Source organism: Rhinolophus sinicus, linkage group LG06, assembly GCF_036562045.2.
Source record: "Rhinolophus sinicus isolate RSC01 linkage group LG06, ASM3656204v1, whole genome shotgun sequence".
Classification (NCBI taxonomy): Eukaryota; Metazoa; Chordata; class Mammalia; order Chiroptera; family Rhinolophidae; genus Rhinolophus; species Rhinolophus sinicus.
In genome coordinates this window covers 25,503,372-25,560,421 of record NC_133756.1, presented here as the reverse complement: position 1 = coordinate 25,560,421, position 57,050 = coordinate 25,503,372, and the positions used below count along the sequence as shown (strand labels likewise).

The 57,050-nt window shown below is 45.0% G+C and overlaps 1 protein-coding gene across 1 annotated transcript; it reads left to right on the top strand.

Annotated features, from left to right (window-relative positions):
* The first annotated feature begins 16,497 nt into the window (after positions 1-16,497).
* Positions 16,498-53,885, top strand: C8B (complement C8 beta chain). The gene is made up of 13 exons (XM_019742533.2): positions 16,498-16,613; positions 17,847-17,988; positions 24,187-24,343; positions 27,306-27,447; positions 29,447-29,588; positions 32,123-32,255; positions 34,384-34,581; positions 37,756-37,996; positions 40,008-40,136; positions 41,722-41,885; positions 48,619-48,772; positions 51,257-51,325; positions 53,553-53,885. Exons 2-13 carry the CDS (start codon positions 17,897-17,899, stop codon positions 53,702-53,704), a joined length of 1,773 nt encoding a protein of 590 aa, XP_019598092.2. The 5' UTR covers positions 16,498-16,613; positions 17,847-17,896; the 3' UTR covers positions 53,705-53,885.
* Positions 53,886-57,050: the final 3,165 nt, after the last annotated feature.

Genomic DNA, 57,050 nt, shown 5'->3' with positions numbered 1-57,050 from the left:
CTTTCTTCTCATCACTATCACAACAGCATCAGTGCCCGCTCCCCTTTACAAACTAAGGAAGTCATGCCATGACTAAAGCCTAAAGAACTAAGTCAATCTATGAAACACATTATCATTTACAACTGATAACAACATCATTTTCTTTATTTAGCATGCACCCCTTATTTATTTTAGTAAATGTAAAATTTGAGTCAATAGAAGATATATAAATGTAAAGCTTTCATAAGTTTGCTCCTAATGCTGCTCTCTCTGCCAACCCTATTTTTCCATTAGTTTTTCTAAATGATTGAATAAATAATTTTTAATTACACAGAAATCATAAATGCATTCTTGGTAGAACAGTAATTGTAATATTATAGAGAAAACTGAGTCTGGGCCATGCTCTTCCATCCTAGTTCCTTTCCCAGAGAAAACTCATTATCCAGTCTACCCTTCTAGATTCTTCAAGGCAATTACACTCACAAAGGTACACTCAGAAATACACCATTTTATTATGCAGGTATTTGCTTGTTAATATATAAATAACATGCTATGTATACAACTTATTTTTCATCAGCGAACCATGGGTTTGGAATATCATCTTTCATGCACACGTAGATAAATCAGATGAACGTGTGTGTACGTGAAGTCCAGTGTTCCTACAGTAAAGCACACAAATCTTCACTGTACCATTCAAATCCCAGCTGCCCAGATCTGTCACTGACTAGCTCTGTGACACTGGGGAGCTTAACCTCTCTGAGCTACCATATTCTCATCTATAAAATAGAGATGAGAAGATCATTATAATGAGGAATAAATGAGCTGGCATTTGTCAAGTGTGCGGCACACATAAATTCTGCATTCGTGTCTGTTAAATCGTAATCAAGTGTCTGAGGTCCACACTGGTGAGGAGCAGAGCTAGGTTTGCTCTCACTGGCCCACATGGCTGCTAATGCACCTTGCACTCCGTTATGATCCTCTCTCAGAAGCGGGAGTGATCACCGATCCCACCCTTCATATGGGGAAGCGGGAGGCCAGCAGTGAAGTGGCTTGAAATTCAGCTGTGGAATGAACGGCTGAGACCCTCTTCCTCACTCCCTTCCAAGGCTTTGCCTGGGCCAACCCACCTGGCTGGATTCTAGCCTCGCCTTTCTTACAACCCCAAACTCTCTGGGCTTCTCTATTTCAAGGGCGAGTGGAATAGGTGAAGTCTCCCAGGCTTTCTCCAGGGTGCCCTCAGGGAGTAAGGGGATAAGTATTGCCTGACCCACCATCTACACCTCTCCCAGCTTTAACAGAAGTCTGACAGTTTCCTTATCTTCACACATGCCCATCTATCCCCTCTTCTCCATCCCATTAGCACAGCAGGACACGCCTCCCATGTGGTCACCTTGTTTTTCCTCTTAGACATTATCTGATAAGTATTCCTAAATATAACTCTGCCCATATACTCTGTTCTTCTAAGACCTTCCATGACTCCATTACCTGTAAAGTCTGCGTGAGTCTAATATTTCCACCCAGGTTTTCAAACAGACAAGGAGGAATTAAGATGACAGTGGCAAGGTTTCTGGAATTTCATTATAAAGTTATAACCTGAGAAATTGCTGACTGTCTTTCTTCGATGTCCCAGAAGCCTCGATGGGCCCTCTTCTTGTCCAGATGGGGAATTAGAGAAATTTGGGGACACTTTGTCAATTTCATTTTCCCCTGCCCCTGTATCCAGCTGCCAACATCAGCACCACCCTACTCAGCGCTAACCCAGTTCTGACCGTGGAGGTCATTCATTAGCAGGCCCGTCTGCACAAACAGACAGGGTTTGGGTCTGGCCTTGCTGTCCCTGTCAGAATAGGTTTCACGGAGTCAAAACCTCGCTTTGGGATCCTGGCCGTGAGTGCCCCGTCCCAGTAATCAGATCTCAGTTCCAGGGCTCGCTGTCTGTTCCAAAGCTGTCAAGGAGAGCTAGCAGGTCTGCCTGGAGTTCTGACACACTTTCAGGAGCCATGTCCCTCCTTCTCCCCAGGAAACTGGATTACCTCTCCGGGAGATTGGATCACCCCCTGTCTTGTCAGGCGAGAGCTACTTCATGTCGATTCTCAGTCTCTCAGAAATCCCGCTGACTCACTGCTGAGCCAGGCCAGACCCAGTTGCTTGCCCCACTTAGATGTGGTGACTTGGCATGTGACCACTGGCCCCTTCTGCCTGCTCACCCCATAGCTGGTCCGGGAGTCTGGTCCTTAGCCAGCTCATTAGTTATCTTTGCCATTCACGTTTTCTCCTTTGCACTAGGCTCCTTCTGCCCCACCTCCTCCTTACGGCCAGGTCTTCTTTATAGAGGTTGGCATTTGGGGTGACGGTTAATATATCTATATTCTTGTTTTTTTAATCTCACAGTGGTCCTATGAGATGGATATTCTCACTTGCCTTTTATAAAGGGAGAAACTGGAGTTCAGGGGCAGAAAACAGCCTCTCCAGGTAAATGTTGCAGCCAGAATTGGAACCCTGACTGACAGACTACAAATTCCTTGCATTTTCACTACACCACACTTCCTGGGGAAAGTGAGAGTGAGGTTATGGACTGTCCTCCCGCTTCCACTTGGGATCCAGTTGGCTTTCAGGAAGCTCCTAGGCCATGGCCTGTTAATGATACCTTTCCCCAGCTCTTTCCATATTCACCTAAACAGCGGATGGAAAGAGCTTAGCTAATATCCTAGGTTAATGCATGAGATTCACCACTAATAATGCCCTGTTATCTCAGTGGAAACATTTGGTTTATGGATCATGAGGAAGAGGTTTATCAAATTCCACATGAGCTTACTCAAAAGAGTAATAATCTACAAAGCCAGCCATGCTTTGTGCGGACAGCATTGTAGGTAGAACAAGGATCGTATCTTGCAAATGTGCTGTAATTTGCAAACCAAGTGCTGCCCTGGAAACCATCATCTCGAGAAAGATGTGCTTTAGCAGAATTTGTTCTCCACTAGAAGAAAACCAACATGCCAGGGGCCCAAGCAAAGTTGGCCTGTGGAAATATCTCTGACATTGTGCCAGAATTCACCTAATTTTGTTGTGAGTGCTGGGACTAGCCCACGGGATAGTGAGGAGGGTAGCAGTGTGGGGCTGGAAACTAGAGCAGAGAGTCTTTTTCAAGCAAGCAAGAGCCAGATTGAGAAGAGCCTCAAGGTCATGGAAGGGAGGCTGGGAACAAAATGCCAGGAGGGAGAGTCCAGCAAAGTGCAAAATGGGTGAGCAGGGGGCAGAATGTGGATGGAAGCTGCTGTCAAAATCAGAGGACAGAGTGAGGGGTCCAGAATTGGGCACGAGGCAGCTCAGCACAAGTGAGCACAGAGCCTCATTCCTGAAGGAGCATCAGCTGCGACCCGCGACCCACTTTCAGGAAATGGTCAGTACTTGAGTGGGTCAGTGGGGCCGACACCTTCCTGGGTGCTTCAGATGATGTGGATGAACATCTTTGCTTCCCTACTAGACTGTACACCCCTTGAGAGCTGGACCGTGTCATGCTAATTCCATTTCCGTACACATAGCTCAGTGCTTCACACATAGTAGGTTAGTGGTAAAGGTTTACTGAACACATAGGCCTGAAAGCAAGGCATGGGGCTGAATTAGGGGTCCTGGAGTTGACTTGCAGCTCTCCTTCCGCATAGCCAGGTGGCCTTGGGTAACTTACTTTACCTCTCTGAACCCCAATTTCTAAGTTAAATGAAGATTGGTTGGATGAGCAATGTAATGCCCTTTTCTATATTCTAAAATATTCTGAGTCTGTGGATATATGAATCAGTGAACAATAAAGGCTGTTTTGACCACACAGCCAGCAAAGCAATATCATGAAAGAACGACAACCCCACCAGTGTCCAGGACACTAAATGAATAAGGACGTGGCACTCTCCCTGAAGCAGAGCAGGAGTGGTGGAAGGTGGAGGAACAGGCAGTTAAGGAATTACAATCCAGTGTCACAGATACTATCCTAGAGATAGTGCTACGGGCCAAAAGAGGAAGTGTTTCCTTTTCTTGGGATAGTCAGGGAATGCTTTGAAAAGGAGGTGACATTTGAGATGGATTTTGAAAAGATGGACACGAGTTCACCAGATGGAGAATGGGGATCCAAGTGGAAAGCTCATCCAGACAGAGGTAATGACATGTATCAAGTAGCACCGGTAAGAGATACAGAATTTATCAATGGAGACCCAAAGTTTGACCCAGAAGACAATGTATTTTCTCATAGAAAGGAAGGAAAGGAAAAGAAGGGAAGGGAATGGAAAGGAGAAGAGAGAAAAAAAGAGGAGAGGAGAGGAGAGGAGAGAAAATGCCATTTGATGCTAGGGATATTTTTATTTCCATCTTACCTACATTGTTGAGTAATATTCAAAAGCTAATAGAGAAAGCACTAAAACAGACATCAAGGCAATGGATTGCAATTCTGGAGTGTTAAAGCCATAGAATGTGAGTTCCAAAAGAAACTTAGAAATCACCCAAGTTGAAATTTCCTAACGTGAACATTTCTTCTTTCTTTTATGCATCCCTGTCCAGCTTCTTCCCCACCCTCATTTCTGGGATGGGAAATGCGAGGTAGGATTTAAATAGTGTTTGGTTCCCAGGTAAATTTGGGCAGGGAAACACAAATTACAGGTGAGCACTTATTTTAAAGAGAAAGCTGATGTCTGGATAATGGAGATTACTTTCTCAAGGCCTCAGAGCTAGTGAGTGTGAGAGCTGAGAATAAAGCCCCAGTCCCTCTGCTTTCTTGGTTCAAGTTCACGATCCTTGTAACTTCTCCAAGCTATGGTGAGAACATCTACATGCCCCATCAGCCTTTCTTGAAGCAGAACACAGGTTGAGCAGGCTGCCTCCAGGGTCCAGAAATGCGCCACTGTGCACCAATTTCCAGACCACTGGCAGGTATCCTGCTCCAAAGAGAAAGACCCAAGGGCATCACTGCCTACCAGATGACTCTTATTCCTCACCCTAGCACCAACAGAAACATCCAGATGTTCACCTGAAGAGCCTTCGGTTTATTGTCATTCACTGGGGTTTTAAAAGGTGAGGAAAGAAAGAGATGAGAGTGAAAGAGAGAAAAGGAGATTCTAATTTCTCTCCAGCAAAGAACTGAGGTTTGACATATAGCCATTGGCTCAAGTCCTACCTTTATCAAATAATTAATATGATTATTTTAATTATAATAGCTTACCGTTATCAATCCTCTCCTTTGGTGCCAGGTACAATGCAGGTGGTTTACACACAGCATCTTCAGTCCTTATAAAATCCAGCAAAAGTAGCATCGTTTTGCTAGTAAAGAAATGAACCAGGGAGAATTTAAACCCCTTGTCCAAGGTTATACAGTGGCACCCTGACAGCCTCAGGATTTGAGTGCAGATCACCCTGACTCCAAGCCTTGTTCATAAGAGCTGTGTGACCTTGAACAATGCAGGTTCCTCATCTGTGACACAGCAAATAATAATGAAAATTCATGTGGTGGAAAGACTCACAGAATAAATACATCAAAATTTTAAAAAAATAACTCCTCCCTATCAGGATTGCTGTCAGGATTAAATGAGTGGATATGGGAAAGTGCTTTGTAAACTGCCACCCACCATACAAATTTTATCATTATTATTATTTCAAAAAATACGGCTTCTCCTATAAAGTAAAATCATCGGTGGCATATATTTATGACAACATGCCCCAGAAACAATTTCTATTCTGATGGGTTGCCTCCCTATCACGTTATTAAAAGGTTAAGGAAAATGAGCAATGGAGGATTAAGATTAGATCTTTCACACATGATACCACAAAATCAATAGAGCCCCTGTAATCCATCCGGTGATAGGAAGAAATAGACCCAGGCTCCTGGAACGATTACTCAGGGAAATGTCAACAGGTATTGACAAGAAACCTGGCAAGGCAGCCGTGGCCCAGGCTTGGCCACGGTCTCCCTCACTTTAGCGCCCTCGTGGCAAACAGAGACTCTGTGTTCCCAGAATGCAGAGCGGTGAGGGTGCTGAGCAGAGGGGCACTTTCCTTCTCCCATAGTTCTGCAGAATTTATGTTTTTGCAATTGGGTCAGAGCTTCTTGGGAAAAATGATAGCCTAAGCAGCGCCACAGGGAGCAGGAGATTACATCTATTTGTGGTCAATCTAAAGCCCATTTTTTTAAAAACCGCTATGCTTCTCCTTATTCTATGATGGTCATTATCACTGTTGTTCTTATTCAGTATTTAAGGATGCCTCTCTTCCTGGACATCTGTGGGATTGGGGGCCAATGCTGAAAACTCCAAGCAGTGGGTTCTCCTCGGAGGGTTTATTCTTCCTGTCCAGCTAGAAAGGGGTGCCTGGAGTTCTCAGAGGTCTGGTGAGTTTTCTATTTAGTCTCTTCAGTCAAAAATCTGAGATTTGGCTAAATGTAGCATTAAAGTCTGGCCCTAGGGTGCCCCAAGATAGAAGGATCTCTTACTAACCTTCATAGTTGCATGATTCTACATCTGTCTGAACTCCTCCCCCTGTCCTGGATATGGACAGGACTTTAAGGACCGTAATATTGTAAGAGTAACAATAGGAATAGCAGCTGCCATATATTGAACACCTACTATGTGTCAAGCACTGCAGGAAATGTACATACATTGCCTCTAATCCTTGTAACCCTCATATAAGCACTGTTCTCTCTATGTTCCAGTGAAAGAACTGAGTATCAGAAAGGCAAAGAAGCTTGCCCAGTCACGTAGCTAATAAGTGACAGAACTGAGATTCAAATTCAGCGCGTTGTTCCACACTCTTTGGCGCTGCCCCTCAGAAGTGCAAATCCCCAAACCAGAAGCAAGTGCTGTGACTGAGCTGGGAACAAAGAGCAGAACTGCCCTCCCACCAGAGAGACAGCCAAATAGAGAAGTTCAAGAGTGGTGAAAGTAACAGGAGAAGGTGCCACAAAAGAGTGAAGGAGCAGAACAGACTGGAGAGGCCTGGGCTAATTCTAGAGGGTTTGGAAAGACAAGGCCTACGTAGGAACAACAGGGCAGATTCGGGGGCTATTTGGTGCCCCTCAGAACATACTCACAGGTTGCCTTTCTCCCAGCCTCTGAGGGCACAGGTTGTCAGATTTGGGGGATATAAGAGACCCCAGCCAGTCACTCTGCAAGTGTGTGAGCATAGAGCAGCTGGTAGCCAGCCTCTTTTGGTCCTTGTGCCCATTTTTAGTGCCTGGGCTCTAGTTGTCATCTACTTTCTGGTCCCTAAGGGAACCCAGGTGACTCTGGCTTGACTGCCTGGAGACTTAGACTTGCCCTGCCTCAGCGAGTCAGCCTGGATCTGCAATGACCGAGTGTCCATCCACAGGGAGTGTCATACTTATTGTGCAGGCGAGAGCCCGAGACACAGAATGGAGATTTGACTTTTCTCTAATATGAATAGGACTTTTCCTCCCGCTTTGTCCTGCCCATAGAACAATCTGAAACCTGGGGCCAGGCTCTAGGCATCAGGTAGAACTGTACATCTGGAAAAGGCTACCTCTCCCTTTTCCCATTTGTTCAAGGAAGGCCTTGGAGTTCAGAGTCAGAGTCCAGACAGGGGAGGCCTGAGGACCGGGATAACCCTACACACTTTATGTAGAAGCTGAGTAATTATACTAATGAAGGCTTATAAAATGTACTCATCCCATTCCATGAATGGCTGTAAATATTTTGAGTTAACTCATTTCGCCCTCACGAGAGCCCTATGAGGTGGGCACAATTAGCCACATTTTCTGGACAGGAAAACAAGTTGCGAAGCATAACTAATAAGGGCAGAAGTCCATCCACTGCTATAGCCTGAATGTTTGTACAGCCCCAAATTCGTATGCTGACACCTAATCAACAATGCACTGGTGTTTGGAGGTGGGGCCTTTGGGAGGTGATTAGGTCATGAGAGCAGAGCCTGCATGAATGGTGTTAGTGTCCCTATGAAAGAGACCCAGAGAGCTCCCTGGCCCCTTCCACCATGGGCAGACTCAGCTCGACATAGCTGTGAATCAGGAAGCAGGTCCGTATCAGACAGTGAATCCACTGGCACCTTGTGCTTGAACTGCCAACCTCCAGAATGGTGAGAAATACATTGCTGGCTTTTATTAGATATGCAGTCTGTGATATTTTCGTTATAGTGGCCCCAATAGACTAAGACACCCACTCTAGCTACAGTAGGGCTGCAGAGTCTGTGCATCCCCACTCTCCCGTGTCACCCCTCTCAGGAGACAGAGAATTGCCCCATACTTGGCTCATGTATGGAGACTATGGTGTCAGTTTCCAGGTTAAAGGGAACCTTTGAAGAGCAGTTGCACATCTTGACAAATGCAGTTATCCAAATGTTGGTCCAGACGGAATAGACCCATGTATTCAGGATAAATAGAAAGTTGCAAAGTATATTTTGAATAAAAATCAAAACCATACTCACATTCACATAAGATTCCTAAAATATCTTGTTTTTTTCGTCAAACAATTAAAAAAAAAAAAAAACTTTCTTGGGTTGGTCAGTGAATATGAGTTAGATGCTCAAACGATTCAGCCTTGACTTCAACTCTGCTGTTTATGAGCCCTTTGCAGGGAGCCCAGTTCACAAGGCAGGGTTCTCCTGTCCAGCATATGCTACAAGATTGGACACTGTCTGTGCCTAGACAGGTATTAATTTTCCCTTCGGAAAAGAGGGCTCTTGTTTTGATTTTTCCCACTCTGGCTACCAAAATTTTCACATCAATGGACAGATATAGGAGCCCATTCAAGTCAGATGTCTAGCTGGAAGGACTATGTAAGTTGGAAATTATGACATTAACCAGATGATATCAATAAAGATATTAATACTTAACATTTGTGGAGATCCTGCTCTGTGTGGCACTGTGCTACGCCCTTTCACAATCCTGAATAGGAAAGTGAAGTAACTTCACACCGGGCTACACACCCGGGGAAGTGGAAGAGGCAGGCTTTACAGCCGGACGTTCTGGTGGTGGAGCCTGTTCTCTTCACACGTATGCAAGGTGAACCTAGTGTCATATTTGCTGCACAGGTAAGCAGAGAGATGTAGAACAATGGGGATGGTAGACTGGGGCTTGGTGTCAGAGTTGACATCTCCCTCAGCGGAGGGGATAGCTCCAGTTCAGGTGGGACCAGGTCGCCTCCTTTGTTTTGCTTGTAAGACAACTGATCCTTCGCTCAGTGCCCCTGTTCTTCCCTCTCATGCTCTGTCTCTGGATGGCATCCTTGCCGTGTATCAGGGGTCTTGAAACCTTTTGAAGGAAGATGTTGGTCTTTACACTTGCCACGTCTCAAAGTCCACTGTAGGTCTTGAGTCCTGATCAGAGAATTGCTGCTTCACCTGTGAGTATGGAGATGACATTTCGCTGTGGGTGGTGGAGCAGTGGCATACCTGTCTTTCTACCTAAAAAGCTCCACCGACCTCTGTGTGCCATGTTCTCTAGCAGCAGGAATTGAAGAAAGGTCCTCTCAGACTCTCTTGGGAAGAAAGAGGTTCTTCCTGATTAAGATGAGTTTAACAAAGAAAAAAAAAGGTAACCTCATTAAACAATGCCACTTCCACATGTAGTAGTAGCTGGTCTCCAAAGATGGTTCCCAATGACACGCACCTCCCAGTATTCGCACCCTTGTGTAGCTCTCACCTCCCTCCCACAGAGAGCCTGGGCGGACCCTGTGGCTCACTTTAAGCAGCAGAATGCAATGGAATCAGAGCTGTGCCATTTCCAGCCTAGACCCTCAAGAAGGTCTGGCCCCTTCGCTGTTATGTTCCAGGGAGCCCTGAGCTGCCATTTACATGAAGTAAGAAGTCCAGCTACCATGTAGGAGAGATGATGTGGAGAGGCCTGGTAGAGTGGCCATCTGAAGAGGAAGAGGCCCTGAGGAAGACTGAGACCCCAGCCAAGCTGTCCGATCCTGCCTTCAGCTGTCCAGCTTCCCAGCTGAGTCAGCAAACATCTGCATGGAGAAGCTACCTGGGATGTTCCAGCTCAAGCAGACAGCACATGGAACAGAGATGACCACCGCTGCTGTGTCCTGTGTGAATTCTTGACCTACAGAATTGTGAGTAATGGGAAAATAATGGATGTTTTAAGCCGCTAAGCTTTGGGGTAGTTCTTTATGGCAACACCAAATAATAGAAACGCTGTGTGACGCTATGTAACATCAGAAATAGCATCAGTCATTCAAAAGTCTGACTTTCAGGCACTTCCCCCTTTGGTTTGGGGCTTCCAAACACAAGAGATACTTCCCAGAGTTCCATCACCACCCCAGTGACATCAGGGAAGTATATGGTTTTACTACTTCCAGTTACTCAGGTTTTCATTATAGATACGTGCAATTCCTCGAGTTTATTTCTTCTGTGACCTGGAAGCTCCATGTAGGCAGGGAGCAAAGAGTGATATTCACTGCTATATCCTCCATTTTAGCACAGAGCTCCTGGCATGGTAGATATTGGGGGGGGGGGAATATATATATATATGAATGAATGGATAAATGAATTGGTACGAAGTTCAGATTGATGTAACGTTCAGAGTAGCTGAGGCATACAGATTGAGAAATCATTCATTTGCCAGGCTAAGGAGTTAGAACTTGATCCACTAAGTGACTAAAGAAACAGATGCACAAAGTGGCTTAAATTCCACTATTTGCCACAGTTAATCCACGAAATCAATGCAACTACATAATCCATTGAGTTGTTTCAAGTCCCCCAGGTAATTAGTTTCCTGGCACATTACCAGGTGGAATCCCACTTGTTCCTCACATATTTCTAGCATTCCTGGATGTATCTGAAAGAGAAAATGAGTACTCAATATTTTATTTTTTTGAAATTACCCATACTTTAATATAAAATCATTTACAAAATTGGGGTGCCCTGAATTGAGCTTGAAATGCTTCATTGACTATGCCAGTAAATGTCAATAGGCAACATGAGGTCAGTAAAACATCCTACAACTTTAGGAACCAATAAGGTGTTTAATAGAAAATATGATGTACCGTGCTCCAATATTAAATGAGTGATTACATATAGACACTGAGAAGCACTGGGTGGCCTGAGTCACCACGTTGCCCACATGTGAATCCTGGGCACACTACTATTTCATGAGCAATGTCAAAAAGTTTTCCCCAGTTTGGGGACTTCATTAAAAGCATAGTTTTCATCACTGTCACAGCCCACCTGTCTTCTAGTGTTTCTTCTTACCCCTTCTCCTCACATATACTGTTGAGTCCTCTCGGATCAGAACTCTGGTCAATGACTAGGAGCCAAGTCCACTCTAAGCCCTAAATCTCTAGCACCAAATCAAATTGTACCTAAAGGGATCTCACCTCAGTCTTCTCTATTGCATTTGGCAAGGACATGCCAACTGATGGGGCAAAGTGACCTCTCCTCTCAGCACTCTGACCACCCCCCACCTTGGAGCACATCACTGGCCTCTTGTGTCTACCTGGTCTTTACAGGGCTAACCATCATCATTAGTGCTGATCAACTGTTCTTGGTACCCTTCATATGTTTTCCTGACATCACTGGCTTATACTCAGTGTCTTGTATCTATTCCTCCTCACTAACAGCCAGAGAGAAATGCATATCTATACTTTATAAGCCATAAATAATAGAAGAAACAGAGCACTTGTGTTTGTCCATAGAGAAACACATATCCATAGCTATATACAGAAATATACATAATAGAGGACACAGAATTCCCACATCTGTCAACAAAAGGAAGAAATAAAACCCTGGAATACATAGCCTCCTCTGCTAAATAGACCCTGCCTTCCTGCCACCACCAGAGTGTGGTGTCACACACATTGGCTACTTAGATGGCTGCTGTGAACCCTTCAGTAATGCTTGCCAATTCTGTGAGGTTGGTAATGGGAATTATGGGAAGGAGGGTGTATTAGTTTGGGTAATGCTAGCTACTATAAGAGAAAAACACCAAACCCTCAGCAGCTTAACACAAGAGAAGTTTATTTCTTAACTCAGGCATAGTCTGATCAGCAGGGAGTGGGGAGGACTCTGCTCCATGTGGTCATGCAGGAACCCAGGCTGCCAGAGGTTCTGCCCTCTTCAGCACTGGCTTCCAAGGTCACCCTGGGTTTCTACATTCAGCTGGCAGATGAGGAAGTCACAGGGCCAAGTAGAATTACAAGGAGCACCGGGAAATGTAGTGTAGCTGGGTGCTTCAGAGGAAGGGGATGGGAATGCATGAACAGCTATTCTCTTTGCACAAAAAGATAAAACTTAATTTTTTGCAGGCTATCTTTTTTTTTCCTCCTTCTTATTTTTCTGTTTGGAAATAGAGCCATTTCCTTTTCCCCTTTGGGTTATTTTTCTCCAGTTAGTCCTCCAAAGACCTTGCTGCCCACTCAGCCAACTCAAATCTCTTTCTGTTCCAGTGTTGAACCACGTGGTGATAATACCCCTGCCATGGGTAAGGAGTCCCAGTGTACAGAACCACTTCTTGTGATGCAGTTATCACAGCAGTCTACTACAGGCTCTTTTGAGTCAGGCTCCCAGGCCTCAAGGAGAAACCTACAGTGAAATCCTTGGAGATCAGGGGATCTCAGACACTGATTAGAACTCTGGAACAATAAAGCCTTCCCTACAGGATCCAGGGAAGGTGAGCCTGGGAGACGAGGAACTCACCTTGAAGTGGACCCAGCCTGTACACTTTAATCCCCAGGACTGTAGGTGACAAGGAAGGAAATGTGTGCTGTATGGAGTGGCACTGCTCTAAACAGCTGCCAAGCTCATCCCTGGGGACTCAATATGCCTTCTGTACCAGAGAACCATAACCTCGGTCATAATAATCCCACCTCTGTGCAGAGCTTCATGGTTTACAAGCCTTTCACAAATAGCACGTTATTTACTTCTCTCAATAATAGCAGACAGATATTATGTTTATGCCCTCCTCTCCATCCCCTCCAGCGCTGCCCTAATTCAGGCCTTCATCGTCTCTCAGTGGACTATTATAACAGCCTCCTAACTGGTCTCTCTGCTCCAATTTGCCTCCCTCTAATCCATTCTCTACACAGCAGCAAGAGTAATCTGTCTCACAAAGAAAGCTGCCCCCTCCCCCCACTCCTAACACCCTCCAATAGCTCCCCTTTGCACTTAGGATAAAACCTGTATCATTAGCACTGCCCATCAGGCCCTACGTGATATGGCTCCTGCTGGCCTCTCCAGTTTCATTTCTTTCCACTACTCATGCTGAACTCGTGCTCCAGCAACACGGAATGGCTTACAGTTCCCCACAAATACTGTATGATTTCTCACCTTTGTCTCTTGATTTTGCTGGCCTCTCTCTTGCAATGCCGCATGCCCTGCCTTTGGTTCTTTGGTTTGCTGACTCCTCCACACCAGTTTAAGCATCATTTCTGAGACATTTTTCCTGATGACTACACACACATATATGTGCACACATGCACACACACACACACACACACACACACACACACACACTTGGCTACACCCAAGCTATACTCTGCAGATCTCTGTCACTGCACTTACCACACCGTGCTGCCCTGATGTATTACTGTGTCCATCCCTCTCACCAGGCTATCAGCTCTTATAGGGAAGGTCTATTACATATTCATCTGTATACCCAGGCACCTAGCATTGTGCCTGGCTCTCAATAGACAATTATTGGAGCATTATTTCAATAAGCCTGCATTTCGAACTAGGGAAACCGCTGCTCTGAGGGCTTAACAAACTTGTCCACAATATGAACTAATAAATGGGAGAAACAAAATGCTAATCTAGGTCTGTCTGAGGCCCCCAAACACTTCAGACTATTGCACACTACCTTCTAAGGGACCATAGGTAATGTCGTGAGCTTAAAAAGTTATATCTCTTGAGGGATTTTTTTCCTTTTTGCTTTGTTTTGTTTTGACTTGTTTTGAATCTCATATCCTTTTGAGAATCTGAGGAAAGCTGTGGAGTTTTTCCCCGGAAAAAAATGAACATACACACCAAATTTTGTATGTAACATAAAAGTCTATTAGTCAGGATAGGGTAGCTGTTGCTGCAGTAACATAAACTCCAAATCTCAAGGACAGCATAACAAAAGTTTAATTCCCACTCCTATAAAGTTCTTTGTGGGTTCGTAGGGAATCTCCTCCATCCAGGGAGTTAGGGGTGTAGCTTCCTTCCACCACAAAACATTGTTATCTCAACACATGCTTCCTAATTCCCAGGACAGGAAAAGAAGGAAATGAAGGAGGCCCACTGTCTTTGAACTGCTTCAGCATGACAGTGGCACATGTCTGTGGTAAACTGCAAAATGTCCACAAATTCCTTCCAACCTTGTGTGCACACCCTTTTGCAAAGTAACTCTGATTTTCCTCCTATCAACAGGTATGATCTTTGTCTCCATCTCTTAAATGTGGACTCAATCAATGAGACATTAAGAAGCCTAATGCAAGCAGAGGCTTTAAAAGCACTTGTTCATTGGGGCCTGTCCTTTCTTGCTGCTCTTTGGAACCATGATATCACCATGAAGAAGCTTAAGTTAGTCTCTTTGGAGAGAGGTGGCCCAGTTACCCCATCGCTTTAGCCAACAGCCAGCACCTACAGACAGACAGAATGAACCCTCAAGTTGGTAAGACTATCCTGTATCAACCAGCTCCCTGCCGACCCACCCACTGGCTGAGATTGTATCAGTGAACCCAGGCAAGACCAGCACAACCACCCAGCTTAGCCCAGACCTACCTGATGACCCAATGAATTGTAAGCTAGTAAGTGACTGTTGATTTAAACCACTAAATTTGGGGATTATTTGTTATGCAGCAAAAGCTAACTGATGCAAAAATAGGAACCAGAAGTGGTGCTGCCTTAACAAAAACCTAAAACATGTGGTAGTGAATATGTGATTATGGAACTGGTGGAGACTAGAAAATTAGTTATCAAAGGCTGGAAAAACAACAAACTGTTAGGCAATCCATTGACCTACAGCAACTAATTCCTACATACAATTTAAAGACCTAGAGATAACATGATCATTTTAAAAAGCTCTCTTACAGCCAGAGAACTACAGTCTCTAGTGAAAGCAGCTAGACTAGAGGAGTGGTGAGGCTGTGCTAGCCCTAAATCAGTCATGGGACTTCCTAAGAAGAGGGTAAAGCCTTGGAATTACAAAAAGAAGAGTTTGAGAGTCAGAAAAAAAAAATGTATCTGATCATAGATTTGCTACGTACCAGCTTTGGAACCAGTTGTGGAACGCCATCTCAGAGGCATGGGAGATGATACTTAGTTTGTTGGATTATTGTCAAGATGAAATAAGAAATTGCTAAGAACTGTCCTTGAAACTATGTGTATTATCACTGCAGCCTCAGGCTGCCATCCTCCTGGCACCACCTCGGGTGAGTGGCACCTGAAACCACCAGGGGTCACTGTGAGGTTGGCATTCCAGGAGATCTGTCGGGGCCGGGAATGGAAGCGCTCTAGGAGAGTCGATCGGGAAGGCTTTGTCAGGAAAGTGACATTTAGCATGAAATGTAAATAATAAGTCATGTTTAGCCAAGTGGCACATATTCTGGGCAGGAGGAACAAGCACAAAAGATGTGGAGGTGAAAGAGCTCATGATTCATTCATGTACCTGGCCTCTAAAATGTGTAGGTTCCTCCATGAGTCCCTCAAGTTGAGGACGTGGAGAGGGAGCCCTATGTTGTAAGGACATGGCTTCTCTTACATACAGGCAGACGTGAAAGAGGACATGATTCTTTCTTGAAATGCAATTTTCTGCTTGTTTACAAATGATTAACTACTGCAATCAATTGTACCATAGTTCAGGTCACGGAATCCTTTGGGACAACAGTGAGATGGTGCCTTAGGCTGGGCCTGGTGATAATTGGAATGCACACAGGATGGTCTGACGGCAGACCTTGTGCTCTGGATTCTGGCACAATTATTGTGAAGGGACTACTGCCCTCTGTGGCTTTCCATCCCTCCCCCCTTGCGCCTCTTCCTTATTTGCATTCCCAGCCCCAGCCCAGTACTCTGGCAGATGTGGCAGGTTGGGGGAGCAGGCTGGCACGCAAGAGTACACCAATCTATGTCAGCAAATAGGTGAAGGGGCTTAATGTTTTATATATTCTAACCTCTAAACAACCTTGTGAAGTGGATATTAAGGAATTATTATCCCTATTTTACAGATGAGACAACAGCATCTTAAAGAAATTAAATAAATCAAATCCAGTCTTTGCTCTTCCTTCAACCCCAGCCTCCAGTCACTTGCTGCTCTCCCACTGGAGGCCCCTCACCCACGCCTACAATCTCAGCAACAACAGGACAGCCATCCACCAGGTTCATACAGCCCTTCATAGACTGCAGGTTGGCTTTGTCAATGCCAGGTTAGTGCACTTTGGACTTGAATTTCTTGATTCTGAGGAATCGGGGGTGGTTCCCAGGGAGGTATGTCTGAGTACCTCCTCCACAGGCATATTGCTGTCGAGTGTGCGCTGTACTTCTTTCACACCAGACTCCTGCGCAACTCACACGGGCAGGGTAGGTGCCATCTCCAGATTGCGAGTCAGGGCTGACATTATATGTCCGTCCACACTGGAACTGAGAATGTGAAGACACGCATCCCACATCTGGTCACGGGCCATCTGGGAATCCATTCTGGAGGTATTGAGGTGAATATTCGCTTGGATTATGCCATTTCAAGAGAGTCTTAGGGTGACCTTTTCTTTTAATCCAGTTTAAAGGTGAGGCCACACAGAAAGGACAGGGTAATCGGTGAACTCTTCGGAATAATGAAAAGATGAAGGTGAAACACTCTTCTAGATTCAAGTAAAAGAAGTTTGACTCACCACATGTGAGAAGCACCTGCCTTTGCTCTGTTCAGCCCTAGAGGAAAGACACGCATTAATACTAATTGTCTACTTATACTTCCCAGCAAGGTCAGGAAAGCTATCTATGTCTCCCTAAATACAATGAAGTTCTGTATGAGTTATATCATAACAACACATGTTTGGCTAATTATTCTCTTAGAGTTGTCATTTTTATAATGCCTGTTTTGTGACACATTTTCACATTGAGCATTTCATCTGACCCTCCCAACCCTGAGAGGCAGGTATAGCCCTCCCAATGAGGAAACACAATCAGAGAAGTCAGTTACGGAGAGAGCACATAGTACGTGCCCGGCACCATTCAGAGTGCTTTAAATGTTTAGATTTATCTAATCTTCACATCAACACCATGAGATGGGTACTATTGTTAACCCTGTTTTATAAGTGAAGAAATTTGGGCCCAGAAAAGTTAATAATTTGCCCCAGGTCACACAGCTGGTGAAACATACAGAGAGAATTTGAACCCAGGTAGATGGGCTGTAGAGCTCTACAGCTTCTTGCCAACATGCTCAAAATCACATAGCTAGAAAAAGGCAAAACTGGAATTCAAAACTTGGTCTGACTCCAAACACTGGGTTCCACCTCGTAACAAGAGCTCACGTGTCCGAGTCCTCCACACGGGCCTGATCCAAGCACTTTCCTCATGATAATGTATTTAATCCTCACCATTTTTCAAGTGAGGAAACTGAGGCATAGAGGGAAAGTAACTTGCTCGAGGTTGCAAAGCTCGTACGTGGCATAGAAAGAATCTGAACCCAGGCAGTCTGGACTTAGAGCCCACAGTCCTCAGTGCCACCCTAACAGCCTGTCCTCTCGGCTGCTTACCTAAAAGTCTGTCCTCTACGAATAAAAACCCGGGTGCTGCAGAGTTTGCTATGGTTCTCATTGCTTTCCAGAATCACAGGTAAATTTTCTATCTGTGCAAAGTCTAAGGGGTTTGCAGTCACTGGTTCTGTTTACTTTGCGGAGCTGTTTGCTCTATGGGGACAGAAGCTGACGGTGGCACTCCCTGTGCAGGCTTTTCATGGATCTGGTGCCTCAGCTGGGTCTCCTGTCACCTCAGGAAAATGAAGACATCCAGGACATGGGCTTGGAGGGTGCCGGCAGAGCTTTTTCTTCTCTGTGCTGCTCTGGGTTGTCTCAGTTTGCCTGGCTCCAGGTAAGTGACAGTTACAAATGATTCCCTGATCATTAATATGACAAGGAATATACAGCCACATAATGCTGACCGTCTCTTTGTCACTTGCCTATTGAATAAGGAACATCTCTTGAAGCAGTTTGCATGCATCTGCTAAAAAATATCAACACATCTCTTCAAACTACTGCGGAACTGAGCGACTGGCTTCAACAAAAGTTCCCATAAGAAATTGACATGTTTAAATGAATGTGTCATGCTAAGAAGAATAAGATACTTGTTCTGTAGTCTGAACAAAGCTTCAGTGTGATTCTTTATGCAAAACAGGTTTGCTATATATGGAAAAATTAGCCAATTCATATCAATGATTTTACTATATAAGAGAGTGATCTACTCTACCTGTTCATCAATCCAGTTTTGGGGGATTTTCGTTCTCTCTCTCTCTCTCTCTCTCTCTCTCTCTCTCTCTCTCTCTCTCTCTCTCTCTCTGACACACACACACACACACACACACACACACACACACAGCAGATGTTCCCAACAGTTAAATGCTAAATGATTTATTTCACCATTTTTTTTTTATCTGTTAGTAAGATGCAAAATAGGGTAAAGAAAATATCTGAGTCAAAGCTCAAACTTAACCTGAGTGACAGCCCAAACTTGGGTTCCAGTCAAAGAAGTGCTAGTGACTTAGCATTCAGGATCCTCCTGTGCATGAGAAGTCCTCACCATGATGGGTGGAAGCCCTCAGGCGTCAGGCCTCCTTGTGGGCAGTCTGGTGGGGAGAGGGGCGGTTAGTGCCATTTATTCAGTCCATACGTAACTGCTACCTGGGCACAACCTCTCACTTGATGTGAAGAGCACCTAGTAGTACCCACTGGACACACCCTTGGTCTCAGCTCTGCTGAGCACTCAGCCCTCCCACTGGGAAGCACCCCATGACCAGCACAAGGAGTATGCACTACCCACTGGGCTCTCAATAAATAATAGCTATTATGATTATCAAGAATCTCAACTTGGCGCTAAGAAGACTCAAGCTGCCAAGGCCTTCCTTGTGTGTACTACATGTACCCAGAGAAGCATTCAGGATCCAAGGAAATGTGTCTGGAATAGAGGGTTCCAAGGGATCGTAGCAACCCTACACACAGCACTGACCCCGTACAAGGCTCCCTGTTGGGCTCAAAGGATACAGAGATGAAAAAGACACAAAGGGCTCATGTCCTCGTGGAGAAAGCCAACACGTGAGCACCTGTGTACTCTGTGTACTGTTGCAAGAGATCGTACAGGGGCAGGTGGGAAATGAGAGGGAGTGATCAGCTCTACTGGCCATGGGGTCTGGAAAGACTTGTAGAAGAGACAGTGCTGGAGCGGAATCTTTATATAGGAATAGGTGTTTGCTAAATGGCCCAGGGAGGTGAAGGGTGTTCTAGGCAGCAGAAAGCACAGAGACAAAGCCATGGGAATGAAAGACAGCCTGGCTTGTTCCAAAAGCTGCAAGTCTACTTCAGTAGCCCTGAGCATTGACCAAGGTCAGGAGCTACCAGAGATGAGATGGAATAGGAGTCAGATCATGGCTGGAATGGAGAGGTGTCAGAGTGCCGGGTAAGGAGCTTGTACCTTACCATCTAGGCAATGGTGAACCACTGAAGGGTTTTAAGTAAAGGAGCTACATGATCATAGTTATATACATATTAGGAAGTTCACTCTGAGGTAGGAAGTGCAAATGTGAGTGGGTGAGTAGAGTGCAAGTCAGGAAACCTTGTTTTACCCTCCAGCAATGTCATGAGTTGGGTGTTACCTCTTACACCATGCAGAACAGATTGATCCTACGAAGGGGAGAGATTCACTCATGTTTTGTGAGTCTCAGGTCCTTACCTCAGTCCAGGTTTAGTGCTCTGGCCTCCACCCCTGGTTCTCATGGGGCAGTCTTGAACATGCCACTTATTTGATTTCCGTACGTGAAGTGAAAGAATAGCCTTCAGGTCTGGAGCAGAGAACACTGAGACCTCCTTCATATTAGCTAAGAAATGTTTTCATTTCTACTTACTCTTGTAATCAAGTCAGATGAAATAATCCTCACATTGTCAGAAGACATTGTTTATTTATAGCCACTCTGTGCCAATTACTAGATACATTAGCTCTTATCCTCACAGCTATTTGAGGCAAGTGCTATTGTTTACAGTTTAGAGAGAAAAGCTGAGATTTGGAGAGAGAATGTAACTGTCACAAGACTACTCATTCAATGTCTAACAGAAAATGGATTCAAATCCAGTTTGCTTGTTTTTTTCTGGTTCCAAAGCCCGTGTGTGCCCTTGCATCTTTCTGCCTCTCATTCATGTATTATCCCCTCTTTTCCTGCATTGTGTATCTCGCTTGTTACACTCCCATGACATCTTTCTATGTCTGGGTCCCATGTTTGTTGCCTTGAGATGTTGCTTTACATTTCATGTGTGCAACAGCAAACGGCAGAGAAAAGGAAAAGTTGAAACTCTGCCACCCAGACGCCGCCCCTTCTAGCAGAGAGGAAGGATGCTATTTGCTAAGGGCAGGCAGCTGCCTAACAAACTGGGGGACAGGAGAGTTGTTGTGTCAGGGCATTTCTACAGAAAGCCAACACGTACTGACGCACCCATCTGTGTAAACTGATGGCTCACGATTTCCAGCTGACCTCATCCTGCTGGACTTGATAAATCCCCCTTGATTTTGATCAGAGACTCCTTTTGGAAAGAGAGTAGGAGACAGGGACCGAGTGAAATATGTCCTGATGCTGACAACACCGTTCCGTGCACCTCAAATAAAGGCACATCTGCTCGTCCTGATGCACAGGGCTCTGTTCCAAGGACTCGGAGAAGGGTGTTCACTATAGCATTATTTGCAATTGCCAAACATGGGGGAAATAGAAGTATCCTTTAAAAAGAAAAAGAACAGATCGAATGCAGTGTATGTCCTATGATGGAACATCTAAATGAAACGAAGGAACTGGATCTCTTTATGAATCAATGTGAAGAGGCCTCAGAAATACAATGCTGACCGACAAAAGCAAGTTGTTGAATAATAGGTACAGTGTGAGTAAAACACGCAAAAACAATACTATGCATTATGTATATATGTAAAATTATTTGAGACTGGAAGGATACATACCAAATTCAGGACAATAGTTCCCTCTGAAGAGGAAAATGGAACTAGGGCTGGTGTAATTTCAGATGTCAGATTTATAGGGTTATTTTTTTATTAAAACAAACAAACAAAAAAGGACTACAGGAAATATACCAAAATGTTAACAATTGCCAATCCTGGGTTGTAAGTACATGAGTGTTTATTATTTTGTTTTCTGTACTACTCTAAGCATATTTAGTTTTCCAGCATTAGAAAGATACAGAGGCTTTTGAATAGCAGAAGTCAAGTCCGTTGGTCTAAATGTCTACCTGGTTTGTTTCTGTAGAAATGCACAGGCGTGAACAGCGTGTGTGGTAGCCACACATGGAGGCCCTGCCCGGCCCTGTCCTTATTGGTACCATGCTATTCCCAGGAATTCAAGATGCAATTTAATGCTAGCCTTTCTTTCAACATTGCATTTTGTACTACTCATAAACCACACACATCTTACCCAATGTAATTTAGAAAATATTATTTATTCAGCTGATTACTTCTTATATTGCCATCTCCGTAATGGAAATTGGGTGCAAACTTGAGAGATCTGCTGGTGATAACTACTGTTTCCTAAGTTCCTTCTGTGAGCGATCATCTTGCCCATTAACAGGCTTTCAAATCTCAGAGAAAGAAAGAATTACGACTCTTGATAGTGTGGGTGCACATTCCTCATCCGCTCAGTCTCAACTGTGGCCGGGCATCCTGTTGATAGTTGCTAAACACACAATGTGACTGTTTCTTAGTTGAAACAGGAAGAGGATACCCTGCAGTGCTGTCAAATACAGACTTCGGAGAAGCCAAATCACAGACAATATTGTTTTGTCAAACCTGGGCAAATGAGTAGAAAGGGCACTTTCTGAAGCACCTCCCCCCACTTCCCACGGGTGTGCAGCATCCTGCCTCAAGTAACCATTTTAAAGTATCCACCTGTGGTTTCCAGGAGAGTCTTTGACCTTTCGTTGAAGATCCAACTTTACTAGGCAGTTGATTTTTGCTGGTCTCTAGGGTGGTCACGGAGATGGATTCTGCTATAGTTAATATGACCCTCTTTTTAGGACTTCTGCCAAGTGAGAATGTATTGTTAATGACCTTGTCTGGAGTTGATACAGTGTGTATTGGAGATGGTGGAAACTATATGGTGCTCTCCCTAATGACTTAATCTTGGACATGGAGGAAAGAGACTTTGCAGGGATACAGAGGGGACCAGTCGAGTGGGTGCTGGCCTGATCCCTTCCAGGCAGCATGGGGCAAGGGACACAGCACAGACTGCCGAGTCAGGCAGACCTCAGCTCAGAGCCCAGACCACCGCATACCAGCTGAGCTGTAGGACTCTAGGCCATTTCCTTCATCTGCCCAGGTGGGAGTGTTCCATAGCTGCCTGCCAGCATGGCTGTCAGGAATCAGCGAGACAGCATGGGTAACACATTTCACACGGGGTTTGACATGTTCTAGGTGCTCGCAAATCTTCATACTCTTGCTCTTCTCTTCACCTTTTTTTCCTCTTTTGCCTTGAAAAGAAATACGTGTCACATAGAATCTTACAGTGTTATACACTCTTTCAAATGAAAGGAAAATCAAAATCGTAATATAGCCATCATATTATATGGGGAAACTGGAGGCCTAGATAGATTAAATCACATGCTCACTCATTCACTCTTCTACTGAATGTCCCACTGAGTGTCGGGAACTCAGCAAAAAGCACAGCCTCATCTTCTAGGCATATTTCAAGCCTCACGTGGCTTGACTGCTCTACAGATGTGATGTCATCTGCCTCTCCGCCACCCCTCACACCATCCTGAACCCATCCGCCACTCACCTCTGCATACTCTCTGCTCCCTGGACTGATGTGAGCACATCTCTCCTGGTCTGCTGGTGCTGCGGACACTCCCCGAGGGCATATCCTTGACCTGCTTCTCTCAAGAATAGTCGTATCCTCTCCCACAGCTTTTTGTATGCAGGTCTGTATGTCACACAAATCTCTCTCCCACGTTCCAGAACCATGGAGGAACCTGGAACTCAGCATGCCCCAACCACATCTGCCCCCCATAACCTCCTTCCTGCCTGTGTTCCCCACCTGCCCACACACCCAAGCTAGAAACCAGCATCGACGTAAAGCCCTTCCTCCCTCTAACCCACACCCCCATCCAATTACCCCTCACTGCCTACCCATTCCACCTGAGAAATGTCTCATAACGTCTGTCCTCCCCATCCTCTCTCCTCTGGCACTGCCATCGTCAGGCTCACATCATTCATTGCAATGACTACAGAAGCCATCTACCTACTTGTCCTGCCTCCAGGCGCTCCCCACCCTGGTGCAGCCTCCTCTGCAGTCACAGTGACATCCCAAAGCACAGCTCTGGCCATGGAGCCTGTGTGCTTATAAACCTTGCCTGCTGGATGGATTCCAGAAGAGCTAAGTCATGAGACATGTTTTTCTTTTCCTATTCTAGGACACACTATGAGTTCCAGAGGCAGAGCCTGTGTGTTACATTTCTGTGTGTCCCCTGTAGCATAGTCCCCTGAATATGGTTTGTTCCCAGGAAGTGTTTCATAGACTCTTAACATGAGAGGCACCTTCAAGATTGTCTAGTCCAAACCTCTCCTTTTCCAGGGAAGAAAACAGAGGCTCAGAGGTGGGAGAGAATTACATACGATCCCACCCTTCTGTGGTTGTGTTCTCTGCCTATCTGCAGCACTTTAGAGTTCATAGTGTACTTTCACGTACATTTTCTTGTTTCATCCTAGAAATAGCCTTGTTAGGTGGGTATGATTATCTCATTATATAAATGAAAAAAGTGAAGCTCACACAGGTTACCAAGATGACCCAGCTGCAGACGGACTGTCTTCTGATCCGAGTTCAATACTCATTCGATCACAGCTAGCCATAATGTGAGGCACTTACTGACTAGTCAATAAATATCTGTTGGATGAATTAACCTATATTTGAATGATAAACTAATAGCCTTACACAACTGGGTAAATATATATCTACTGAATGGATAGACAGGTGGTCATCGGAATGCTTAATTCCCTTCTGATACTTGACTCTCTTCTCTCATGACGACCTTTTAGAGGTGAAAGACCACACTTTCTTGAGTCAAATGCAATCAACGAGAGCCTTGCCAAGAGTAGGCAGACCCGGAGTGTGGATGTCACGTTGCTGCCTATTGATTGTGAGCTGTCCAGCTGGTCCTCCTGGACTAAGTGTGATCCCTGCCGGAAGAAAAGGGTAGGTACCGAGGCCTGGGAGAGCTCGAAGCATCCAGGACCCCTACGCCTCAGCCCTGTTCCAAGTAAGGCACCCCCAACAGAGTAGGACCTTGGTAAATATTGGCTGATTTAATTCATGAACTCTATTCCTCTGTACTTCCAAGTAGCAATTCAATTCTTTCTTTGATCTTTCAGGGTTTTTTTGTTTGTTTGTTTTTCCAAACACACCTGTCCTTGCTCATGTTAACAGCTTCCTAATGAGGCTTCCTACCTCCAGACTTGCTCTTTCAATCCATCTTTCCTGGTGCAACCAGTGGGAGGCATCAAAAATGCAAGTCTGGCCTGTCTTTCCCCAGCTTGAAACCATTCAGAAAACCAGCCCCCTGCGTGTGGCTCTTAGGATCAAGTCCATACTTATGGTACTCAAGTCCTCAGACCTAGACCTGGCCTATGTCCCCATAAAATGTCCCCTCCCTAGCACCTGGAACACTTGTATCTAGCTGACCATTTTACACATCTGGCTGCCTTTATTCATGCTGTGTTCACAGGAGCGACCTTTCCCACATGCTTCCTGGGATAACACCTGCTGAGAAGGTGAAGCTCTGCTCAGGCGCCACCTCTTTTGAGGAGCCTTCCCTGATTTCTCAGCCCCATTTACTGTTAGATAATCACCCTTTTACGAGCTGTAATAGCTCCTTCTTCCTCCCATATGCTAGCATTTATCATTTACTTTTATTTTATTATTTGCCTTACTATTAAGCTGTGAGCGCTTAAAGGCATATTCAGTTCTATATCTTCAGTGTGTAGGCCAATTTCTGGCACATGATGGGCGCTTTATAACCTACATGTTGTTTGATTTCATTATGTTTTCTGATATCTCTGTGAGGAAGAAAGAACAGTTATGATACTTTCTGTTGGGCAGATAGGTAAACAGAGACACAGAGCAGGTAAATGAGTTCTTGAGTTCACCTACTAGCAAATACAGGCCACGGGCTTCTTGTCTAGTGCTCTACCAGTCAAAACACACAGTCTCTGCAATATTTGTCCTTCAGGGTCCCTTGTCACAGGAGGGCTGACCTAGGATCCCAGCTCTGAGAGCAGCAGATGTGTCAGAGAGCAGTTGTCATTTCCCCAGCTCCTTGGAAAACCAAACCAGCCATGGGCTAGGACCCTAAAGGGGCTGTGGAAGGAGGCCCAGGACAGTTACACACTTAATTGGATCAATGTGGAGAGCCAGGCAGGATCATTCCGTTCTCAAAGTAGGCTTTATTGCTGAAGTTATCAACATTGATCCAATTATCTGGATAATTGCTTCATCTTCACCCTGAGCCAGGAGGACGCAGCATGCGTCACCCATTCATCCAGCCATCCAGAGCCCTTTACTCAGAGTTTGCTACACACTTCCCTTCGCTGGACATCAGCTCTGTCTGCAGGGTCTCGGCTGGTAGGTCCCCAAAACCTTTCAACTGGCCTTGGGAGATGTCTTTCCATCATTTCCGCACTCCTCAAACCCACTTTGTCTTTGGCGCCTGGGGCTAGTCTTCTTTGCAGACGTTATTTCTGTCCTCCCAGTACTGTCTTCCAGGAAGAAAGACCCTCTGGAACTGCAAGGGAGCACGCATGTATGGTTGTCTATATTTCCTTTTTTAGATTTTTAGATGCTATACAAGTAATAACTATGGCTGGTTAACATGCAATTCTGCAAAGGGGCTGCCAGCCTGGTTTGCCCCCTTCTGTTGCACCAAAACCTGACTGCAACTAGCGTTTAGAAGCCACCAGATCTGATGACTTCCTTCCCCTGCAGTGGTTTCTCATTGCCCCATAATAAAATACTGAATCCAACCCTACTGAGGCCTGGAAGGCTTTGCATTACCTGCTCCTGGCTATGCCTCCCTTCACCTCTTGCCACGCTCCTTCTTGCACTCTTCCCTCCCTCCATTATAAATTTATTTTTGTTTCTGGGAACAAGGCACACTGTCTCTAGTCTCTCAGCTTTGGCACAGAAATGTCCTCCACTTGGACTGCTCTTCTCTCCTCGCCTCACACCAGCTCTCCATGTTTGCCTGACATTTCTACTCATCCTTTGGATCTCAGTTCAGATGTCAATTCCCCGTCTCCTAAGTGTGCATCGCGGATTCCTCTAATAGATGCAGGGCACTCTGTCCTCCCCCTGCCATGGCCCCCTGTGCACTGCGTCGTCACGGTGGGGTGCCCACCACCACCACCTGTGACGCGCCTGAGAACAGTCCAGCGGGCATGCTTATAATTAAAAACAAGCAAAAGCAAGCATAAATAATGCCTCTTCTGTTACCACTGGGTGGCTTAATCAACGTTTTGGAAATTCAATCAATATTCCTGGAATAAACAAACTAGAAGGTAGAGATAGAGAAAGATTGACTGCAAAAACATTATTAACAATAAAAAAGAAAAATACATAACAATCAAGTGAGTGCCAGCTATGTACCAGACAAGGAGATTTCATATATACGTCTCATATGCATCATTGAAACTCCATAACTTACATTTAGGTAACTCATGATCTTCATTTTAAAGATCAGTACAGTGAGATCATAGAGGTTAAGTAACTTTCCCAGCATCACCTAACTAGAAAGTATCAGCGACAGTTGTGGCTCCCAAGTGTATACTTTTGCATTTATAAGATACTGAATAAATTAGAATACTTGGGTCAGCCCTTGGGAGTAATCAAGCTGAGAGATGGTGGTTTTGTGTTCTTGAACCGGCAACATCAATCTTCTTACTACCTTTTGACTCCAAAGCTCATGCTTTTTCCACATTCAGGAAGTCTTGATTGATCACTGCAGAGGCGAGGTCCCTGCCCTCAGAGCGTTCACAGTCTACTTGATCTAGTCAGACAACACTGCCCATCGCAACATAGATCCTTCCGCGTGGATCCCCCCCGCCCCAGTCCCGAGACCCCCTGAGGCTCTGCCCTGGGCTCACCGCATTCCTCTCTGCCCCAGTACAGACATGCGGTCTTGCTCCGGCCCTCTCAGTTCCATGGGGAACCGTGTGACTTCGCTGACAAGGAAGCTGAAGACTGTGTTACCAACGCACCCTGTAGAAGTCAAGTGCGATGTGAAGGCTTTGTGTGTGCACAGACAGGTATAACGGGTCACGGGCGGGATGGAACAGCTAGCAAATTAAGTGATGGCACGTGATGATGGTGGCACTGGCCGTTCCGAGTGCTGAAGATCAGGCTCATGTGTCAGGTCAGGGAGGCTCCTTGTCTTCAAATCTCTGACTTCCTTTTACGTGTATTGCTTCATAAAAAAACAATCCTATAACCTCGGTGTTATTATTATCCCCATTTTACAAATTAATAAACTGAGACTTGGGGAAGTTACTTGCCCAAGGTCATACAACAGGTGAGTAGAAGAGCTGCAATTAGAAATTTGAGAATTCAAATCACATTCGCTGACATTAAAAATACCCAAAGTGGGTGTGCTGGAGTCAGAAATCCTGAGTCAAGTCTCAATTTGATGTGGTGACTTAGGAGAAGTCATTTAACCTTTTTGCGTGTTGGTTCTCTCAACAGAAAATCAAAAGTGAGGTTAGTGCCTTACAAATTTGTTATCAGCATCAAGTGACACAATGGATATGAAAGCTCTTTGCAGACTGTGAGCTCTGCTGGCTTCCTCGGAGGCTCAGGGAGAGGCTGAAACAGTCAAACAAGGGTGATTAGCATCATTTATCTCGGAAATATCTTTGAAGAGATAGTCCCTGTCTTTTGCATTTCTACATCACCAAGTCCAGCATAACCCCAACTCCATAAAATAGTCAATAAAACATTTTGATTAAAGGAAGGAAGGAAACAAAGGACAGGTGGATGGACAAACAGAACAAAGGAAGTAAGGCGCACACAAGTGAATAATCCATCAGCTGCAGAATAAAGTCAACACTTATCTTTTCAGCTCCTTCTTCGGGCTAATTCAAGCAAACATATGCCTCTCTATTTCTCCAAGGGTCCGGGAAAAATAAGAGAGTGGGTTGACCCAAATGATCTAGGTGGGAACTGCATCACTCTACGTTACCTGTATCCATGTATACTGTGCTTTGGGATCTTTCAAGAGTTAGGGACTCTTAGAACAATTTCGAGGGCTTATTGCAGATGCAAACTTCCATCCAATAAATCTGATAGACTTTTTTACGGTGTGTCCACGGACTCATTATGGCCAGTGTTCCATGATTCTGACCAAAGCCATAATGGCTATTCAGGCAGGCTTTACTTTAAGTGCCTCGTAAGGAACATTTGAAGACCAGATTGTTATTCTTCTGCTTTCAACACCCCAAGAACATTGGTTAAAAGTGACCAGACACATCTAAGAAAACAGGGTCATCGGTATTATGGATATCATGGACTTTATCCCCCAAGAATATACAAATAAGAAAGGAAACACTCAGTAGGGAAAAAAGTTTAAAGGAAGCAAAAGTGCTACAAATAATTCAAAGCAATTAGTCCAATGATTTTTATAGTCCAAATGGCTATCGTGTTGTAGGCGGTGTGGTTTAGTGGAAAGAATTATGATTAGACAGTTATAGGGTCCAATCCTGCTGCAGATATTTACTGGCAATGTGCCCTTGGCCCACAAAAGCGCTAATTGTAGTAATAACAACATTTATCAGGCATGTACTATGAGTAGGTACTGTTCTATTTATTCATTTAAATCCCCAGCAACCCTAGGGGGTAGGTATGATGACCTCCCTAATTTATAGATAAATACACTGAGGCAGGGGGTTAGGTAACATGTGGAAGGTCACACAGCTAGTACTACTTATAGGACCCACCAAACCCACCTCTCTTCCCCAGCCTCAGGCGGGGGCAGGGGGAAGTCCAGACTTCCTTCCTGTCTGGCCACTCGACCCCTGCCTGTTCAGCACTTTCCCATTCCCCACCCTTAATAATCACCCCTCAAAGTGCTTTCAGACATACAACACTGGCCTCTTTGGGGGAATAACCTGTAAATACCATTACCAACCCACCCTGATACACAAGGACTAGTCAAAACAGAGCATTAAGGTGCAGAAAGTATCTGGTACTCATACCATGTTCAATCCTCTTAACGGCCACATGACTGCGTGTGACATCTTTTTTCCATCCCAGGGAGGTGTGTGAACCGCAGACTTCTTTGCAATGGGGACAACGATTGTGGAGACCAGTCAGATGAGGCAAACTGTAAAAGGGTTTACAGTAAGTGTCAGCAAGGAATGGACCAATACTGGGCAATTGACAGTCTGGCCAGTGGGTAAGTTCCTTGTTTCTCTCGTGGGAAGAAATGGGAAGGCACATGATTAACTGCAATTCCACGGAAAAGAGAGGAGGGGAGCTCATAGGAACAGAGTTGCTCCTTTTTCCCGTTCTGACAAAAGACGGTAGTGTAAGTGGATGTTTGTGGTGCTCTGTGAGGATAGTTCCAAGGCGCTCCAGGAGCACGTCCCCTGTCCCACGGACAGACACGGGCCACAGGGGGACTGAGTTAGGAACGCTAGGGACAGAGCTGTGGGTGGAGACCCCAAGGGCTCCCCGTGAGGGCTAAGGATCAATGTTTATTTCACTCCTGTTTTGTGACTGTGCAAGGTGCTTTCTAAGCCTTGCCTTTGAATCCTATTGCCAAGTTGTGAAGGAGGTTGTATCTGTTTCTGTAACCCTAGGCCCCAGCACAGGGTCTGGCCCAGAGGAGAATCTTCTACGTAGTTAGTGAAGGAATGGATTCCCAAGATAGGTCTGCAATGAATCTGTGTTTCAAGCTTCTGGGGATCTCTGAGTTACCCCAGTCCTCTGGCGAGGTCAGACGTGCATGGTCAGAAGGGACCACACTGGCCGGGTGTTTGCGCTTCTGCCATGTTCTGCAGCTTCTCAGCCTCCAGGAGGAAGAGTGAGCTTCCCGTCACATGCGTTAAAAATCACTGTATGTGATGCCATGTGGGGAGAAGGGTGACCATGAATGGAATTCACTTTCTTCCTAAACAAAAAGGAAATCTCGATCCTTAAAGGTCGAGAGAGAGACTCCTCGTGTGGGGAAGACCTCCTCTCAAAACCACCTTTTAAGCTACTTACTATAATTCCCACTTCCTCAGTAAGGAAACTGAGGCCTAGAAAAGTTAAGACAGTGTCCAGGGGTCAAGGCTGTCATTCAGAGCGGACATTCAGAGCCAGCAGTAGCATCTGACTGGAACCCTACAGGAGGTGACAAAGGGATAGGTTGCTGGGTCTGGGACCTCAGGGAAAGCACTTATCTATGTGGGGCTTTAGTTTTGTCATATGTAGGAGAAAGTCAGTAATGCCCTTCTTCCAAATTCTGTGAGGACTCAATAAACTAATGTGATTGTAAGTGAGAGGCAGCGTGTGTGGTAGGAAGAATGCAGACTCCATTCTTGAACAAGACCCTCAGACTTTGAATCCTGGCCCCACCAGGTAATGCTAATAGTGAGACCTTGGGCATGTCAGTCCCCCTCTCTGTCCCTCACTTCCCTCATCTGTAAAATGGGTATAATAATACCTATCGCATAAGGTCATATCCTCATAAGGACTCAATGAGTAAGTATGTGTACATTGATTATTACAGAGCCTCTACAAAGTGAGCAACACGTTATGTTTAATAAAATAAATAAATATACATTATTGTGATACATGAGACTGTCATAGGAAAGAGAGCCTAAGACAATTCTATTAGGACCAGAACCCAGGCCAATGGGCAGAAGCTGAAAAGAGACAGAGCTCCTTGCAATTAAAAAAATAAATAAATAAAATAAATTTAAAAACTTACGGTAGTAGTCAGAGGTGGTCCAGATGGAGACCTGCCTTAGGAGGCTGTGAGCAATAATGTCTCATTAGAGACAGGATTATCATCCTTTTTGCCCAGGGTTTCAGGGATATTAAATAAGGTATTACATTGAGCCGCCCACTACTGTCTGTTTCCAGTTAGACCCTCAATAAGTGATCATTACTTTAGTGTCTTGTGATACAGGTCATACAGAAATTCAGAAGAACACCACCATCTTCAAGGAGCGCACAGTCTAGTGGGGGTAGTAGACACATAAATAATCAGTAGACACATAAATAATAACAAGCATCATCATGGACCAAGCCGTTTTCTCAGCACTTAACAAATAGGACACATGTACTCTGCACAACAACCCCATGAGGTAGATATTTCTCCTTGTTCCCATTTTAGAGATGAGGGGACCGAGGTACAGAGAGGTTAACTGATGTGCCCAAGGTCACATCACTCAGAAATGGCAGAAGGGGTTTGACCCCACGCATCTGGCTCGAGAGTCCATGTTCTTACCTATTATGCCAGACCATCCTTGTAAGGCCACTGTAATAGTACAAGACAACACATGCATGCATGGAGCAAACACAGGGTCTTATGAGAGCTTCTTACCCAGCTTGGTACCACAAGTGTCAGTAAAGACTTCCCATAACAGGCAATGACAGAGCTCAACCTTGAAAGACAAATGTATGAGAGAGAAAACACTGAATGGCGGGAAGGGCATTCTAGGCACAGGGAACAGCCCTTACACACAAGAGAAGGAGCAAAGCAGATTGGAAGAAGAGCAGGCCTGTCCAAATGGCTGGGGACTCGGGTATGTGGTAATGGATGGGAGTGGCCAGAGATGAAGGGGGAAAGCTGGTTTCAACCAGATATGCATGCAGAGCCTTGACTGCTGTGCCAAGGAACTCTGGAAGGCCGCCTGCCATTTCATAGGTCTGCCAGTTGGGATGACATAACCTGGCGTTTACCCATACCTCTTCTGACTCTCCATGTTTTCCCTGCAGGATTAATTTGTTCACAAACAGGTTGGAGGGCCCGGTTCTCGATCACAGGTATTACGGCGGTGGGTGTTCCCCCCATTACATACTGAACACGAGGTTTAGGAAGCCATACAACATGGAAAGCTACACCCCACAGGTAGGTGACAGCCAGGAAGCCACTGCCAGACAGTGGAGCGAGTATTTGCTGAGGAGCCAGCTAGCGTGGATCCGAGGCGTGGCCTGCCACCTGCCAGCTGGGCGAGCTTGGGGGCATCACGTTTTCTCTTTGAGCTTCACTTCTTCATGTGTAAAATGGGTGTTTCCTTCCTCGACACAGTCGTGAGACGGATATGCTGTATATAGTGACAGCTGTAGTTGCAGTAGCAAAAACTATACTGACAATCATATGCAAAGCTACCATGAAGACAGAAGTGCAGCTTGGGATCTGGAGTCTCACAGACCTGGTGGCTCAGCAATTTACCACCTGTGTCCTCCTAAAGGCTCTGAGCCTCCATTTTCCTACCTTTAGATTGGGAGTTATAAAGGTTCTTCCCTGCAGGGAGAGGATTAGGGAAATATTGTGTGGAAATGCTCAGTGTACCTGGTCACGTGGTGTGTCCTCCGGAAATGTGTACTCTTCTTGTTACCAAGCCCTTCCTGTTAGAACCAGGCATTGCTTTAAGCATTGGAAGTTATAAAATGCTCTACCAGTATAAGCCTGTTATTGTTAACATACAGACTTAAAAGCAATCTCACAGAGAAATGGGTTTAGAACAGACTGTGTTACTGTAAGACGCACACACTTAAGATCTGAGGGGAAGACCCTGGGGTTCGAGGCCTGGCTCCACTACCGGCCCCAGTGTTACTTCAGGCTCAGTCCCCTTTCCACTCTGGGCCTCAGCTTCCTCATCTGTAAAATGGGGGGGTGTTGACTAGATAACCTGGATGGTAGTTTCCAGTTCTAAAATTGTGCAGTCCTGCAGGTGAAGCCACCACCCACTCCTCCTCCCTTCCTGCTCCTCTTCTCCCCACGCATACTTATTAGCTAAAAAAAAGAAAGAAAAAACTGAGCCTAGGGACAAACACACCCTCCCCTACAGTAACAGTGCCATCCCCACAGCCTCTCCCCTCAGGGAGCATGTTAGAACAGCCATTTATCATCCAGGTTAAAATAGCTTCTGCCCAGGCAGGATATATATTTTGAGGTCTCCTCTCTTCATAGCCAGTGTTTTTTGAGTGCTGTGCCAGGCACGGTACAGTGTTTTACCCATAGAAACTCACCTCTCGGAACAAGCCCCAAAGAAGGAACAGTTACTGTCTCCATTTTACATGGGAAGAAACCGAGGCATGGAGAGGTTATGTCATGTGTCCAAGGTTACCCAACTAGAAAACGGCAGTGACGCATTCCACGTCAGGCAGCCCTTCCCCAGGCCACACTCAGAACCACGTTTGCTGTCTTTCCCTGGCAGCTAAGGTGTTATGGGAACTGCAAGAAGCTGATGGGGTGGGAGTGGACACAGTGTGGAACTGGTCACTCCAGGGCCACCCAGGCAGGACCCTTGGCAGTTCCCCTGTGCACAGGACAGTCAGCACTGATTTTCAAGAACGTCGCTCTGCCAAGTTCTCTCAAAGGCACTTTCCTGCCCATCATTTCATCTCCACTGCACTGCCGTTGACCAGACCCTCGTCCCCTGTCACCCGCACTTCTCTGATAGCCTCCCCATCGGCCTGTCTCCCTGACGCGAAATTCGTCCCTCCCAGTCCAACCACGATGTTGTTCTATAATGATCTTCCTGAGTCTCGGCTATTTCCTGTGTTGGCTCATGTTTGAATGAAGTCCAATTTCAGAGCAAGTCATCCAGAAGCCTCAGCATTTTGAGGCCAGCACATTGCCTCCCAACACTTCTCTCTTCCCCTAACTCTTCCATCTTCTGATACAACTCCTCTAGAGCCCCTTGCAGTTTCTGAATAGATCCTGCCTATTCTGCCTTCCATACCATGGCCTAAGCCGAGTCCACTGCCCAAAATGTTCTCCTACCTTTCTGCCAGTTGGAATCCAAATCAAGCACTCGCCTCTGACTATCACCCCACATCTGAACACATCTGTCTCTCCTACTGGAATATGAGCCCTGGGGGTGGAGCACAGGTGGCTCTGAGTTTTCTGTATCCTAAGAACCTAGTCCAACACCTGGCGCATAGGAATAGTACCGTGGATATTTGTTGACTTGGACAGACCTGATATGAATCAAATGAAATAAGGAACATTTCCTTTTTTCTTCCTTTAGACCCAAGGAAAATATGAATTTGCGCTGACAGAATATGAATCCTACTCAGATTTCGAGCGTAATGTCTCAAAAGCAGAAGCCGACAAGTTTAGTTTCAGCTTTGGTTTTAAAATACCTGGAGTATTTGAACTTGGCGTTAACATGGCAGGTGATATTGGCCAACGTTCGATTCGCAGAACTAAACGATTTGCTCATACGGTAAGTACCCCTTTTGTGGCTCTTGAATTTCTGTGTATTCATTGGAATTTTTATATCCATCAGTGTGTGTCTATATTCCACATTACTACTAGTCCTAGAAACCAATTATATTTCTATTCTCTTGAAAATCTGTTCACACATGCACACACACACGCACACACACAAAATAGCAAGGTCTTACGTTAACTTACTTTTTAGAAAGACCAGGCAGCCTTTCTCTGATTATTTACTCTCATTTTCTAATAAGCTTCTCCCCTTGGTTTTCATGAATTTAAGATTGTAGCTTTGCTAGACCTCTTCATCCCTGGAGACTTTTGAAACCCAGCAATCTGACTTCCATCGCAAACGTTCAGCCAACATTCCTCTCTGGGATGTCACCAGAGACCTCTTCTCTGACTTCTTGGGGGTCACCATCATACACCCGTTTCTCCTGCTTTCTTCCCGCTCCTTATCAGTTCCCTTCCTGGGTTCTAATATCCCTACCTGGTCTTTATTTAGTTTGTGGCATCTTCCCTCATTACTCTCCAGCCAGTCCAGGTGACCTCTTCTACTTACCTGCCTCCTATACAAGGACAAGCCATGAGCCTTCAGCTCTGGTTCTAACATTTCTGTTCAGCTCTGACCTGCACCCCTCGCCCTTGGGGACCTCAGGACTGGGGTGCCTTGCTCACACTCCAAAGCAACTTCTTCCTCCTAAATTTTCTGTGTGAAATAGTCTTTTTCTTCTACTTTTCCAGTCTGAGTATTTCGGAGTCAAATTTGGCTCTCTTTTCATTTCCACATTTGTTGGTCATCACACCCTTCAGTATCACTCTTCAGTATGTGTTCATCTAACGCTGATTATATCTTAACTAGCTCAGGCCCTTTCATCTCTTGCTCTGCCCTCCTAAAGGGTCTCCTGTCATCCAGCTCGCCCCTTCAAATGCATGTGCTGCCAGAGCAATGTTTCTATGATGCTCATCTAATCATATCTGCTCCCTATTGCTCAGAAGATGAAGGTCAAAGCCCATGACTTGATGGAAGAGGAGTCATTGGAGTGGGGAAAAAGGGGATGTGAGGTTGGAGAACAGGTGACAGGCAGATGTGAGGAACCTTAATTTCCAGAATGAAGAAGGTGCATTTTCTTCTCTGAGAGTTTTCAACATGGATGTGACATGACAGAAAATTCATCTGAGAGGTACATGGAGGCGACCAAGACTAAACATCAACAGCAATTTAGAGGAGAAAAAAGAAATGGTGAGGGGTTCAGAAAGGTCTGCTGCTAAAGTACCAACTAGCAGAAAATGAGTAGTGCACATTAATTAGACTATAATTGCCTTTGCTTATTTTCCTCATCTTCTAGGCTGTGAGCTCCTTGGAGGCAGAGGCTTTGTTTTGTTTTATTTTGTTTTGTTTTGTTTTAGATTCAGGGTGGCACTTTGTAGATCTCCATTTCAAGACTGAAATATAGTGATGAAGGGCTAGGACAAATTAAAAGGAATGTACCTTGTTAGGAGAGAAAATGAAGGGTACCATCCATTTACTCCCTCCCTTTCTTATTCTCTCTCTCCCTCCTTCCCCACCTCCCTGATTCAAATAGCCACTTGTAGAGTGCTTACATTGTGCTAGACACTAAAGTGGAGACCAGGGACCTAGAGACAAATATAACATGATCCTTGCCTTCAAGTTCACAGTCTAGTAGGAGAAGTAAGCATATATGCAGGTAACTTATTCTTAATTTTTTAACATCAGTCGTAATACAGCGTGGTGTGTGCTATACAGGAAACAGAAGCAAAGTGCAATGCAAGCCTGGAAAATAGAGTGTGTGTCTAGGAAATTCAGAGATGATATCAAAAGAGAACGGCAGGTTTGGGGAACCGTGAGAAGTTGGAGGATGCTTGATGGGTGGGTGGTGGAAAATGCTAAGATATGGGGAGAAATACTTGAAGGCTGTAGAAGTGGAAGCCAGAGAGGCTATTGGGGAACAGATTGTGAAGCTCTTCTATTCAAGGTAGTTGATTTCATTCTGGAGGTACTAGAGAGTCAACGCAGGGTTTTGTTTTAAACCCAAAAGGGCATTATAATACGATCAGAATTTACAGATGTCCATTCTGATTGGAGCACTGAAGGCCGACTAGAAACAGAAGAGAGATCAGTGGGGAATATAATAACCCAAGGAAGAGGTGACACCTGAAATATTAAAAAAAATCATAAACAGAGCACCTGGTGACTGCTGGGTTAGCACGATAAGGAAGAAGGGAGTCATGAGTGATTGGGGCAGGACCAGACCAGGGTGAGAGCAAGGCAGGGACCAGTGAGGAAGCCTGGGTGGTCGGCAGTACCAGAGCTGGCATGGCTTTATAGAGCTAAAGGTCAAGCTGGCTCAAAGTTTTAAGAGAGAGGCAGAATGTACCTCCCAGACACTTTCCACCTTTCCACCTTTTCCTCTGCCTCCACAGCCATATAGGAACCTATCAACTCAGGTTATATGAATACCTCCCTGGATGTTTGTACTTCATCCAGTATCACCATCTTTCAGTCGATCCCTCACGCCAGGAGTCACCAAATTTTTCTGTAAAGGGCTAGATAGGAAATATGTTAGGCTTCGTGAGGCTGGAGGGCTCTGTTGCCACTATGCAGCTCTGCCATTGTAGTGTGACAGCAGCTATGGGCGTGAACAACTGGGCCTGACTGTATTCCAATAAAACTCTATGTACAAAACCAGACACTGATTTGGTGAGCAAGCTGTAGTTTGTTGTCTCTTGCCAGATACTACAAAGTCTAGCCTTCCTAAAGCACCACTTTTACTCTTTCCTGAGTGGCTTTTCTTTAGAAAAACATAAACAAAGAAGTGGCTTCTACAGGTCAGCAAACGCTGATTCCCATCAGAGTGGCCCCAGGTGCCCACACTGCTCCCTGTCATGTCTGTTTCTGGCTACCTCCCCTTCTCACTCATTATTTGCTACTGTAAGGAGCTGAGCGAAGACTTAGCTCTTCCAAGCTGCAAAGGACATCCAAATATTTATGAGACTTGAGAGCTTGTCAGAGAGGCCATCTTCCCTCAAGTATCCTAAAGGAATCATAAGAGTGATGACTCCAGGCCAAAAACATCGGATGGTATTTGTAAAGTTCATCTTCTCGTTCCAGATTCCTAACTTTAAAGGTCTGGTTTTCCCATGTTGGTATTTCATTTAGAGAAGCAAATTTCTGCACGCGCGCTCCGAACTTGAAGTCGCCCATTACAAGCTGAAACCCCGAAGCCTCATGCTCCATTACGAATTCCTCCAGCGAGTCAAGCAACTGCCCCTGGAGTATGGTTATGGGGAGTACAGGGATCTCTTCCGCAGTTTCGGGACCCACTACATCACAGAGGCCATGCTTGGGGGCATTTATGAATACACACTCATTCTGAACCAAGAGGCCATGGAGAAAGCAGGTACACAGCCAAGGGACCATGGCTTTCCTGATGGGTCGTGTATGAACTATGTGCGTTGATGGGGAGAGGCTTTCATTCGTTCTTGGGAGAAGAGTTGTAAGTTGTGTTCCTAGTTTTCCTTCTCCTTCCCTGGCTATACTTTGAGTTGCATTTGCAGATTCCTCCTCTTTTTGTAACTTGTTAATGTTGGTCGTCCACCCAGCCCTCTGTCTGAGCAGTCCTCTTTTCTACACCTACTTTCTCTAGACAATAGCACCTAATCTCTTGGCTTTAAATGCCTTCACCATGCAGAGAACTCCCAATATATATGTCCATCCTGGGTCTTTCCTCTGCAACCAAGAGCTTATGTCAAAATGCCTCCATGATATCTCCATCCAAATGAGTAATAATCATCCCAACCTTAACATGCCTCCAAAGAGAACTTTTGCTTTTCTTACCGAAATATGTTTTTTCCATCGTCATCCACATCTCAGAATTGTTCCACCATCCAACCAGTGGCTCAAGCTAAAAACCTAGGAGTCAACCTTGATTATGTTACTTTCCTTTCAACCTATGAGTCCCATCATCTCTACCCCAAAAGTATATTTTCTCTCTATCTTTACCTATTGCGATCTTACGCTCACCCCGGGACCAGTACTTCTCAAAACGTGACTGTGAATTATTGGAGAATCTTGTTAATACATAGATTCTGATCCAGTAAGTTTCAGGTGAGACCCAAGATTCTGCATTTCTCGCAAGCTCTGGTGTGAGGTCCATGCTGCCGATCCATAGACCACACTTAAAATATCAAGGCTGCGGATTATTACCATAGCGTCCAAACCAATGTTCAACTCCCGTTCCTCCTCTACAATCTGTTCTCCATACAGATATTACAGGTCTTCCCAGTTGGAATCAACTACAAGTCTAAGATGTGATTCCTGCTTCCCAATCCAGTGTTCTTTCCAACAGCATGGCACTTGTCAGCTTAAGTGACCTGCCCTAGGTCATGCAGTTTACAGTGGCAGAGCCAGGGTTTGGTTGTAAATCCAGGGTACTTGATAGAAGACACACAGTACATAATGTAAAATAATGTCATGGTGGCCTCAGTTTTGCCAAAATCGAGGGTACTTTTCTCCATACCAGGGGTTCAAAACTGCTTTTTGTACTTCCTTAAATAAGCTCTGTGATAAAATAAGTTGGGGAAATGTAACAGATCCTACTTTCACAAGCATACTGCCATAAAATGGCCTCGCCACCTCTTCTGATACATTAGTCACACTTCCTTCCCACAGAAGCCCTTTTTCTTATAAAACTTACTAAGTATAAGAATTATAAGAGAGGCTATCATGAGATTCATGTTTCAAGGAACATGCCTGGGGGGAAACTAATCTACACTAACGCTACTAGACAACCACAGTAGTCAAAATTTCTCTGTTGTCCTTGCACTGGCCTCACAGTACTGCAGAAAGGTGCTTACAAGTCACACCTGAGATTTCAGCAAGCCCAGGGGAGGAGGATGCCATGGGAAGAATTAGGGAGGGCCAAGTGGGAAACGATCCAAAAGTAGAGAAGAGATAAGGGGAATGGTCTCCTTCTCTCGGCCAGGTACTGTACCAGACACATTATGTGCATTACGTCAATTAATCAACGAACAAGCTCTTTCAACTACATCAAAGAGTAGAGCAGCGTAGGTCAGAGGAAGGCAGACAGATGGCAGCAGCCTCTACTCCCCGGATCAGTCCCTAGAGACTTGATAAGAAACCGCAGGTTTAGAAAAGGACTTTGGCGGGCAGCAAAACCCCTCAGCGTCTGTGAGGAGACTGGAAGGGGAAGCTGACACTGATCTCTTATGAGGTCCCTGCCCTGGTGCAGTAGCTGCCTGCCTTCCTTGTCATCAGGCTGGCCACCCATTTATTTGAACCTGTATGGCCTCATGATGTCCAGGAAGGGGTAGGCCCCTGGAATCTATCATAGGAAAAGGGACAGGATAAATTCCTGTTAGGTCATGAGTCCGTTTTCTTGCTTCCTGCAGATTATTCTCTTACGGATGTACATGCCTGTGCCCAGGCTGGCTTTAAAATTGGTGCTAACTTGGAAGTGGTCTACCTCAAGCTGGGTGTGTCGCTGGCCATCTGCCAGGGTATTCTGAAGGAAATAAAAGGTGAGTGGCGAGGGCACGTCACTTCTGTGCTTCTCATCTTTCCCTCTAGCATCCCCAGGGGCTTGTCTGCCTTTAAGCTAAATATTGGCTATTCCAAACATTTTAATTAAAGTGATCATTCATTCATTAAAATTTTACTTGGCCCCTACTACGTGCTGATCGTATGAAAATGAATAAAATTGTATGTTTGTCTCCCTGGTGCTCACATGAAGTAGGCACACAAAGAACCAATGACAGGACAGGGATAAGCAGCAAACCCTAAGCACCAGTGTCGGTTTCCTAAGGGAGGGACCATTTGAATTGCCAATCACAACTCCTCCCTTCCTTTTGGAGCTAACACCACCCTGACTTCTGCGTTAAACATGTTCTTCCTTTCTTAATAGTTTTACCACCCATATGTATCACTATGTAGGATGGCTTAGTGTTGCTTGTTTTTGAACTTCATACGGATGGAATGTAACCTTTCCGTTCTGTTCTTTTTTTTTCATTCAACATCATGTTTTTGTGTGTAATTATCGTTAGTTCATTTCCATCACTGCATAGTATTTTATTGTAGGAGTATACCATTTTGTGTTGTCCATTTTAATGTGGAATTGGGGTTATTTTCTACTTCAAGCAATTATAATCAGGGCTGCTCTGGCATTCTTAGTCATCGGGTGCAACGTGCAAGCGTTTCTAGGAGTAGAATAGCTGGGTTGTTGAGCATGTCCTTTTTATAGACTAGCTAATGCCGAGCTGTTTTCTAAAATGGTTGTACCCATTTACACTCCTACCAGCTGGATACAGGACTCCCTTTAATTGATGCTCAAGTGTTATAGGCTCAAAGCTAAGTAGTCACTTTACACCAGTTCTTTTGACATTGGGCCTATAGACACGTTAGAATGGGAATAACTCACTGATGTGATTGAGTGCTTTTGGGGAAACTCCATGAGAAGTCAAAATAGTAATTACTTTATAGAAGATACTCTTGAGAGGGTATCTGTTGCATGCAGAGCCCAGCCTTTACAAATTTCCCAACATTTGTCATCCCACACAAAGAAGTGATATAGCTTAAAGCTTGGGCAGATCTATCTGGGTAAATTCCTTCGATCCAGTGCCTAAGATATCTTATCTGCAAAATAAGGATTACATAGTTCCTATTTCATAGTGAAGACTGAGTTAATACATGTACAACACTTAGTGACTGACGTGTAAATGCTCGCTAATCCATCTACCAATCTATTTACCTATCTATGATCTATCAATCTGTCTACATATGAATCCATCTATCTATCCGTCTCTCTGTTTACCTACCTATCTAACAGATATCTATCTTGCATAGACTCACTAGTGACTGGCATTTATAGATGCTCAGAATAAATGTCCTTTCCTTGTCCTGCCCCCAACTTGTGTCATGTGTGATTGGGTGAGCTGCCTTTGTCCCTTGCACCATGACTCCTTTGCTGGCAGGGATGTGTCTTGTCCACTGGTGTCTTCAAGGTGAGCTCAGTGACTATTATGGTAACCGGGTTATTGGTTGGGTTACAGCAAGTCCCAAGGTACAAAAGTCGATTCCCTGACATGCCATGTCTCTTGTCCGTATCAGACAGAAATAAGAGGAAGACCATGGTAGAGGACTTGGTGGTCCTTGTGCGAGGAGGAGCCAGTGAGTACATCACTGCCCTGGCATACAAGGACCTGCCGACTGCCGACCTGATGCAGGAGTGGGGTGACGCAGTGCAGTACAACCCCGACATCATCAAAATTAAGGTACAGTTGAGAAGCTCTTCTACCCACCCCCCTCTATTCAGGAAACAGCTATGAGGGGCTAGTGTGAGCCAGGGCATGGGATACAGAGCTCAATAAGACCCAGGCCCTAATCTTGAGGTACATGCATTATAGTGGAAAATGTATCTGGAGTGAACTGATGATAACGCACCGGCAGCCCCAGCTAGAGACTAGAGACCCCTGACTCCCATTCACTTGGGCCCCCAAGTTGCTAAAGAAAATTAACCATCAGCTTCTAATTCCAGCCTTCTTAAATTAATATGGTTTCCATTTCATCACGGAATTACTCATTCAGATATTTGTTCATGTAAACATTCATCCAGGCCACCAACCAATAGTTGTGAAGTTCCTGCCACGTGATAGGATCTAAGGCACTAGAGGAAAATAGAGGGAGGTGCGAGGATGAAAGATAGTCTGTGCTGAACAAGAAGACACATGCAGGCGTAACTATCTTACAGGACAGGATAACACATTATGCTAACCACTGACATCTTTTGGGCACCTACTGTACTCATGACACTCTGCCAGAGGCTTTCGCAGTGTTATTTCATCTAATCCCCACAAGAGTGCAAATTAAGTACTCTTATCTCTGTTTTGTGGCTGATAAAAATCAAGTTCACAAAGTTGCACCCATCTGTGGCTGCTCCAGCGTCTCTGTTAGGTCCAGACCTGAGACTTGCTCCTCTTCTCTCCCCACCAGACTTCCCTGTGGGTTTGATGAATAGAAAATAATGATCGCAACCACCTGCCACCAAACAAGAGCCGTTGTGCGAACTTAAACTAAACAGACGTTTGCTAGGACACAACTGTCATACACGTCAGCAGTGGCAGGTCCTTGCCTATGGGGTCTTCAGCGCGGTGTCCGTGTCATATCTTACCCTGTCCTCCTCTTGCCGTCATCCGGACAGTTGTTGATGGGCCAGTGTCCACTCCCCGGAGATTTAGTCTTGCAGCCAAGGAGGGGAGTTGAGGGGCTGGAGCTCCGATGGGAGGCTCTGGAGTTCCCAACCCTGGCAGTTTCCCACAGGGTACTTATTTGTATGTCAAATGCATAGTTTCTGCAGAACAAGAAGGCTGCCATTCCGGTCCTCTCCTCTGCCACTTATTCAGTAGTGACACTTACGTGAGCACTGAGAAGGATGAAGTCAGCCACAGGTTGCAGGCAGCTGCAGATAAATCTGGGATTGGCTGATGGCATGGTGACATTGATTGGTATCACATATGGGCATGAGGGAGACCAGAGTTCAGGGGAAAATAGATCCCTGGTATTTACTTTTTACTTATCTCTTCCCTGAATCTTTTATATAAAACTGAGAATTACTGGATTGCCCTGATTACCTATCTAACTAGGTTGGATGTGCCAGCCTGGGCATTGGGAATGTGAAGTGCCAAGCATATGATATATGATATGATGATATGATATGATATGATATGATATGATATGATATGATATGTAGTGTGTGTGTGTTTGTGCGGGGGGGTTGGGGGGGTCATGTTAGCGTGCTGAGCATCTCAGGCAGGCCTGCACACAACCACAGACATGCGCTTCAGGAGGCACAGAGGCTTCCCAGCACATGTGGGATGCAGTAGAAAGTCAGACCCACTGTCAGTGGAGTGCTAGGAAGGGCTGTGTGGGCTGGAAGGGGAGACGAGATTAGGGAATCAGAGGTGTTTTTAGGAGTAGGGGAAGAGGGATTGTCGGAGGTTTTTAAGCGCTTTCTCTGTATACTCCTAACAGGAGTTGGAAATACACATTCTGGGCATCCCACTCCTTCATGCAGCTTCTGGCAAGAGAAAACTGCAGATGGTTTCACATGATCTTAGACAAATTCTTCTCTGCAGAGTCAGCTTACCAGGTAGCTGGAGGAGCAATTGCTTTCCAGGACAGCAGAGCCCACTAGATAAGCAGTTTTTAGACACAGTGTTGGCCAAAGCTTCTGTACCTAAACTAGCATTAAAGACCAAGATCTGAAACATGATTTCTGTAGGAGCCGGGGAAGCAGGGAAGAAAACCACAGAGAACCCATTTACCCTGCTTACTGTAAACTTTAGACCCAGAAAGATGGCTCTCTGATCAAAGGAGAGTTAAGAGAAAGCACTAGGCATATAAAGAGGATTCTGAACACAAAAGATTGGCATGACATTCAAGATGCAGAAGACAAGTGTCTAAAATATAGCAAAGCAGAAGTAAATTTTAGAATGCATTTGCTTTGTGATTATAATAAAATTCAAGGAAACGAGGAATTTATGAAATCAAAAATAGAAGCTGAGCTGTTTAGACACTAGTCAGATGGAAAGGGAAGTAGCTGAATTAGGACGTTAAAAGCACAATAGCAGAATTAAAACCTGCGCTGGAAACTATAAAGAACAGAATTGACACTGCAGAAAATCGAGTCAGTGATGTGGAAGATGCTATAAAAATGTTCTTATAACGTAGAAGTGAAAGACAACGAGATTAAAACAACGACAGAAAAGAAATATGATGGACAGAGAGCACAGAAGCAGAAATCTAAAATTCAGGGACTTCTTCCTGAGAAAGAGACGACGTTAAATGTGAAGATGCATTCATCAAACGCGTAATGAGGGAAATTTCCCTGAGCTGACAGTGCAAAGTGAGCAGCTCATTGAAAAGTAGGCAAAAGTACGGAAAAACAAAGCCATACTGAAACACATTCTGGTGCATTTTATTTTGGACTTTTAGGAACAAATATGTCCTATGAAAATAAAAGTCTTACTGGTCTCAGAATCCTTTGCAACACAAAATGCCTGAAGATAATGGAGTGACAACCATGAGGCCTGGAAGGAAAAAGCTTGTGACCCAGTGAAATGGTCCTTAATGGAAGAAAAATCCCTAAGATACTTTGCGATATTAAAGGAATCAGATACAACGTGGCCAGATTTAACAAATGCAAATGGAGGAGCTCTGAATTTCAGACAAGGAATAGGTTTTTAGTATGAGCATCTCCCCAGTATTTCATGGGGAGATGAAAGTTATTTGCTGTTTATGTGAAATTCCATTTTATCTGGGCATTCTGTATTTAACTGGCAATCATAGTCACAAAGCCTAGCATTCACGTACATTCTAGTGCAGTCAGGGTAGCTAGCCTGTGGTCTTGGATCCAGGCTAACGATGGAGAAGCCATTGTACAGAGATTGGGCATTGCTCAGGGTAGAAGGAAAAAAGAGATAGTGAATGGTGCCCACATAGGGCTCAGGAGAGCCTAAAGTATGCTGCAGTGAAACAAACCCTAAATCTCAGTGACTTAGGGCAACACACGTTTATTTCTCAAGCACACAACCTGTCCGAAGTGTATTAGCGAGGGGGCTTTTCTTATCCTCACTCAGGGTTCTAGGCGACGAAGGCTTTATGTTGTCAGGTGCTCCCAAGATCACCACAGCAGTGGTGAGGGAATGGGAAAAGTCACCTCCAACAGCTTCACCCAGGATGGGATACTCCCTCTGCTCACCTGTCAAAACAAGTCACATTGAAAACCTGTCCATGAGCATGGCAGGGAATTGCAGCCCTGCGACCTGCCCAAAAGTAAAAGAAGCTGATATATTTGGTAAACTGATACTGGCCATCACATCTTTCTCAAACAGTTTAGTCAAGGATTCTCTAAGAGCAAATTGACCAACAGGTTTAAAATACAGGTGTTGTGGTAGCATTGCCTGGTAAAATAGTGTTGGCCTTGAACTGCTGGATCTCACCCCCAGTAATAAAGTCTACATTTCAAATACGGAAACTGTGAATGTAATTAAATGGCAGGCTACACACCAACACAATGATTTTGCCACGAATGAAATTCTTAACCTGTCAGGAATGGTGCTGTGTATAAGGCACATCTCAAAGAAGTGGACAGCTCTCAGACGAACTCAGGTGATGAATTAATATGCAAAATGTTTAACTTCTCTGGGAATAAACATTAATCTAACAACACAGTATTATTTTTACCTATCAAATCAATTGTGATTAAAAATCTATAATACTCAAAGTCATTGAGAATAATGACATGAGAATATAAATTGGTACTACCTTATAGGAAAAGAATTTAACCATATATATATATATATATATATATCTCCAAAATATTAAAAATGTTTATAGATCCAATAACCCCAAATGAGGAGTTGACTAAAGAAATAATTTTAACAGTTGATAAAGATGCGTGTGTAAAAACATGCCTTGTTTTATGTTATTTGGAGAAACAAAAGACAAAAGGAAACAACCTAAAGATTCAACCACGGGAAGAGCTGCAGCTCATCCGTGCCACAGGATGCTATGCTGCCAGAAAAAAGAAAATCGTTTTATCAAGCAATATTAAATGGCATGAGAAAATGCTCATAATATGATGTTAAGTGAAAGAAAAAAGTAGACTAGAAAACTACACTTGTCTTATGCCACCAATTTGATGTAACTATTGGTCTCCATCTACCCATCCAAAAATACATACTGAAAGAAAATCAACCACAATGGTAGCAGTTCAAATCTTTTTCTGAGACTTACTGACTATGTGACTCTGGTCAATCTTCTTAACTTTTCTGGACCTCAAGCTTGTTATCTGTAAAATGGAACTACAGAAAGACTACCTGCTTCATTCATTGCTGTGAAGATTAAGTTAGCTATTACATGTAAAGTATTTAGTTCAGCACCTAATAAATGTGAGCTATGGCAATAATTGTTATCACTAAGAATGATGTTCGCCAGGCTCTATTATAGAGAATTACGGGAAGTTTAATACATAGCATCCATCATCTCTTTGCAACAATATGATAAATAAAATTTTCACAAGGACAGGTATGCTAAGGACCCAATGATCAATGTGAGTAGTTAGGACTGTGTATTTGGGGGAGAAATGGGAAGGAAGAAGGAGGGAGGAAGGGAGGAAGAAGAGGAGCAAAGAGAAAGGCAGGAAACGATCAGCAAACGGAAGAGTGGACAGATGTGCTATGTTAACTTCATTTTAAAAAGGGAGCTGTGGAACTCTGAGGAGTTGCTGCTCAGAACTCCACCGAAGTTTACAAAATTTGGAGAACCCTGGAGTAGAGGTTGGAAATGGAAGTAAATAGTCAAGCCATTTTGAGCAATAATCATCAAGAACTAGTAGAACCAACAAAAGCTTTGGGTTAGAATCCTGGCAATGTGTTTTCTTATGACTTCTTTGACTTTGTTCAAGTTCGTTAACCTCACCTGAAAACAGGATGAATTGCCCTTGTGATGATGAAGTGGAATCATATTGATAAACTGCCAACACAGCACCTGGCACACAGAATATGCGGAAGGTTTATTCTAGTTCTGCATCTACCTTACTCTCTTGCTTGGAGCAAATCTCAGTGCTGGCAGGAAAAAACCCTGGGTGGTTAAAGGCAGCTTTTCAAGGTGCTCCATGGGGAAAGGAGACTGTTGGAAGAGCTCGTCATTGGTGTACAGCAAACCCACCTCCCGTCCCTCCCAACCCTCCCTCGCGTGCAGCCAGCAGGCTGGACGGTTCTGCAAACAGCCTCTGGATCAATTCATTGACCGCAAAACGGTGAGACAATGGGACCACCAAGGGGCCTTGCTTTGCCCACTGGGGCAAAGGTCAGCATCAGATGCATTAAGAAATGGAAGCAATTTTCTTCCCACTGGAGGCTTCTATTAGGCATGATTGCCTGCATTTAGACAGACCCTAAACTCTCCAGGGCCGGATTAGGAGAGGATCGCAAACAAAATCTGGAGAGGAAACTGGCCCTGGAGCTGAAGCTAGAGCCCAGGGGCTCTGAGTGGTTTTAACTACCTTTTTGGACTTTGCCTCTGGTTTTCCCTAGCCCACATCCATCTGCGGCTTCCTCTTCTCAAACACTGTTATGCCCACTGAGCTACCAGCAACACTCTTTCTGCCTCCATGGTTGTGCTATGCACACCTTCTCCTCCATGCCCGCTGCTTGTGCCCTGATGAGGTCTTCGGTCCCCCTTTAATTCATCCATCATCCACTTTCATCAGAGGTTTTCTCTAAGCTCAAGGCTGGACCCTAGAGACACAGGGCTGAGCAGTATGCAGCCCTGATCGCAAAAGGAGATTTCAACATAAAAAAGGTAATGACCATAAGGGAGCAAAAAGAATTTATATTGGCTAAGTAGTATAGACAGTGTTCTGAGTGTTTCGTGGGGGCAAGGTGCCCCACGAGCTTTGGAGCTCGGGAAAGCCTTCCTGGTGGTGGCTGTCTCATGATGTGAAGGCTTTTGATAGGTTTGGAGGGAGAGAGATGTTAGGACAAGGCTCCTTTAATACTTTCAAAGAGCTGCTTGAAATCACCTCCTCCCCCCACCAAAGACAGATTAGCCACCTGCTCCTCTATCCATTGCAAGCTTCCACGGCTACCTGTGGCCACTGTGCTGTGAGGATGTTAGTACGCTGTCTCTGTCTCCAGATTCTGAGTTTCTTGCCAGTGGGGATTTTATCTTACTCTTCATTTATGCTGAATTCCTGGCACTTCAGATGTATTCAGGAAGTACTGGTTGACCTGAACTTGAGTGAGCTTATTTGTAGATGTTGGGTGGGGTGGGACAGAGAGACGATGAGGCGTCCATCCGCATGCTGTGGCATTTATCCAGTTCCATGTGAATCCACTTTGGTCTCCATGCACTGACCCCTGGCCGTTTCCTGTGCGGCCTTGCTGTACGCTTCTATCTGATAAATGTTGTCTATTGCAATCAATGCCTCTCCTCCCTTCCCAGGCAGAGCCTCTGTATGAACTGGTGACGGCCACAGACTTTTCCTTCTCCAGCACAGTGAAGCAGAACATGAAGCGGGCCCTGGAGGAGTTCCAGAAAGAAGTCAGCGCCTGCCACTGTGCTCCCTGCCACGGGAATGGAGTCCCTGTCCTGATAGGTACCAGGCAGCCGCTGTCCCTTGTGGAAGCCATCCTCTGGAGGGGCTGGCCCTGGGGCCAGAATACATCATCAAAACCACATACCCTCCAGAGTATCTCAGGAAGAGTTTCTAGGTCAACCCCTAGTCTCTGCCTCAGGTCCCAGGGTCTGTCATGAAGCTCTCTCTTCATTGTCTCAGGGGGAAAAGAGCCCCCTAGCCATTTGGAACCTCTTAAAGCTGAGCTTCTTCACCCTGACTGGGCATTTCTGTGTTTCCCCGAAAATAAGACCTAGCTGGACAGTCAGCGTGAATGAATCTTTTGGAGCAAAAATTAATAAAAGATGGTCTTATTTTGCTATTTTACTATTTACTAGTCTTACATTATGTTATATAAGACTCGGTCTTATGTTAATTTTTGCTCCAAAAGACGCATTAGAGCTGATTGTCCAGGTAGGTCTTATTTTGGGGGAAACACGGTAGAACTAAGGGCATACCTTGGAGACATTGCAATTTCGGTTCCAGACCACCGCAATAAAGCGAGTCGTAATGTTTTTGCTGGTGGAGGGTCTTGCCTTCCATTTGTAACACAACACCTGTGAAGGGCAATCATGGAAAAAAACAATAAAACAAGATATGCCCATACTTGAGACTTGCAGCCCTATGACGCCCGGGCCCCAACCTGGCGCATGACGTGAGACTCTGGAGAAGGGCCCCTCATCAGGACGGTGAAACCCTCTCCAGGAAGTTCTAACCTGCAGCCTGGGTGTGACTCACATTGCTAAAGTCCCCATCTCTCCTGGATTGGACCCAGGAGACCCCTGCACTCAGCTCATGGCCAAGTGCACGCTGTTCCTGGAAGGCAGCAGATCCCAGCCCAGGCTGCATGTGAGAATTACCCAGGGAACTTTTCACAGAGACATAGCCCTGGGCCTTAGCCCAAAGTAATTAAAGTGAATCACTGGGATTGGTCTTTGGAAAAGCTCACCAGATGAGTCCATGGTAGAATAGGGCTGAGAAGCTGTTCTGCAGCTGAATTCACTGGCAGACAGGATCCAGGATTTCACTGTGTTTGTAGGCGAGTGGGAGTAGCTAGACTTGCCCAAAGAGTTACATTGAAATGCACTGGTGTTAGTCTGACTGTCTCCCACGGACTGAGAATGTAGGCAATTAGGACGTGCTCCTGTGGCTGTCCAGATACCTAGGTTCCAGCCACAAGGGACACAGTGAGTGACAGAAGCATTGAACTGAAAACAGGAGCAGGCTGAGGCTGTGGGGTCTGTAACAAGGAATAGGGATGGACTCAGGGAATATCTTCTGCCCAAAGAAGGGGCCCTGGGCTGAGAAGGGGAAACCGTTGTGCGTGTCCTGACCGATGCGTGGTGAGAAGATTAGGGAGCTGGGAAGCGGAGGCAAGGATGGGCTGTTAGAATTTGATTCCTACCTGTAAGGATCACGTTGGGTTCACAGCAGCGGGCAGGGCAAAGGCAGACGCAGGGCCTGGAATTTAATTCTCCTTTTCTGATGAGCTAGCAAAACTCTAAGGAAGCGTCCAGTCCAGCCTGATGTTGAAACAGGACGATAGCAACTGGTCACAGCAGGTCCCAGCCCAGGGAGCAGGTGGAGCTGGCAGAACAAACCACAGGGATGGAGCAAGCTCAGCAGAGGGGACACAGAGAACACCTGTCCTCAGGGAGAAAGACCCCGGCTGCCCAGCTGAGACTGAGGCATGTGTGTGTAGCTTGTTGGACAGGAAGGACATGAGCAAAGCAGACAGCAGTGAGAGCCTCAGGCGGGGAAGTTCTGCCTTCAGGACAAGGACATATACGTGAGGGACAGTTTGGCAGAAAGTGGACCAGCTCACTGGCTCTAGGTTTTGATCCAGGGTCACTGAAGTCCCCCTTGCCTGGTGTGAAATTTGGACCTAGAAACTGGGACCCACCTGGGATTCTGCACTGGAGGTGAGGGAGAATATAAAACCAGGAACTGGGATATTCGCGGGACAATCCTGTGAAGAGATTTTGTGTGATCTAGGTGAAAGAAGCTCTAGGGTGACCTGTTACAGATTAACATAAAGAATGTCTTCCAAAATGTCAGAACTAGCCAAAGGTAGGATAAGACATCTAAGGGTAGTGAGTCCCCATCACTAGAGGTGTTCAAGCAAAGGTTAGACAATTATTTGTGGTGAAAATGAGCATCAGTGACCATTGGCCTCACCACTAATGTAGCTTCCGACTCAGAACACATCAGGCCACGTCAGAATTCTGCTAATGAGTAATAACAACTCCATATAATTTCCCCTGGTGGCAATAAACACCCTCTTTTACTAGCAAAAGACCCTCAAGAAAGGAGTAGGTATTCTTGGCACTGAACCTTCTTATTTCAAACCATTCAACTAAAGTTTGCCCTCTTTTAACCTAACGGAAAAGTAGTGATGTGGAGGGCTGAACTCCAGTTCTTTGCTTCACATGGTATAATTCACGCTCTCTGCACTGTTCTTTTCAGAATCACGTTGTGACTGCATCTGTCCTAATGGATTCCGAGGCCAAGCCTGTGAGATCACCTTTCGGGAAAGTAAGTAGTCTTTGAGAGTTGGTGGGGAAAGGGAACTCTAGAGAAGTCCAGAGAATAATTTGAAAGAGCAAGAGCAATGTTGGTGTGTCGGGTAGGGAGCTGGACACTATGAAACCTGATATCCATCCTAGCTCCAGAGTGTATATTTCATTTTCACATGAGAGCGCTTCGTGTTATAAGACTACTAATGCATGGCATTTGCAAGTAATCTCTTTGGATCGTTCTGGAATGCTTACCCTTTTTTTTTTTTTTAATTTAGTGAACTCCTATTCAGCCCTCAAAATCCAGCACAGATGCCCCTTGTTCTGTAAAAAATCTTCTAACACTACTCTCCCTACAAGTAAAATTAGTTAATTCCTCTTTGGGGCTCCTGTAGGACTTTGAACATTTATTACAGCGATTTATTACAACTCTTAGCACATTATATTTTGGGTTCTGTGTGGCTATTTCCCCTACATCTATGAGTAGGGATCATGTTCCATTTATCTCTGTGTCCCCATGTCCCAGCACAGCTACTGCTCAGTGTTAAAATAACAAATGAAAGAACAAACTATCAGTAAGATCCCCTCCAAGACTCAAATTCTTCGGCCTGTTTATTATCTAAGAGTTCTCAACCCCCCACCTCCTCCTTCCCTTTATTTTCCTTTCTGTGACTTTTTGGTGATACCATTAAAAAAGGAAATTGGCACATGCAGTGGAAACAACAAATATTTATTAGGCACTTTACTGTGTACCAGGTACCTTGCTGAGGACTTGGACTCAGCTGGGTTCAAATTCCATCTCTATCATTTAATAACTGTGACCTTGAACAACTTACTGAACCCTTTGTGCCTCAATTTCCTCACCTGTAAAATGGAGCTGATGATATTAGCTATCTCATAGAGTTGTGTTGAGTTTCTCATGAGACGTATATATAGCACTTAGAATGATGCCTAGTACATTGTAAGAGCAAAATAAAAATTTGTTAATTTATTTTAAAGCTAAATAGTGCTGCATATACTACCATATCCTTTTGTGTTTTACATATTAATTTTACATCTATTTGACATGTTTTGTATTTCCATATGTTAAATTTTACTTGTATTCAATTTGTATTTTACATATATTAAACCTTTTCATTTTTACAGCAACCTCATGAAGTAGATACTATGAGTTAAAGATGAAGAAACTGAGTTTAATGGGGCATGAACTAATTTGCCTAGTGGTCACATAGTTACCTTTGCCCTTGACCCCTGCCTTCACTGTTCCCCTCCCCAGCGAGATGCTCAGGGCTGTCTTCACTCCCTCTCCTCCCACATCTCAACCAGGCCCCCCACGGTGACCTGCCAGGGAGTGTGCAGTCAGTCCATCAGACAGCCACAGGATTTCTGCTGGTTAGAGGAGACCTTGGAAAGCTTCTCCTCCAGTCTTCTCAGTTTACAAATGGAGAGGCCCAGAGATATTAAGCAATGTACCCAGAGCTGCACAGTGAGTTAGAGCCAGATAGTACATGATGCATCATGGTGGCTATAATTGATTATTGGCCAATCTCATCAATGACCAAAAAAATCCCTAACAGAAAAGCAAATGGCAGGGAAGAGAGTACAGTGTTACTACCTCATTTAAAACACACAACATTCACAGTAGATAACATAGTTCCCATTTTATACATTGAGAATGAACCTATCCAGCATCATGTATTGGAGGAGTGTCTAAGCTGAAACCATTCATTCAACAAATACTTACTATAGGGCCTCCTTTGTGTCAGCTTAGGTGCCGGGGTTCAATGGTGAGCAAATCAGATATAGTTCCTGTCATCATGGATATTTCTCTTTAGCAAGAAAGACCAACATCATTTGAATTGCCCCAGAAGTACATTTACACTTTTAATTGTAACTGCTACAGAATGCTCTAAGAGCTTCAAATATGAAGAATTGATAGAAAGTTAGGGGTCAGGGGAGGTTTCTCTGTCAAAATAACACTTGAACTGAGATCTGAAGGGTGAATAGGATTGACCAGATGAACAAAGGAGGGAAGAGTATTCTGGCCAGGGGGAGCAGTATGTGCAAGGGCCCTGGGGTAGAAGGGAGCATGGTGAATACAATGGCCTGAGAGAAGGACAGTTGACTGGAGGGGGTAGATCAGAGATTCAGACTCCTGAAGCCTTTTAGAATGCACGCCCCACCCACCTGTAGGGCAGCACAGTATAATAGGGCTAATTAATGTTCCTTGACCTTCTTTCTTATAGATGTCCCCATTGATGGGAAGTGGAATTGCTGGTCAGACTGGTCTCCGTGTTCTGGAGGACAGAAAACAAGACAAAGGCAGTGCAACAATCCACCTCCTCAGAATGGCGGCAGCCCCTGCTCGGGCCCTGCTTCAGAAACACTTAACTGTTAGGTGGAAGGGAGAGCGTCTAGTAGCAGATGACACTACTGTGGGCGGCACTCAGCGAGAGCTCTGAGCCCTGAGGAGCTCAGGGTAGCTCACCCCCACCCCAGCCGCCACCTAGGGCCAGCCCAAGGGTGGAGGGCAGTGGCATGCAGGATGTTTAAAATAAAAATGTTACTTGTAAAATGCACATTGATTGGAACAAACAGTGAGTTAACAATCGTGATAAGTTCCTGAAGGGCTTAGACCTCTTGGTAATCCTCGCTTTGCTCATCTCTACAGTTTTATTTCGCTCACATTTACTATCAGCCACATTTACTATGTTGGGAGTTATTTACATTGAAGTCCTACTGTCTAGCAACATCTGGCTCATAGTAGGTGCCCAGTAATGAATCAATGGATTCATTGTTGCTCCTCCCTTGAGGAGTATACCGTCTCGTTCAATGACCATGGCAGTTAATATTTTTTAAGTGATTGCTATGTGCCAACCACAGTGGTCAGTGTATTAATTCATTTCACCCTCATGATGACCTTGTAAGGTGGATGCTATATGGTGGCCTATTAAACAGCTGGCAGAACTGAGGCTTAGAGCAATAAAGTGGCTTGTGCAGGGTTACACAGTTAGGAAGTGAGCAGAGCTGGGCTGCAAATCTGGGCTCTCAGGCTCCAGGGTTTAAAACTGCATTATCATGCTCCCTTGCTCTCAATAGATGGGCATTTGATTAACAAAGAATTTTTAATGAAACAAAATATAGGAGAAACTGGTGTGTGTGTGTGTGTGTGTGTGTGTGTGACACAGATCTTCCCCGATGTGTCCTGAGGGGAGTGGATCTGGGTTCCTCAGCTCCCTTTGGCGAGTGAGCACAGGAAGCGTGGTTGTGTATGTCACAACCAGGAGTTGTGGACTCGGGCTGAATCGTCGTGACGTGACTGGGTACCCAGAGAAGATCCTGAGTTAAAGATAAGAGCCAGGGAAACTGGTCACTGAATGAGAGACAATTAAACAAGTAAGATTTTTAAAAATAGAGGCGTGGTGTGGTGGCTGGGACAGGAAACATGTCAAGGAGAAGTTCCAGTTAATGGCTGTGGGGCGTGTGCAATGAGAACGTTCCCCCACCTCTGTACCTTCCACCTTGCTCACTCATGCTCTTGTGCGAACCCCGTTTGGGGGAGGGAGGTGCTTGAGGAGGAGAGTAAGAAGGCATCTGACCTTCAGGTTACTAAAAACCAAAATATTTTTATTCTTTAGACTAAGTCAAGTGATCACCTAATCTTTATTGCTCTCGTTCATTCTATCATATTAAAAACATCCCTTAATATATTTTTTGCTCTTGGGCACTTCCTGTCTGATGACAGAACTTGATGTGAGTTTGTTGAAATCAAATTGGTGTGAAAAAAAACCGGTCGATGAAAGGTGAATTGGTTCATCCTGTTTTCAACCAATTTATTCTTGGCTACGTCATCTGCTTTGAATTTGCTACTGGGCCCAGTACTGGGGCCTAAGACCAAACATGTCCATGACACCAAAGCATGGGGCACCGCCACACACCAGTCTGGCCCACCCAGCTATCTGGAGCTGTCAATCAAACAACCACCAGAAGGAGCTGATATTTTACTGCTCAGGGTTTGTTGCAGCAAGCGTGCGAAAGCTGTCTATCTTCCTGCGTCCTGGTGTCCCCTGCAATTGAGCTGACGGGTGTGGGCCTTTTTTTGGCTTAATATTATTTCTTTGCTGTCTGCTGTTATTGCAACAGGCTAATCCAATAATGGTTTATCTCTTTCATTATACCGAGACCGAATAATTTTCTTGAGTTATAATCTATCTTCTTTGAAGATTCCCCAGAGATGGGGAAGAGAGGTTCTGTCTTTGGTTGACGGGAAGCTCCGATGAAGCCGACAGCAGCACGTCGAAGCCAGCGCCGCCAAATTAAATTCTGAATCTCAATCACAGCCACCGTTTCTAATGGGAAATTTGAGTTGATTATGGCGATGACAGCCCAGGTTCACGTTTATTGCATTTAGCAGAAATTGTTTATCCTATTAAATATGGTCTTGAAGGAGAGACAATTGAATTGTGGAACACCGGTGAATACCCAAGTGACACCACAGCCCTGCTAAACTGTGTAATAATTATATTCTTATTTGTGGGCTAAACTTCCCCTCGTGGCTCTTTTTGCAAACAAATGTACTTAGGAGGAGGCTGAAACATAATGTAAGAATTAAACAAAATAAATGCAAATCGTGCTTTTGGAAAACCTTGGCAACGGTAGCTCGAACCAGCGTACCCGTGTAGGAGCTACAGTGTCCGTGGGGCACAGTCTAGGCAGTGGTTTGGCAGTGATCCTGGAAGCTCGAACAAGATACCTGGATGTGGGAGAGGTTTGCATCCAAGAACATAAATCCCTGAAATTCTGTGAGCTCTGCCGCGTACTTGATGCAGGGGTATGGGGGTGGGAGTCCTGTGTCTGTCCTTCCACCTTGGGTGACCTTGGGCTAATAACATAACTTCTGTGGGAATAACAATTAGTATTATAATCACTGCCAATTACAGGGTGCTTCTTAGTTTATGGAGTCTTTTAGCCTACAGTATCTCATTCTATCTGAACTGGATGGGGGTAGATATTAATACAGTCATCAGGTGACATGTAGAGAAAGCTGCAGAGGGAAACCTGATCCTTCCAATGAATGAGCAGACTATGAAAATCAAGGTGGGACTTCGAGGGAGGCCAGAGGAAAGAGCATCAGCTGGCTGAGAAGCCAGAGGAAAATGCCATCTTTGTTTTAAAGAAGAGAACTCTGGCCTGCTCCCAGGCACTTATAAAAAAGCCCCAGGGAGAGAGTGTGCCTGGAGGAGAAAGCCCTTGGGACACCAGCCGGGTCTCCCTGGGGACCTTCGTGATTAGCATCTTGATGGAGAAATACTTTGTTTTACAGACTGAAGATGCCCTTAATGACATTATGTCTATTTGCCAATGTTTCCAGACTTTGCAGACATTGTATTATAATTGACTCATTCGTCACCTCCTATTCCTTCTCAAATGTAATGTCCATGGAAACGGGGAGTGTCTGTGTACCGCCCTCCTATGTCTGTAGTACCCCATGCAGTGCTTGGCAGAATCAGACAATGATAAATAATTGTTGCATGAATTCGTGAACGGATGCAAAGGGACGTGAGTGGGACCAAGGGCAGAACCTTCCCAGGCCGGTGAGAAACTTCAGTGAATTGGTTGCACGTGATGGTGGCATCATGAAGTTTGGGGTATAGAACCCTGAGAAAAGGGCAACCCACACAGCAGTGGCCAGGGCCTTCAGCCAGCTTCATGGGCCGCGTTGCAAACAGAGTCAAGTAAAAGAG

What these genes read in the sequence shown, in the direction of transcription:
- C8B (XM_019742533.2), top strand. Translation starts at nt 17,897, where the DNA reads ATGAAGACATCCAGGACATGGGCTTGGAGGGTGCCGGCAGAGCTTTTT. An exon ending in AGAGGCCATGGAGAAAGCAG is followed by an intron (nt 37,997 to 40,007) that starts GTACACAGCCAA and finishes TGCTTCCTGCAG; the next exon opens with ATTATTCTCTTACGGATGTA. An exon ending in TATTCTGAAGGAAATAAAAG is followed by an intron (nt 40,137 to 41,721) that starts GTGAGTGGCGAG and finishes TGTCCGTATCAG; the next exon opens with ACAGAAATAAGAGGAAGACC.